This window comes from Pan paniscus, chromosome 21, assembly GCF_029289425.2.
Source record: "Pan paniscus chromosome 21, NHGRI_mPanPan1-v2.0_pri, whole genome shotgun sequence".
In the NCBI taxonomy this organism is placed as follows: domain Eukaryota; kingdom Metazoa; phylum Chordata; class Mammalia; order Primates; family Hominidae; genus Pan; species Pan paniscus.
The window spans coordinates 35,130,083-35,201,567 of record NC_073270.2 but is presented as its reverse complement, the minus strand read 5'-3'; the positions used below and the strand labels follow the sequence as shown (position 1 = coordinate 35,201,567).

General features: G+C 47.0%; 1 non-coding gene and 2 pseudogenes across 1 annotated transcript; 1 reads left to right on the top strand and 2 right to left on the bottom strand.

Moving 5' to 3' along the window:
• Nucleotides 1-55,232: 55,232 nt before the first annotated feature.
• LOC129394870 (cell division cycle protein 27 homolog) lies at nucleotides 55,233-56,574 on the bottom strand (annotated as a pseudogene).
• A 314-nt stretch (nucleotides 56,575-56,888) lies between these two features.
• LOC106634428 (dapper homolog 3-like) lies at nucleotides 56,889-61,460 on the bottom strand (annotated as a pseudogene).
• A 1,809-nt stretch (nucleotides 61,461-63,269) lies between these two features.
• LOC112438865 (5.8S ribosomal RNA) lies at nucleotides 63,270-63,421 on the top strand. The gene has a single exon (XR_003027179.2). It is a non-coding gene; the product is annotated as a 5.8S ribosomal RNA (ribosomal RNA).
• Nucleotides 63,422-71,485: the final 8,064 nt, after the last annotated feature.

Sequence of the window (71,485 nt, the reverse complement as noted above, 5' to 3'; positions counted from 1 at the left end):
TCCTGTAGGAGGTTTTTGGTGACCCCTGTTGGGAGGTCTCACCCAGTCAGGAGGAACAGGATCAGGGACTGCTTAAAGAAGCAGTCTGGCTGCCCTTTGGTAGAGCAGGTGTGTTGTTCTGACCCCAGGAGTCTGCAGAGCCAGCTTGCTGGAAAGGTTCAGTTGGCTGAACTGGGGAGACAGCAGCTACCCCTCTCCCTGGGGACTTCATCCCAGGGAGAAATCAGAGTTCTGTCCATAGAACTCCGGCTGGAGTTGCTAAAATTCTGATGGGGAGGCCCTGTCCAGTGAGGAGGGATGGATTTCAGTCTCACTTAAAGAAGCAGCCTGGCCACAATCAGTCACAACAGCTGTACTGTGTTATAGGGGACTCCTCCTGGTCCCTGGTGCCAGCAGGCTAGAGCGGCCAACTCAAACCACAGATAGAGCCGCTGCCCATCCCCCTGGGAACTCAGTCCACCTTCGGCTATCTCCAGCCTGCTGCCACTGGTCTGCTGGAATTCCAAGCCAATGGGTCTTATGAGGTGCTGTGGGAGTGGGGCCTCAGAATGATGTCACTTGGCTCCCTGGATTCAGCCCCCTTCCTAGGGGAATGCACAGATGTATCTCCCGCTTTGCTGGAATTCTCCGGGCAGAGTATGCAAAATTCCTGGGTTTCCATGCATGTCCCAGTAAGCCAGCGAGCACTCTGCTGAGACTCTACACAGCTCTGTGCTTCAGACCCAAGGCCGTGGTGGCTGAGCTCATGAGGGGACCTCTTCATCTGCAGGTTGCAAAGATGCTTCGGAGAAGCATGGTTTCCTGGGCAGAGTTGAACAATCACTCATGGCCTCCCTTGCCTGCGAGTGGGGGCTCAGCTAGCCACACCTGGGTGAGTCATTGACCCACTTACTTTTCCTGACTCTCTGTGGGTCGAGCTCTCTGCCCAGTCAGTTCCAATGCAAGAACCTGAATACATCAATTGAAGTTGCAGAATTCACTCACAGTTTTCATTGCTTTCTGTGAGAGCCATGGGACACAGCTGCTTCTAATCGGCCAGTTTGGCCCCATCTAAAGTATGATTTCTTAATACATGAGATGTTTTAAATACGTAACAATAATGATATTTATCACAAATATATTTTGTCTCAATGTGATATACAAATTGCTGATAAATCAATTCTTTTTGGTTACCACAAAGCTATCTGGAAATGTAACATCTGCCATTTATAAAATTTTTGTAGAGTTAATAGAACTTTACTTGAAGGGAGGCTGGCAATATGCATCATGACTTCAAGCACTGCCAGTGAAGTTGTGGAGTTTGAAGTGATACTCACATCTTGTTACTGGGATTATAAATTAGTAAAAACTGTATCAGTTGTAATTAAACAATATATACCAAAATTATAAATGGAAATACTCTCTGATTCAGCAATTTCATTTCCAGAAATTTACCCTACAGACATACTCATGATGCCTGGAATTATGTATGAATGGGAGAAAGCATTATACCACCTTTTTAATTAACAAAAGTCTAGAAATCACCTTAATGTTTATCAATCACATTAATGATTAATACCTTACTGTTTATTGAAATTATGGTTATTCATATGATAGACTGCTATGCAGCTATTTAAAAAAATAAATTTTAAAAGGATGATCAAAAATGATGTCCAAGATATGTTACAAAGGAAAAAACCTGGATGGAGAGCCATGTGTCTGATATGCCTCCATTCCTATAAAATCAGAGTGTATATAAATGCATAGAGTATTTCTATTAACTGGTAACTGTTACAAAATTCAAAGTTAATGCAGGCAAGGCCTGTCTTTTTTAATGCTAAAACTCCAAGGAACTGCAGAACATTTGAGGATTTCCAACACAGGCCAATCTACGTTTGAACCTACAGATTTTAGGAAATGAAGCTCTTGAAAAATCAAGCATTAATATTCCTAGTTACAGTTGTTTGGAACATAATTAGAATGATCCATTCTTTGCAAGTCTGTAAAAGTTGCTCATACAACTATCTGGGCCTAGTCCTTCCTTTGTGAAAGATTTTATTTTACTAGAGATTTTATGTTCTTCATGTTATAGTACTTCTCAGTTTTCTATTTTTTATTGATTCTTGAGTCAATTTTGGTACCACTTAGTACCCCACAGGGTGCTTGGGCTCAGAACACATCAGTCAAAGGAAGAGAGAAGAAAGGAAGGTAGGAAGGAGGGAGGAAGAAAGGAAGGAAGGAAGGGGACAAAGAAGGAAAGAGAGATGGAAAGAAAGAGTGAGAGAAAGAAAGATGGAGGGAGAGAAAGATGGAGAGAGAGAAAGAAAGAGAGAAGGAAATGAGAGAAAGAAGGAAGGAAGGAGGGAGAGAAAGAGGGAAAGAGAAAGAAGGAAAGAAACAAGGAAGCAGGGAGGGAGAGAAAGAAGAAGGTAGAGGAAGGAAGGAAGAAAGGAAGCAAAGAGGGAGGGAAGGAAGGGAGAGAGAGAGGGAGGCAGGGAAAGAAAGAAAGAGAGAAAGGGAAAGGTAGGGATGGGAAGAGAAGAGGAGCCAGCCACAGGCTACAGGCTGTTTGTTCACTCTTTTAGTTGACCCAGGCAGTTCTGCCTTTTAAATATTCCACCTTCTGCCATGAGTTACACTGTTCAATATTCATTCCTCAGAGCATTCAAAGGTCTATGTGTGCCCTGTCATGATGGAGCATCACTTCAGCTCCCAAACACAACTGTCAGCCAAAATATTCGTGACTGGTCCCTCCCATATACTCATCAATCCCTCATGTATGGTCTTCATGTGTCCCCCCGAGCTCAAGTGTTGGAAACTTAATCCTCTATGTGACAGTGTTGAGAGGTGGCGCCTAATAAGAGTGATTGGGTTATGAGATTCTGCCCCCATGCATGGATTAATGTCACTATCCAAGGAATAGGTTAGTTATCTGGGAGATGGGTTAGTTATCTTGGGAGTGTGCTTGTATTAAAAGCAAGTTCAGCCCCTTTGGCTCTCTTTCTTTCTGAAAGTCTTGCTCTGCTGCCTTCAGCCATGAGACGACACAGCAAGACAGCCCACACCAGATGCAGACCCCCTCATCCTTGGACTTCCTAGCCTCTAGAACTCCAAGAAATAAATTTATTTTCTTTATAGATTCCCTAGTCTATAGTATTCTGTTATAGCAGCACAAAATGGGTTAAGATAACCCATTACATGGAGAGTGCTGATCCACAGGGTTGAGATCATTGACTTAGGGCTTGGAGTCTTATACAACATCCCTACGGGAGTTGGCCTCCATATTCCCTAACTTCCAGGAATCTCAAATGGTGATCTCAGACCAAAATATAGCCCAGATATTTTGCATTTGGCAATATTGCCCACTTTTCTACAACTTTATCATGGCAGCTTTGATGTGTTCACTTCTACGATCCCTGAAAGGATATGAGTTCAAGATCCTGCAAGGTTACAATCCAAGGATAGAAGAGCCTAGACAAGAGTTACATCACCTGGGTGATCAGTGCAGAGATAAGTTACAAAGCCCCCATAGGCAGAGCGTAGACAAGAGTTACATCACCTGGGTGACAGGCAAACAACAGTGACAACTTATTTTCATCCCCATTTCAGTCTTTGAGGTTAGACAGACCTGGATTCAAATCCAAGCTCCACCCCTCACTGTATGAGCTTGCTCAAGCTGCTAACGTCTCTGAGACTTGACTCTTCATTCGTGAAATGAGGATAAAGGCCCTTCTCTCAGGGGCTGTGCCAAGGATGAAATGAGTCATGGACAGGTGACGCTGTGTAACAAGCAAGCCTCCAAACCTCAGTGGCTTCAACAGCAAAGTTGACTTCTTTTCTTTTTCTTTTTTTTTTTTTTGCAGGGGGTGGGGTGCGGTGGATGGAGTCTTGCTCTGTCGCCCAGGCTGGAGTGCAGTGGTGCAATCTCAGCTCACTGTAACCTCCACCTCCTGAGTTTAAGAGATTCTCCTGCCTCAGCCTCCTGAGTAGCTGGGACTACAGGTGCCTGCCACCATGCCCGGCTATTTTTTTTATATTTTTAGTAGAGATGGGGTTTCACCGTGTTAGTCAGGATGGTCTCGATTACCTGACCTCATGATCTGCCCGCCTCAGCCTCCCAAAGTGCTGGGATTACAGGCGTGAGCCACCGCACCCGGCCTTACTTCTGAATTGATTTCACATCCAACACAGGTCAACAAGGGGGCTCTGGTGGTCCCAGTCATTCAGAGACTCAAACAGATAGACCCTTATCCCAGAAGATGCTCCCACAGTTCCAGAAACAGAGCAAAGAAAACATAATCAGCCATGAGCCACTTCTTAAATCCCCTGCACGGAAGGGATGCACATTTCTTCTGTCACAGCTGTTGTCCAAAATGTCTCAGGCAGCCGGGCACAGTGGCTCACATCTATAATCTCAGCATTTTGGGAGGCAGAGGCGGGCAGATCACCTGAGGTCGGGAGTTCAAGACCTGTCTGACCAACATGGAGAAACCCTATCTCTACTCATAATACGAAAATTTGCCGGTCGTGATGGAGGGTGCCTGTTAGCCCCAGCTACTCTGGAAGCTGAGGCAGGAGAATCACTTGGATCCGGGAGGTGGAGATTGCAGTAAGTCAAGACCAAGCCACTGCACCCCAGTCTGAGTAACAGAGTGAGACTTCATCTCAAAACAAACAAACAAACAAACAAACAAAAAGTCTCAGGCTATGACTGAACTAGGAGGGTAGAAAGAATAGTCATTTTGGTTGCCACAAACAATCGAAACAAAGATGCAGATCATTGATGTAAAATTACAGTTAGTTCCTTCCCACTCCTTTTCAGCTTCTCTTCGTTGCCATGAGCCAGTGTCTCCAGTGTCAGTTTTCAGTCATTGCCTCCCAGCTCCTAGTGCACCTTTCAATACATGCACTGTGATAAACTGGGAAACACTGTTCAATATACCTTCTGGAAGTGAACATTCTGCAGACATCTAGGTAGAGGATGGAGAGACTGCAGGGTGCAGGAGCTCTCTGGCTGGGCCTTGATCATGTTCAAGCCCCAACCACAGACCTAGGCGTGTTCCCTCAGCCACCTTGTAGCCTTGGCTTGCAACATCTCGACATGGAAACCAAAATGCAGCATGGTCCATGTGATCTGAAAGTTCCTGAAAAGTTTCCCAGACCCCCTCTTGTACCCCTTGTGCAACCTGCACAAAGTGACCTGTATTCTAGAGGGTCCACACAGAACTGCCATTCCTTCTGCCAGACCCTGCGGGACTCACGCATTCTGGAGGCTTCCTGCCCTACAAAGGCAGCCAGACACCCGCCATGCATTCCTACACCAGCGGCTCATGGCTAGCTCCCTCATCTGCATTCCAGGAGCTCATGGCCAGCTCCCTCATCTGCACCAGCGGCTCTCGGCCGGCTCCCTCCCCTGCCCACCAGCGGTTCACGGCCGGTTCCCTCCCTTGCACACCAGCGGCTTACGGCCGGCTCCCTCCCCTGCATTCCAGCGGTTCACGGCCAGCTCCCTCACCTGCACTCCAGTGGGTGGCCTAGTGCTTGTGCAAAAGCTGCTGACTATCGTCTGAGATGTGGGGAGCACCTCTGCCCTGCCGCCCCGTCCGGGATGTGAGGAGTGTCTCTGCCCGGCCGCCCTGTCTGAGAAGTGAGGAGACCCTCTGCCTGGCAACCGCCCCGTCTGAGAAGTGAGGAGCCCCTCCGCCCGGCAGCCACCCCGTCTGAGAAGTGAGGAGCGTCCTCCCTCCTCGTCTGGGAGGGAGGTGGGGGGGTCAGCCCCCCACCCGGCCAGCCGCCACGTCCGGGAGGTGAGGGGCACCTCTGCCCGGCCGCCCCTACCGAGAAGTGAGGAGCCCCTCTGCCCGGCCAGCCGCCTCATCCGGGAGGGAGGTGGGGGGGTCAGCCCCCCACCTGGCCAGCCGCCCCATCCGGGAGGCGAGGGGTGCCTCTGCCCGGCCGCCCCTACTGGGAAGTGAGGAGCCCCTCTGCCCGGCCAGCCGCTCTGTCTGGGAGGGAGGTGGGGGGGTCAGCCCCCTGCCCGGCCAGCCGCCCCATCCGGGAGGGAGGTGGGGGGGTTAGCCCCCCGCCAGGCCAGCCGCCCCATCGGGGAGGTGAGGGGCGCCTCTGCCCGGCCGCCCCTTCTGGGAAGTGAGGAGCCCCTCTGCCCGGCCAGCCTCCCCGTCCGGGAGGGAGGTGGGGGGTTCAGCCCCCCGCCCGGCCAGCCGCCCCGTCCGGGAGGGAGGTGGGGGGGTCAGCCCCCCGCCCGGCCAGCCGCCCTGTCCGGGAGGTGAGGGGCACCTCTGCCCGGCCGCCCCTACCGAGAAGTGAGGAGCCCCTCTGCCCGGCCAGCCGCCTCGTCCGGGAGGGAGGTGGGGGGGTCAGCCCCCCGCCTGGCCAGCCGCCCCATCCGGGAGGCGAGGGGTGCCTCTGCCCGGCCGCCCCTACTGGGAAGTGAGGAGCCCCTCTGCCCAGCCAGCCGGTCTGTCTGGGAGGGAGGTGGGGGGGTCAGCCCCCGGCCCGGCCAGCCGCCCCGTCCGGGAGGGAGGTGGGGGGGTTAGCCCCCCGCCTGGCCAGCCGCCCCATCCGGGAGGTGAGGGGCGCCTCTGCCCGGCCGCCCCTTCTGGGAAGTGAGGAGCCCCTCTGCCCGGCCAGCCGCCCCGTCCGGGAGGGAGGTGGGGGTTCAGCCCCCCGCCCGGCCAGCCGCCCCGTCCGGGAGGGAGGTGGGGGGGTCAGCCCCCCGCCCGGCCAGCCGCCCCGTCCGGGAGGGAGGTGGGGGGGTCAGCCCCCCGCCCGGCCAGCCGCCCCGTCCGGGAGGGAGGTGGGGGGGTCAGCCCCCCGCCCGGCCAGCCGCCCCGTCCGGGAGGGAGGTGGGGGGGTCAGCCCCCTGCCCGGCCAGCCGCCCCGTCTGGGAGGGAGGTGGGGGTGTCAGCCCCCCGCCCGGCCAGCCGCCCCATCCGGGAGGGAGGTGGGGGGGTCAGCCCCCCGCCCGGCCAGCCGCCCAGTCCGGGAGGTGAGGGGCGCCTCTGCCCGGCCGCCCCTACCGGGAAGTGAGGAGCCCCTCTGCCCGGCCAGCCGCCCCCTCTGGGAGGGAGGTGGGGGGGTCAGCCCCCCGCCCGGCCAGCCGCCCCGTCCGGGAGGGAGGTGGGGGGGTCAGCCCCCCACCCGGCCAGCCGCCCCATCCGGGAGGGAGGTGGGGAGTCAGCCCCCCGCCCGGCCAGCCGCCCCGTCCGGGAGGGAGGTGGGGGGGTCAGCCCCCCGCCCGGCCAGCCGCCCCGTCCGGGAGGGAGGTGGGGGGATCAGCCCCCTGCCCGGCCAGCCGCCCTGTCCGGGAGGTGAGGGGCGCCTCTGCCCGGCCGCCCCTACCGGGAAGTGAGGAGCCCCTCTGCCTGGCCAGCCGCCCCCTCCGGGAGGGAGGTGGGGGGTCATCCCCCCGCCCGGCCAGCCGCCCCGTCCGGGAGGGAGGTGAGGGGGTCAGCCCCCCGCCCGGCCAGCCGCCCCGTCCGGGAGGGAGGTGGGGGGTCAGCCCCCCGCCCGGCCAGCCGCCCCGTCCGGGAGGGAGGTGGGGGGGTCAGCCCCCCGCCCGGCCAGCCGCCCCGTCCTGGAGGGAGGTGGGGGGGGTCAGCCCCCCGCCGGGCCAGCCGCCCCATCGGGGAAGTGAGGGGCACCTCTGCCCGGCCGCCCCAACTGGGATATGAGGAGCCCCTCTGCCTGGCCAGCCGCCCTGTCCGGGAGGGAGGTGGGGGTCAGCCCCCCGCCCGGCCAGCCGCCCCGTCCGGGAGGGAGGTGGGGGGGGTCAGCCCCCCGCCCGGCCAGCCGCCCCGTCCGGGAGGTGAGGGGCGCTTCTGCCCAGCCGCCCCTACTGGGAAGTGAGGAGCTCCTCTGCCCGGCCACCACCCCATCTGGGAGGTGTACTCAACAGCTCATTGAGAACGGGCCATGAAGACAATGGCGGTTTTGTGGAATAGAAAGGGGGGAAAGGTGGGGAAAAGATTGAGAAATCGGATGGTTGCTGTGTCTGTGTAGAAAGAGGTAGACATGGGAGACTTTTCATTTTGTTCTGTACTAAGAAAAATTCGTCTGCCTTGGGATCCTGTTGATCTGTGACCTTACCCCCAAACCTGTGCTCTCTGAAACATGTGCTGTATCCACTCAGGGTTGAATGGATTAAGGGCAGTGCAAGATGTGCTTTGTTAAACAGATGCTTGAAGGCAGCATGTTCGTTAAGAGTCATCACCACTCCTTAATTTCAAGTACCCAGGGACACAAACACTGCGGAAGGCCGCAGGGTCCTCTGCCTAGGAAAACCAGAGAACTTTGTTCACTTGTTTATCTGCTGACCTTCCCTCCACCATTGTCCTGTGACCCTGCCAAATCCCCCTCTGCGAGAAACACCCAAGAATGATCAATAAAAAAGAAAAAAAAAAAAAAAAAAAAAAAAAAGCTGCTGACTAGCTCCAGCCTGCCCAAATCCACGAACGTCTCTTATGTGGTGGCTGAACCACATTTTATGACACCTGAACACCTTTCAAATCTGTGCTTCCTTGGGTACCTCCCTCTGCACTAGGGCACCAGGCAGGGTTGCTTTATGTCTTACAGTGACTCTTTTATCACAGTTGCAATCCTTTATACTACACTTCCCCGTTAGACCCACTATGTGGTTTCTATCTCTTGATGGGACCCAGGCTGCTACACACCCTAACCCATGCACATTGCACTTCATTAGTTCCTCACCATTGGCCCAAGATCATGCTCCACCACCCCTCTCTGCACCCTGACTTTCTTTCCTTAAGTGAAACCCCTAAACGCCCTCTTTGTGCCCAAAGTTTACCTGCTCTTCCTTCCCTATATTCTTGGCCAGACACAAAAATCTGATGCTCTGGCAAATGCAGAAATGGGGAGAAGGCAGGGGAATCATTTCTCCTCCCTTAGGTAAGCACTGAGGGTTATGTCATTCCATTGTGTGAGGAATAAAAAAATGAGGCATAGAGAGCTGCCATGATTTGCCTGGACCAATGAAGCTGTCATGACAGAAGTGGAACAAAAGTTTAGGTATCCCGAATGTCAGTCCAGCTCCTATGCCTTCAGAACGTGCTATGGAGGGAGACACCGGGGGACCCCACTCATGCTGAGCACTCAGGGGTACCCAGGTGCTGAGACTGGGGACGTGACAGGCTGAGTTGACTCAGTCAAGTCCTCCTACACCAAATAAGGATGGAAACCCTCACATAATAGAAGTGAAGAGAGGAAACGAAGCCAGGAACTATTAAGAGGCTGATGCCTGGAAGGCATGGGCAGAATGACAGTGAGATTGGCGCAGAACAGAGGCCCTAGTTGGGGACAAGGGGAAGGAAGTGGCCTCGGTGGCCAGATGGCACCTGTCCACTGCACAGAGGCTGGAGCCTTGAGTTCCATCTAGTCCTTGTCAACCACAATCATTCTGCCCTATGGCTCAACAAGTACTGGAGAAAATGTATTTTCTGCAGGCTGGGGAGGTGAGAGTAAAACAATTCAGCCTCAAGAAGTTGAAAGCCCAGGAAATCATAGCACGTGGAGATGGGATTCATAATTAAACTTCCTGCCCTTGACTTCTGGTTTGGCCACGTAACTTACTTTGGCCAATGGATGTGGTAAAGTCTGCCCATTCTGAACCTGGGTGGTAAGATAAGAGATCTTCACATTTCCCTTTGTTCTTTGCACTCCTGCCATTGCCATGAGAAGAAGGCACACTGGCAGGCCCCAACCCCAGGAGGATCAGAGCCACTTGGAGCAGATCCAGCTCAGCCACTACAGTTCGAACTGAAACCTCCTAAGCAACCCATGCTCATGAGTGAGAAATGGTGGCCTATGGTCTTAGGCCTCTGAGGTGTGGGGTTACTTGTTACAGAGCAAGAGTTAACTAATAGAGATTTCTACCTCACATCCCTACGAATCAAAGAACAAAGGAAATAAAACAAAATGTGAAAAGCAGATTTCCAAATATTAGAAGAAAACAGAGGACAGATTTTATGACACTAAACAGAGAAAAACTTTTTTTAATATGACACAAAACACAGACATCTTAAAAGAAATTACTGATAAATTCAATCGTATTAAATGTAGAAACTTTGATCTGACAAAAGAGGCAATGAATAAAGTTAAAAGACAAAGACAGTGCATGATATGGTTTGGCTGCATGTCCCCACCCAAATCTCATCTTGAATTGTTCTCCCATAATTCTCCTGTGTTGTGGAAGGGACCTGGTGGGAGATAATTGGAATCACGGGGGCGGTTCCCCCGTACTGTTCTCCTGGTAGTGAATAAGTCTCAGGAGACCTGATGGTTTTATCAGGGGGTTCCACTTTTGCATCATCCTCATTTTTCTCTGGCCACTGCCATGTAAGAAGTGCCTTTCACCTCCCACCATGATTCTGAGGCCTCTTCAGTCATGTGGAACTATAAGTCCAATTAAACCTCTTTTTCTTCCCAGTCTGGGGTATGTCTTTATTGGCAGTGTGAAAATGGACTAATACAGTGCACCAATAGGGAAAACATATTTGTAAGACATTTGGCCAAAAAAGCATTGATATCCAGATCATTAAAATCAAAATTGGCCAGACGTGGTGGCTCATGCCTGTAATCCCAGCACTTTGGGAAGCTGAGGTGGGTGGATCACCTGAGGTCGGGATTTCGAGACCAGTCTGACTAACATGGAGAAACCCCGTCTCTACTAAAAATACAAAATTAGCCGGGCATGGTGGTGCTTACCTGTAATCCCAGCTACTCAGGAGGCTGAGGCAGGAGAATCGCTTGAACCCGGGGGGTAGAAGTTGCAGTGAGCCGTGATCATGCCATTGCACTCCCACCTAGGCAACAAGTGCAAAACTCCGTCTAAAAAAAAAAAATAGCACTTACAAGTCAGCAAGGAGAAACCAAAGACCCAACAGACATATGGGCCAGGAGCAATTCACAGAGGAGACCCGAAGGGCTGGGAAACACAAGGCACGCATTCAGTTGCACAGTAAAATCCAGGAACAATATCAGAAAGTGCGATAAAAAATACTGATGAAGATGAGTGAAGACGGATGTGCGCACTGCTGGCGAGGGGCATTGTGAGGTCTCCAGCCCCAAGGTTATCTGGCTGTGCTTCCTAGGAAGGAAGGGCTGACAACAGACCTGTCCCAAGACCCCAAGCCTCACCAAGCTACGTGCAGGACTTGGACCAGAACATCAGCATCATCTTGGGGTGGGGGTTGCAGGGGGTTCGCGCATCCTCTGCTCACCAGAAATGCAGAATTCTAGATTCATCTAGAAGATATTGTTGAAGGGAAAAGCAACTTTCAGGAGAGTATGTATGGACGGCTATTTGTATAAAATTGCAAAAACAGACCAAAGAACACTATCCATTCTTCATGGACATGAACACTAGGTATTAAACATGGATGGGAAGACACACATTGACTTCACAATAGTGGGGAGGGAGGCGGTAACTGGACTAGAAAAGGGACATATAACTCGAGGGTCAGCATGAACATTATGGCTGAATCCGTAGTTTTCTTCCCTTAAACTCTGGAGCAAATGCATCCAAAAGCTACCACGTTTGAATTTTAACTGGGAGGTACATGAAAGTTTGATATCATTATCCTCTACATAGTCCTGTGCGTTTGTAATATTGAGGCATTTTTTTAAACACTTGACACAGCATGAAAGGAAGCTTGCCTACATGGTAACAATGGTTATCTTTAGGTAGCAGAATTCAAGACTGCTTCTTTTTCTTTTTTTCCTACTTGTATATTATCTGTATTTCCCTATGTGAGGATTTATGACTGTTGTGATGAAAAGGCTAGTATTCTAACTCCCTGCATCATAAGCACACACCGTGCCCTGGCTGGCACGATGGGGAGGAGGGAGCGTGTCTGTTCACCTGGCCAGCCCTAGGCAACTCTGGCCAGAGAAAGATACAGGCACTTCTCCTCTGCAGCCAAAGAGTTAAGAAGGCTTGATGTGAAATAAATCATTTCAGGGGAGCTAAATCCCAGCCTTATCTAATTCTGTATCCTGAGGCTGATTAATTTAAACTCAAAAATAAAATAAACATCATCCTTAAATAGGGATTAAATACTCAGCGGGGTCCTTAGTTGAACAAACTGACATACATTTTATGGTATGGATTCAAGGGGCCCGGGGTGGGGCGAGGGGTATCTGTGGGGATGCTCGCTGAGCTAAGGACAGAAAATCGCCAGAGCTCCTGGATTCCGGAGTGCATTCACCTTTAGCTTCTTCTCTGGATACCCACAGAAAACCAAAGATCCACCCTGTGGCAGGATCTTCACACAGGAAGTGGGCTTGTGCACTGTGTCCCTGAGGGAGAAGGGATTAGTGGAGGGAGTGGGTGAAGAGTTTGGAGGAAGCCCCTGATGTTCTTAGAAAACAGTAGGAAAGAGATTGCCTTGCCTGGGCATTGTTCCCAAATAGGAGACAAGAGCATGAACTAAAAACAGAGACTCTCAGCTCCCTCCATGGTTCCTGAGTTCAGAAGGGAACCCAGGGAAGTGGGCCAAGTAAAAAATTGAGTGGGTTATCTGACATGTGCCTGGAGGGACCCACGAACCTGAGTCAGGCATGAGAGTGGGCAGCTGGTGGATTCTTCCAGGCCTGCAGCACAAAGCCAGGCGGACGTCCCAAGAACAAGCCATGTCTGCAGAGGCCTCTACTGCATCCCTGCCTCATGGGCACAATGTCACAGAACAGAATTACATCATTTGGGAGACCATGTGCAGTGTAAGTGTCATAATGGAGCTGGACCCAGAAGGTCCCAGACCCAGGTCCAGCTATTTCTCTGCTATAGTCAATGTTTGTGTGCCCCTAAAATCCGTGTGTTGAAACCTAACCCCTGACAGGTTAGGTTTGAATTAGGAGGAAAAAACTTTAGGAAGTGATTTCATCATGAAAGCAAAGACCCCATGAATGGGATAAGTGGCCTTGTAAAAGGGAGCCAAGGGAACTTGTTCTCCTTCCACCATGTGAGGACACAGCTAGGAGGTGCCCTCTATAAGGAACAGGCCCTCAACAGACACCCAATCTGCCAATACCTTGACCTTCCACTTGCCAGCATCCAGACCTATGAGACATAAATTTCTGCTGCTTGTAAGCCCCCTAGGCTAAGGTATTTTGTTACGGCAGCCCAAATGGAAGAAGACAGCCTCTGACCATCTTGAGCAACTCACTTATCTGCTGAACTCTCCACAGATTTAACTGTGATGAAATCCCTTCAACAGATGTATATTGAACACCTACTGTGTATAAGGGCACACTGTGTTATTGGATAGGGTATAAAGCAAGTCACAGTTCCCCAGGGGTAGGCACTGCCATAGCTGAAGAGCAAACCCAAGTTGCTGTGGCCAATGGGGGAAGGGGTGGGTGTCAGAGAAGAAGAGAACATGCTAGAGTCCATGTCTGCACCAATATTGGAACGTCTAGTGGATGGTTCCCAAAGTGGTGACTTCTCATCTTCTTACAAAAACTCATAGTTGTCCCTGTGTAAAGTCTTCCCAGAAGTGCAGGACAGTAGAGAATATGCAGATCAGAAAAGACAAGAGGACAGAGAGAGCATTCTTGGCATCAGCAGCCACGGACTTCTTGAAGGAAGGAAAGCATTCTCCTGGATCCCTGGGTAGCAGATAAACGTACAGAAATACATTTGTTTGCTATTTGATTCATGGACTTTGAACATTTGTAGACCGGGAGGCTGAGAATCTTCTCCAGCCAGATGGTGTAGGGCTTGGAAGTACAGAAAGGGATTAAAGTAGGAGGAAAACAGAGCAATGAGAAGGGAGCTCTCAGCATGACCAACACAGAGACCTGAGTCTCTGCTACCAACGATAAGAGCTAATGTATAATGATTGCAGGTCTGCAAACAGCAGGCTTTCCATATCACATGTGGCAAGCTCTGATGACAACCCTGTGTGACAGGTATTGTTGTCGGAGGCAGAGGGTTGCTACATAATCACACGCAACTGGTGGAATGCCAGAGAGTTTGGTTTTAATTGGTCTACTTCCTGTTTGCTTTCTATTTGTCCCATGTGTAGTTCCTTTTCCTTTTCCTCTTTCTCTGACTTCTTTTGAATTTGTTGAGTATTTTTATTTCATTTAATCTTCTTTGTTGGCCTTTTACATGTAACTATTTTTGCTTGGTTTGGTTTTGAGTTTTAATCATTGCTCTATGGTTTATGGTATATCATATGGTTTGGATCTGTGTCCCTACCCAAATCTCACGTGGAAATGTAATCCCTAATGCCAAACGTGGGGCCTGGAGGGAGGTGATTGGATCATGGAGCCAGTTTCTCGTGGTTTAACACCATCCCCGCTTTGTACTATATAGTGAGTGAGTTCTCACAAGATCTGGTTGTTTAATAGTTTGTGGCACCTCTCCCTCACTCTCTTCCTCCTGCTCCAGTCACATAAGATATGCTTGCTTCCCCTTTGCCTTCCGTCATGATTGTAAGCTCCCTGAGGCCTCCCCAGAAGCCAAGCAGATGACAGAATCATGCTTCCTGTACAGCCTGCAGAACTGTGAGCCAATTAAACCTCTTTTCTTCATAAATTACCCAGTCTCATTGTCTTTTTTTGAGACGTAGTCTCACTCTGTCGCCCAGGCTGCAGTGCAGTGGTGCGATCTCAGCTCACTGCAACCCCGCCTCCCTGGTTCAAGTGATTCTGATGCCTCAGCCTCCTGAGTAGCTTAGCTGGGACTACAGGCATATGCCACCAACCCCACCTATTTTTTTTTTTTGTATTTTTATTAGAGACAGGGTTTCACCATGTTGGACAGGACGGTCTCAATCTCTTGAACTCGTAATCCACCCACCCCAGCCTCCCAAAATGCTGGGATTACAGGCGTGAGCCACCATGCCCAGCCCGTCTCAGACATTTCTTTTTCTTTGAATTTATTTATTATTTTTTAAATTATTATTATTATACCTTAAGTTTTAGGGTACATGTGCACAACGTGCAGGTTTTTTACATATGTATACATCTGTCATGTTGGTGTGCTGCACCCATTAACTCGTCATTTAGCATTAGGTATATCTCCCAATGCTATCCCTGCCCCCTCCCCCCACTCCACAACAGTCCCCAGTGTGTGATGTTCCCCTTCCTGTGTCCATGTGTTCTCATTGTTCAATTCCCACCTATGAATGAGAACATGTGGTGTTTTGTTTTTTGTCCTAGCAATAGTTTGCTGAGAATGATGGTTTCCAGCTTCATCCATGTCCCTACAAAGGACATGAACTCATCATTTTTTATGGTTGCATAGTATTCCATGGTGTATATGTGCCACATTTTCTTAATCCAGTCTATCATTGTTGGACATTTGGGTTGGTTCCAAGTCTTTGCTATTGTGAATAGTGCCGCAATAAACTTATGTGTACATGTGTCTTTATAGCAGCATGATTTATAATCCTTTGGGTATATACCCAGTAATGGGATGGCTAGGTAAAATGATATTTCTAGTTCTAGATACCTGAGGGATCACCACACCGACTTCCACAATGGTTGAACTAGTTTACAGTCCCAACAGCAGTGTAAACGTTGTCCTATTTCTCCACATCCTCTCCAGCACCTGTTGTTTCCTGACTTTTTAATGATCGCCATTCTAACTGGTGTGAGATGGTATCTCATTGTGGTTTTGATTTGGATTTCTCTGATGGCCAGTGATGATGAGCATTTTTTCATGTGTTTTTTTGGCTGCATAAATGTCTTCTTTTGAGAAGTGTCAGAAATTTCTTTATAGCAGTGCAAGAACAGAATAATACAGTATATGTATTTAACCTAGCATTGGCTGCCATCAACATTATACCACTTCACAGAAGCAGGATCTGAGGCTCAAGTGTTCATCCTGCCCTGGCCTTCCAAAGTGCTGGGATAACAGGCATGTGCCACCACGCCTGGCCTTGTGTTGTTTCTAACAAGATGTTTGCCATCTTTTTTTTTTTTTTTTTTTTTTTTGAGACAGAGTCTCATTCTGTTGCCCAGGCTGGTGTGCAATGGTGCCATCTCAGCTCACTGCAACCTCTGCCTCCCATGTTCAAGCGATTCTCCCTGCGTCAGCCTCCTGAGTAGCTGGGGTTACAGAGGTGTGTCACCATGCCCTGCTAATTTTTGTATTTTTAGTAGAGACGGGGTTTTTCCATGTTGACCAGGCTGGTCTTGAACTCCTGGGCTCAAGTGATCATCCAGCCTCAGCCTCCCAAAGTACTGGGATTACAGGTGTAAGCCACCATGCTCAGCCTATTTTCATCTTTGTTTCTGTCTGTATAATGTTCTTTTTCCTTTGTTAACCTTTCAGATTTTCTGTTTGTCACTGGTTTGGGGCAATTTGATTATGATGTGCTTCAGTGTGTCATCCTCATGTCTCTTGTGTTAGAGGTTCATTGGTTCTTAGATCTCTGGGTTTACAGTTTTTCTCAAATTTAAATTTTTTCAGCCACATTTTTTCAAATTTTTTTTCTTCTACTCCTCCCAACCTTCTTCACGAACTCCAATTACAAATATATTAGTCCTGTTGGTGCTGATTTTCTGTTCAATTTTTTCCATTATTTTCTCCAAGTTCCATTTTTGATCGTTTCTACTGCTACATCTTCCAGTTGACTAATCCTTTTTTGTATAATATCTATTCTATTTTAAATGCCATTTAGTATATTTTTCATCTCAGACATTGTATTTTTCACCTCTAGAAGTTCAAGCTGGATCTTCCATGTCTCTACTTCCATGTTCTAGCGTCCCTTTACCTTCTTCTTGTGGAATGTTATCATTACAATAAGTGTTTTAATATCGTTTCCTACTAATTCCATCTTATTTGCCATTTCTGTATCTATTGATCAAGTTTTCTTCTCATTATTGAGACATTTCCTTTTTCTTCACATGCCTGGTAACTTTCAGCCGGATGGCAGACAACATGAAATTTATCTTATTGTGTGTTTGATATTGTTGGGTTCCTATAAATATTATTGAGCTATGTTCTAAGATGCAGTTAAATTATCTGGAAAGATTTTGGTTCTTTGAGGGTTTTCTTTGAGGTCTTGTTAAGTAGGACCTTAGCAGCCTCGGCCTAGATCTAATCTTCCACACTACTGAGGCATTTCTTTTCTGAGTGTTCCATCCAATGGTCTGGGAAGTATAAGATTTGTCCACTGTTGCTGGTGGGAACAACAAATATGCCTGGTTCTGTGGGAGTTTCAAGCATTCTTCTTTCTGTTTCCTTCAGGTATTTTTCCCCCCAGACTTGTAGTTTATGCACATACATGTGCTGATCAGTAATTAGCTGAAGACTCTGGAGCTTTCTTGTTTTGTGACTTTGTCCTCTTCATGCCCTGAATACTCTGCCGTGCAGAGTTTATCTGAGCTTCTTTAGTCTCCCTGGACTCCCAGCTTCATCTCCTCAACTCAGGACCATCACCAGGCTCAGCCTGTGTTCTCCCTCCTTGAGCTGTGGCCTAGAAACGGTTTGCCTTCTGGTCACCACACCTGGGCAGTCCAGAGTCACAAGAAACCCTAGGCCATGTGGCAGAATGCCCACTGTCCCCACTTCACCACACTGTACTCTCTCTATCCAGTGCTAGCTGCAGCCACGCTGTCTCACAGTCCAGAATGCTAGCCAGAGACCAAGCTTTCTGCAGTGCCTTGGCTGGGGCTCACTGATAAGGATGGCCAAGCAGTGCTCCCAGAAGCCAGCAGATGCCATAAATCAGTTTTACATCCTCCAGGCACTGAGAATCTCTGGACACCTGAAGTGTCCTCTGTTGCCAGAGCTGAACTCTCAAGTGAAGACTCCAGAAGGCCCTGAAATGTGGGCAGGCTCCCATCATTGCCTGTCTGTGGCCACAAGGACACAGACTCTTTCCATGGCTGGTGAGATGTCCAGCACACTGGGGGCTCTGGAAAGCCCCTTTTCAACTTTAGGCCTTTGCTGAGCTCTCCATTTACCTCAGGCCAGGCAGTGCACGTTATGGGGGACACCTCTGGGTGCTGGGATGAGAATGGCACTTGGCATGTGAGCTAGGATTGAGAGCCCACCGCTCTCTTCCCCAGCCAGGTGGTGGCCAGTTACCATCTGTGACTTCTGTCCCCTTACCAGCCTCCTCTGCTACAATTGCATTTCTGGCAGACAGTGGATCAGAGAAGCACCGGCAGTTGAGGACCATGTGGAGAACCACTACTGGCCAAGAATTCCCAACCTGACAGCAGAACAGAAGTACAGCAGTGCTGAGGTGAACTTGACAGAGAACTTTGAGACCATGAAGGCAACCAACACTTCCAACTCATCACAACCTGCCTCTCCCATAGATTTATTGTAGAAGAACTCAACCATCTCCGTGTCAACAAGAAATCGTCCTCACTCTAAACCATCACCCTTGGATTTAGATCATGGGGCTGTTCTGTCTTTAGTATGGAACTGAAAAGCTTTAATTTCCACAAAAATGTAAGGTTTTGGGCTACAGCCTTATTAAAACAAACAAATATGAGCCTAGTGGTCTACAGATGGATTATGTGGGGCTCTAAACAAACTGCGACTTGAAAGTATAATCATTGTCTTTTTGTTTGTTTCTTTAGCCTGATAGGACAATGTCAGAAATTTCCTTGGTCCTACGGAATATAAAACATAGTTTGAACAAAAGCAGCAATAAAGCTACAAACTATTTTTTGGTGTATTTGCTTAAGTACAAGATAGCTGATTGGGGCTTTATCATGTAACGTTAGTTTGCTTAGTTTTCAGTAAGTTTGTTCAACTTGAATTGTGAATAAATATATGGCTGATTCATATTGTAATTAAACTGCACATTAACATAAACTGTACATTAAAAGTTGCTGCACATTGTCATCCAAAATAATACTTAAGTAAAACCAAAAATTCTATAAACCAATGTCAAGGAACATAACCTAAAATAAAAATACAGTTAACATGGAATTGCAAAACTAGAATGGGAGAAATATTTACCCATAAAATCTTGTTTGGAACATTGATATAACACTAGAAAAGAATTTTTCTAAATAACTACAATGTTCAACAGTGACTGTGCATCTGTGAAGACCAGGCATTTTGAATCATTGCTCTGTGGTGTGTGGCAGTACAATTTTACAGAAATGCACTACAATAATTAATAAAATTCTCTAATGGGAAGACTTTAATGAATAAGTATTTACACTATAAATATTTATAATATTGGTGCTATTATTTCACAAAATAAAAAAGCTGTATTACAGCCTTTAAAAGCAAATAATAGCCTTACATTTCTAAATAAAGAAAAATATAAATTTTATGAAATACGGTTAAGAGTAATTGATAAAATAAATATTGGGGCACAAATTATAGTTTGGATAGAGGTTGAAAAAAGTGGATGAAAATTTTAATGAGCCCTTTTTGCCTGCACTAAACTTAATCTTATAGGTAAACATTATATATAGGGTATCCACTAGCTATCTAATTTACTTTTTACACAATGTATAAATCCTAGCCTATTGGTCATAATATTTGAACCTAAAATAACACACAAACATACAAGAGAACAAAATAAGGAAGAAGTGTACGGAGAGAGTGACATTATCAAGGTGGTGGAATAGGGGGTCCCTACTTTTGTATTCCCCTGCAGCAATAAAAACTAGTCAGCCGTCCATCAACCAAAGTAACTTTATGAGAGATCCAGGCACAGTAGCTCATGACAGTAATCTCCGCCATTCAGGAGCCTGAGGTGGGAGGACTGCCAGGCCAGGAGTTCAAGAACTGCCTGGGCAGTATAGTGAGCTTTGAGATACAGGGCATTATGAAACCTTGCTAAAACCCAAGATCGAAAAGGGTCATTTTGAGAAAGCAGGGCTTTTGGTTAATAAGGTGTCATATTATCCAAAGCAATCTGTAAGTTAACTCAAATCCGTATCAAAATCCCTGTCCCACTTTTTATAGTAATAGAAAATGCAAGCCTACAACGTAGGCTGAATGACCAAGCCAATCATGAGGAATAAGAAAAAAGCTGGGGACATCATACTCGTTACTCACACGAAACAGTTCAAAAGTCACTGTTTGTAGATAACCTGGGGAAAGCCTGCTAGGTACTCAGTGGGAGCCACACTCACCCACACATCTGCTATTAGGCCCAGCATATAGGAGAACCTGCCCTAGGGCCTGCTCCACAAAACAAAGCCCTGAAGACAATCCAGCCTGCCCAAAAACATGACATAACTCACAACCATACGTGCTCCTGGTAAAAAACCCACCAAAGGTAAAACCCCCTTCAGATTCGGCAGCCAACTTGTGACACAGCTACAAGCCTTTTTACTGCAAACCCAGTAAAGATCTCATCAGCCTTGAGACCCAACAGATGAAGATCTTTACCTACTAAAACCAGTTTATAAAAATGAACAGAGGTGGCTGGGCACGGTGACTCACACCTGTAATCCCAGCACTTTGGGAGGATGAGGTGGGTGGATCATAAGGTCAGGAGTTCAAATCCAGCCTGGCCAAGATGGGAAACACTGTCTCTACTAAAAATACAAAAATTAGCCAGGCATGATGTTTGGCGCCTGTAATCCCAGCTACTTGGGATGCTGAGGTAGAGAATTGCTTGAACCCAGGAGGCGGAGGTTGCAGTGAGCCAAGATCGTGCCACAGCACTCCAGCCTGGGTGACAGAGTGAGACTCCGTCTCAAAAACAAAACAAAAACAACAACAACAAAAAATGAAACGAGGTGTTTTCTCCTTCAAATGTGCAAACACCAATGCAAGTCTACATTATGCCCATTATAACGGTTCTATTTTAACATAGAACTGGAAGTCCTACTAGAATAATTAAGCCCTACATCAAATAATTAAGCAAGAAAAACTAAAAGATCCAAATTGAAAAGAAGAAATAACGTCACTCTCTGTAGATGACATAATGTTATATATAAAAAACATAAATAGTACATTTAAATAATGCATTTAATGCATCTATATATAAATAGTGCATCAAATAAATGCACTCAGTAAAGAAGCAGAATATACAATTAACATACACATATCTGTTTTGTTTCTATATGCTAGTAACAAACCAGTAAAAAAGAAAAATATCTCATTTACAAGAGCAACAAAATAATAGATTTCTTAGCAATAAATTTAACCAATGTGGTGAAAGATCTTTACAATAAAAAATAAGATATATTGATAAAAAAATAAAGAAGATACAAATAAATGTAAATATATTACATATTTATGGATTAGAAGAATATTGTCTAAGTGCCATATTATCCAAAGCAATCTGTAGTTTAATTCAACTTACTATCAAAATTCCTGTGCCACTTTTTACAGTAATAGAAAATAAAGTCTGCAATGTATATAAACCTATAAGAAATATTGAAAGGCCAAAGCAATCAAGAGGAATAAAATGAAATCTGGGGACATTATACTTTATTATTTAAAACTACATTTCAAGACTACAGTAAACATAATAGAATGAAATGTTTATAGGAAAAAACACAAAAACCAATGGAACAGAATACAGAGCCCAGAAGTAAATCTATGCATCTAAAGTTAATCCTTGACAAGGGAACTATGAATACGCAATACAAAACGTGTAGCCTTTTCAATACTTAGTGCTGGGAAAACTGGATTCTCGCAAGCTCTATAATAAAACTTGATCATATTTCTTACAACAGACACAAAAATTGACTTAAAATAAAGACTTAAATTTAATACATAAATCCTTAAAAGAAAATCTTTAAAAAAGCACATGAAAAGCATCCATGATACTGGCCTTGGCAATGTTTTTTTAAATATGATATCAAAAGTATAGCAATAAAACAAGACACAAAGTTGTAGTGTATTAAACTATTGTGCACAGCAAAAAATAAGAAAACATTTAAGATCGGATAAAACATTTGCATACCATATATGATAAGAGGTTAGTATTCAAAATATAGCAGAAACTCATACAAATCAGAAGCTAAACAAAAATAATTATAATACCCAACTAAAAAATAGCAAAAGACTAAACTTTTTTTATTATTATTATACTTTAACTTTTAGGGTACATGTGCACAACGTGCAGGTTTGTTACATATGTATACATGTGACATGTTGGTTTGCTGCACCCATTAACTCGTCATTTAGCATTAGGTATATCTCCTAATGCTATCCTTCCCCCCTCCCCCACCTCACAACAGGCCCCGGTGTGTGATGTTGCCTTTCCTGTGTCCATGTGTTCTCATTGTTCAATTCCCACCTATGAGTGAGAACATGCGGTGTTTGGTTTTCTGTCCTTGCGATAGTTTGCTGAGAATCATGGTTTCCAGCTTCATCAATGTCTCTACAAAGGACATGAACTCATCCTTTTTTATGGCTGCATAGTATTCCATGGTGCATATGTGCCACATTTTCTTAATCCAGTCTATCATTGTTGGACATTTGTGTTGGTTCCATGTCTTTGCTACTGTGAATAGTGTCATAATAAACATACGTGTTCATGTGTCTTTATAACAGCATGATTTATAATCCTTTGGGTATATATCCAGTAATGGGATGGCTGGGTCAAATGGTATTTCTAGTTCTAGATCCCTGAGGGATCGCCACACTGACTTCCACAATGGTCAAACTAGTTTACAGTCCCAACAACAGTGTAAAAGTGTTCCTATTTCTCCACATCCTCTCCAGCACCTGTCATTTCCTGACTTTTTAATGATCGCCAACCTAACTGGTGTGAGATGGTATCTCATTGTGGTTTTGATTTGCATTTCTCTGATGGCCAGTGATGGTGAGTATTTTTCATGTGTTTATTGGCTGCATAAATGTCTTCTTTTGAGAAGTGTCTTTTCATATCCTTCGCCCACTTGTTGATGGGGTTGTTTTTTTCTTGTTAATTTGTTTGAGCTCATTGTAGATTCTGGATATTAGCCCTGTGTCATATGAGTAGATTGCAAAATGTTTCTCCCATTCCATATTTTGCCGGTTCACTCTGATGGTGGTTTCTTCTGTGCAGAAGCTCTTTAGTTTAGTTAGATCCCATTTGTCAATTTTGGCTTTTGTTGCCATTGTTTTTGGTGTTTTAGACATGAAGTCCTTGCCCATGCCTATGTCCTGAATGGTATTGCCTAGGTTTACTTCTAGAGTTTTTATGGTTTTAGGTCTAACATGTAAGTCTTTAATCCATCTTGAATTAATTTTTGTATAAGGTGTAAAGAAGGGATCCAGTTTCCGCTTTCTACATATGGCTAGCCAGTTTTCCCAGCACCATTTATTAAATAGGGAATCCTTTCCCCATTGCTTGTTTTTGTCAGGTTTGTCAAAGATCAGATAGTTGTATATATGCGGCATTATTTCTGAGGTCTCTGTTCTATTCCATTGGTCTATATCTCTGTTTTGTTACCAGTGTAATGCTGTTTTGGTTACTGTAGCCTTGTAGTATAGTTTGAAGTCAGGTAACGTGATGCCTCCAGCTTTGTTCTTTTGGCTTAGGATTGACTTTGTGATGCAGGCTCTTTTTTGGTTCCATATGAACTTGAAAGTAGTTTTTTTCCAATTCTGTGAAGAAAGTCATTGGAAGCTTGATGGGGATGGCATTGAATCTGTAAATTACCTGGGGCAGTATGGCCATTTTCACAATATTGATTCTTCCTACCCACGAGCATGGAATGTTCTTCCATTTGTTTGTATCCTCTTTTATTTCATTGAGCAGTGGTCTGTAGTTCTCCTTGAAGAGGTCCTTCACATCCCTTGTAAGTTGGATTCCTAGGTATTTTATCCTCTCTGAAGCAATTGTGAATGGGAACTCACTCATGATTTGGCTCCCTGTTCGTCTGTTATTGGTGTATAAGAATGCTTGTGATTTTTGCACATCGATTTTTTATCCTGAGACTTAGCTGAAGTTGCTTATCGACTTAAGGAGATGTTGGGCTGAGACAATGGGATTTTCCAGGTATACAGTCATGTCATCAGCAAACAGGAGCAATTTGACTTCCTCTTTTCCTAATTGAATGCCTTTTATTCCCTTCTCCTGCCTGATTGCACTGGCCAGAACTTCCAACACTATGTTGAATAGGAGTGGTGAGAGAGGGCATCCCTGTCTTGTGCCAGTTTTCAAAGGGAATGCTTCCAGTTTTTGTCCATTCAGTATGATAGTGGCTGTGGGTTTGTCATAGATAGCTCTTATTATTTTGAGATACGTCCCATCAATACCTAATTTATTGAGAGTTTTTAGCATGAAGGGTTGTTGAATTTTGTCAAAGGCCTTTTCTGCATCTATTGAGATAATCTTGTAGTTTTTGGCTTTGATTATGTTTATATGCTAGATTACGTTTATTGATTTTTGTATGTTGAACCAGTCTTGTATCCCCAGGGGTAAAGCCCTCTTGATCATGGTGGATAAGTTTTTTGATGTGTTGCTGGATTCAGTTTGCCAGTATTTTATTGAGGATTTTTGCATCAATGTTCATCAACGATATTGGTCTAAAATTCTCTTTTTTTGTTGTGTCTCTGCCTGGCTTTGGTATCAGTATAATGCTGGCCTCATAAAATGAGTTAGGGAGGATTCCCTCTTTTTCTATTGATTGAAATAATTTCCGAAGGAATGGTACTAACTCCTCCTTGTACTTCTGGTAGAATTCGGCAGTGAATCCATCTGGTCCTGGACTTTTTTTTTTGGTAAGCTATTAATTATTGCATCAATTTCAGAGCCTGTTATTGGTTTATTCAGAGATTCAATTTCTTCCTGGTTTAGTCTTGGGAGAGTGTATGTGTCGAGGAATTTATCCACTTCTTCTAGATATTCTAGTTTATTTATGTAGAGGTGTTTATAGTATTCTCTGACAGTAGTTTGTATTTCTGTGGGATCAGTCGTAATATCTCCTTTGTCATTTTTTATTGAGTCTATTTGATTCATCTCTCTTTTCTTCTTTATTAGTCTCACTAGCGGTCTATCAGTTTTGTTGATCTTTTCAAAAAACCAGCTCCTGAATTCATTGATTTTTTGAAGGGTTTTTTGTGGCTCTATTTCCTTCAGTTCTGCTCTGATCTTAGTTATTTCTTGACTTCTACTAGCTTTTGAATGTGTTTGCTCTTGCTTCTCTAGTTCTTTTAATGTGATGTTAAGGTGTCAATTTTAGATCTTTCCTGCTTTCTCTTGTGGGCATTTAGTGCTATAAATTTCGCTCTACACATTGCTTTGAATGTGTCCCAGAGATTCTGGTATGTTTTATCTTTGTTCTCATTGGTTTCAAAGAACATCTTTATTTCTGCCTTCATTTCCTTATGTACCCCGTAGTCATTCAGGAGCAGGTTGTTCAGTTTCCATGTAGTTGAGCAGTTTTCAGTGAATTTCTTAATCCTGAGTTCTAGTTTGATTGCATTGTGGTCTGAGAGACAGTTTATTATGATTTCTTTTTTTTTTTTTTTTTACATTTGCTGAGGAGTGCTTTACTTTCAACCATGTGGTCAATTTTGGAATATGTGTGGTGTGGTGCTGAAAAGAATGTATATTCTGTTGATTTGGGGTAGAGAGTTCTGTAGATGTCTATTAGGTCTGCTTGGTGCAGAGCTGAGTTCAATTCCTGGATATCCTTGTTAACAATCCGTCTTGTTGATCTGTCTAATGTTGACAGTGGGGTGTTAAAGTCTCCGATTACTATTGTGTGGGAGTCTAAGTCTCTTTGTAGTTCACTAAGGACTTGCTTTATGAATCTGGGTGCTCCTGTATTGGGTGCATATATATTTATGATAGTTAGTTCTTCTTGTTGAATTGATCCCTTTACCATTATGTGATGGCCTTCTTTGTCTCTTTTGATCTTTGTTGGTTTAATGTCTGTTTTATCTGAGACTAGGATTGCAACCCCTGCCTTTCTTTGTTTTCCATTTGCTTGGTAGATGTTCTTCCATCCCTTTATGTTGAGCCTGTGTGTGTCTCTGCATGTGAGATGGGTTTCCTGAATAGAGCACACTGATGAGTCTTCACTCTTTATCCAATTTGCCAGTCTGTGCCTTTTAATTTGAGCATTTAGCCCATTTACATTTAAGGTTAGTATTGTTAAGTGTGAATTTGATCCTCTCATTATGATGTTAGCTGGTTATTTTGCTCATTAGTTGATGCAGTTTCTTCCTAGCCTCGATGATCTTTACAATTTGGCATGTTTTTGCAGTGGCTGGTACCAGTTGTTCCTTTCCATGTTTAGTGCTTCCTTCAGGAGCTCTTTTCTTGCAGGTCTAATGGTGACAAATCCTCTCAGCATTTGTTTGTCAGTAAAGGATTTTATTTCTCCTTCACTTATGAAGCTTAGTTTGGCTGGATATGAAATTCTCGGTTGAAAATTCTTTTCTTTAAGAATGATGAATATTGGCCCCCACTCTCTTCTGGCTTGTAGAGTTTCTGGTGAGAGATCAGCTGTTAGCCTGATGGGCTTCTCTTTGTGGGTAACCCGACCTTTCTCTCTGGCTGCCCTTAACATCTTTTCCTTCATTTCAACTTTGGTGAATCTGACAATGATGTGTCTTGGAGTTGCTCTTCTTGAGGAGTATCTTTGTGGTGTTCTCTGTATTTCCTGAATGTGAATGTTGGCCTGCCTTGCTAGATTGGGGAAGTTCTCCTGGATAATATCCTGCTGATTGTTTTCCAACTTGGTTCCATTGTCCCCATCACTTTCAGGTACACCAATTAGACATAGATTTGGTCTTTTCACATAGTTCCATATTTCTTGGAGGCTTTGTTCATTTCTTTTTATTCTTTTTTCTCTAAACTTCTTTTCATGCTTCATTTTATTCATTTCATCTTTCTTCACTGATACCCTTTCTTCCAGTTGATCACATCAGTTACTGAGGCTTGTGCATTCATCACATAGTTCTTGTGTCATGGTTTTCAGCTCCACCAGGTCCTTTAAGGACTCCTCTGCATTGGTTATTCTAGTAAGCCATTCATCTAATTTTTTTCAAAGTTTTTAACTTCTTTGCCATTCGTTTGAACTTCCTCCTTTAGCTCGGAGTAGTTTGATCTTCTGAAGCCTTCCTCTCTCAACTCATCAAAGTCATTCTCCATCCAGCTTTGTTCTGTTGCTGGTGAGGAGCTGCATTCCTTTGGAGGAGGAGAGATGCTATGATGTTTAGAGTTTCCAGTTTTTCTGCTCTGTTTTTTTCCCATCTTTGTGGTTTTATCTACCTTTGGTCTTTGATGATGGTGATGTACAGATGGGTTTTTTTGTGTGGATGTCCTTTCTGTTTGTTAGTTTTCCTTCTAACAGTCAGGACCCTCATCTGCAAGTCTGTTGGAGTTTACTGGAGGTCCACTCCAGACCCTGTTTACCTGGGTATCAGCAGCAGTGGCTGCAGAACAGCAGATATTGGTGAACTGCAAATGCTGCTGCCTGATGGTTCCTCTGGAAGTTTTGTCTCAGAGGAGTACCCGGCCGTGTGAGGTGTCAGTCCACCCCTACTGGGGGGTCAGGGACCCACTTGAGGATGCAGTCTGCCCATTCTCAGATCTCAAGCTGTGTGCTGGGAGAACCACTACTCTCTTCAAAGCTGTGGGACAGGGACATTTATGTCTGCAGAGGATATTGCTGTCTTTTGTTTGTCTGTGCCCTGTCCCCAGAGGTGGAGCCTACAGAGGCAGGCAGGCCTCCTAGAGCTGTGGTGGGCTCCACCTAGTTCGAGCTTCCCGGCTGCTTTGTTTACCTACTCAAGCCTGAGCAATGGTGGGCGCCCCTCCCCCAGCCCCACTGCCACCTTGCAGTTTGATCTCAGACTGCTGAGCTAGCAATGAGCAAGGCTCTGTGGGCATAGGACCCTCTGAGCCAGGTGCAGGATATAATCTCCTGGTGTGCTGTTTGTGAAGCTGGTTGTACAAGTTCAGTATTATGGTGGGAGTGACCCGACTTTCCAGGTGCCATCTGTTACCCCTTTCTTTGACTAGGAAAGGGAATTCCCTGACCCCTTGTGCTTCCCAGATGAGACGATGTCTCATCCTGCTTCAGCTCATGTGCGGTGCACTGTATCCACTATCCTGCACCCACTGACCGGCACTCCCCAGTTACATTAGCCTGGTACCTTAGTTGGAAATGCAGAAATCACCCATCTTCTGCATCATTCACACTGGGAGCTGTAGACTGGAGCTGTTCCTCTTCAGCCCTCTTGGCTCCACTGACCAAGACTAAATATTTTTTACAAACATATTCAAATGGCCAACAGGTGTGTGGAAAGATGCTAAACATTACCATTCATGGGAAAATTGCAAATCAAAGGATACCAGTTTACAGCAGTTGGAATGGCTAATATCAAAAAAAGAAACATGACAAGTGTTAACAAGGATGTGACCAAATATTTCTGTACATTCTTAATGAGTTGCAAACTGGAAGAGTCATTATGAAAATTAGTACGCAGGTTATTTTAAAAAATAGAAATATTGTACAATACTGAAATTCCACTTCTGTCTATAAACAAAATAAAATCAGTATCTCAAAAATTATCTGCACCCTTGTATTCAATGCAGCATTATTCACAACTGTCAAGGGTATTTTTTTTTTAAAAAATGACTTATCTGTAGATGCCAAATGGATAAGGAAAATGTGGTATAAATAGACAACTGAATATTATTCACCCATAAAAAAGAATGAAATTCTGCTATTTCAACAACATGAATGGACCTGGGTACATTATGCTGTGCAAAATAAGCCAGACACAGAAAGACAAACACTGTATGTTGTCACTTAAATGGAGAATTTAAAAAGCCTGAACTCATAGAAGCAGAGAGTACAATGGTAATGACCAGGTCTGGAGGTAGAAAAAATGATAAGGTGTTCAGAGTACAAACTTTCAGTTATAAGATAAATAAGTTTTGGGGGTCTAATGTATAGCTTTAAGATGTAGTTAATAACAGTGTTTTGTATGCTTAAAATTTGCTACAACAGTAGGAGACCTCAAATGCTCTCACTGCAAAAAACATAACCATGTAAGGTGACATAAATATTCATCAACTTAATTGTATTAAACATTTTACAATATATATCTATCAAACTTTTATAATATACACAATACATAATTATGCAATTTTTATTGATCAAAAAATTAATGTTATGTACACATGCATATATTCACATGTGTGTATATACACATATATAAAACATATATGTATATATCAATTACATATGTTATGTATATACTTGTGTGTGTATATATATATATACACATACATATCAATGACAAAATCCTAGTAAGCTTCAAACAAAACAAGAGAAAACTATAAAATGATAACTATTTAAAAATCAAGAAAAAAATGGGTATTTAATACATGCTCAGAAATATTCTAAGTTTCTCAATGGCAAAGTACGTGTTTTAAATGTAGAAAGTAGATGCATTAAACCATATTACAGTTTAGGAATTATGGCACAGAGTGTTTACAGTATTAGCCTCAATACATCCCAAAAACTTAAAATTTTGAAGTAAAATAACATTTGGTTTTATTATATGGGGCAGAGGCTTAGTGTTCTGATTAAATTATTGAGTATGAATTTCTGTAGAATCACATTTGAAACCTTCACAGGATATGAAATTATAAAGCAGAAAACATACGACATCTGGATGTGGTGTTTCTGGGATTTCTAAACCAAATCCCAATATCTCCACTACTCTCACACATTTTAGACAAGACTTAAAATGGAAATTAGGAAGTGTTTAACATAGAGTTCCTTAAAAATCACAGATGGCCCCATGTCCTCAAAAGCAATAAAAGAGCAAGAGCCAGGTCCTCCAGTCCCTTGTAAGCCATGCAAAGGGCTTTGATTTTCTTTGTAACCTAGAAGAATGATCGTTGAAGGGGAAGTCCAGTCCTAGAAAATTGAAGGGCATGGGGCAGAAGATATCTGTCTCTAATGAAAGCAATAGAAAGAAATCAGGGCTTCTCAGAAAAGATTTCCATTGGAGCATAGCTTCGCAAACCACACTTTAAGATCTGGCTTTTTCCTTGACCTTTGGTCATCTCATCTGTGTCATCTGCCTTATTCACTCCCACCTATTTGGATGTTTGGCTGCTATCTCCTGTCTCCTCACACTCGGGCTTTTTCTTTTACTCAATGTAGGTGATCAGGTTTAGCTTAGAGAACAGCCAAGGACTCTGTATTAGAAAAAGTAATATGACTTACGCTGTGATTTTCCAATTACTACTTAGTACTGTGCTCAGCGGAAAAAAACAGAACATTATAAAAGAGTCTAAAAATGTAATACCAAATACTATTTCCTCACAGAAATGTTATGATATTTAAAAACTTTTCTAAATTTGTGGGTCCTTAGCTCCATGACCCAGTGCTGCCGAATCAAAACTTCATGGTGGTTGGCTGGGCCTGGTGACTCACACCGCTGATCACAGCACTTTGAGAGGCCAAGGCAGGCAAATAACTTAAGCCCAGGAGTTTGAGGCCAGCCTTGGAAACATCGCGAGACCCAGTCTACGGGTTGAGTGTGGGGAGGAGGGGGAAAGGTGGTGGTAATGGGAGGTGGTAATGCGATTATAAGGTGTGGGCAACCATGTTTTGTGCCTCTAAATTTGTGGAGTTACCACTAATCTAAAATTAAGGATACAGATCAGCTGAAGAAAGAAAAAGATTTATGTCGAGATGAAACCTCCTCGTGGGGGTCTGCAGCTGCAATACCGCCAGGTGGCAGCATCCTATCTCTTTCGCCTGGCTGCAGTCCCACCAGGAGCCCGGCTCCAGCCGGGGCGCTGCAGCAGGTACTAGACCTGGAAGGCACAGACGCGGGTTTCCTGCCCTCCGGGGTGTGTTCCTGCTCCCCGGACCCCAGGCAATTCAATTCATTCATCAAGCGCCGCAGCAACCATCCAAGTTGGGACAACAGGTCCCACAGCTGCCAGCCAAGACCTCGGCTCCAGAACCCGTGGGCTCCTTTCCCCAGGGGAAGGACATTGTCTTCGCCAGCCACGAAGAAATCCGTCCCTGTGTACCCTGTTTCCCATTGCCACCAACTTCGTGTAAACTCTAGTCCCGAGGACACGAGAGAGACCCAGACCTGGCCCTGTGGATGCGCTCGGTGCCACGGCTTCCATCAGATGGACGGGTGCACTCTACAAATCTCGGGGCCCACCGCACCAAGGAGACAGAAAGAAGCAAACAAAGGAAGAACCCTATGAAACGCACTTCCAAAGCAACCAACCAATCCAAGAAAAAAAAAAAAACACGTCTCAGGGCTCCGTTGGTTTTCCCGCGTGGGCGGCCCTGACCTCCTGTTGTAGCCTGGCCCAAGCACCCTCCACCTCACCCCGGCCTGATCAAAGTGCTCTGTCTACCTGAGCAGAGCCTCCCTCTCCAAGGCTCTGTCTCTCTCGCTCTACAACTCCCTCACCCTCTCCCTTTCTCTACTTCCCCCTCCAACTCTCGCTCTTCTGTCACCTTCTCTCTCTCTCCCCCTCCACTTTTCTCTCTCTCCCCCCATTTGTATCTCTCCATCCTGGTCTCCCTAGCTCTCTTTCAAGCTGTGTCTGTGTCTTGGTCTGTATGTCCTTGTGTGTGTGTCTGTGTGTGTCCGTGTGCGTGTGTCCGTGTGTGTGTCTTTGTGTGTCCACGTGTGTGTCTATGTGTGTGTCCATGTGTGCCTGTGTGCATGCGCCCGTGTGTATCTGTGTGTGTGTCGGGGTGGGTTTGCTCGTGGTAGTGTTGGGGTGTGTCTGGGTGTCCGTCAGCCCCTCTTTCCCGGGATCAGGCAGCCGGGGCTCTAGTGCCAGCGCGGGACAAAGCAGGGCCTTCCTTTCCCGTTGGTCACGGGCGGGTCCTCGTCGGGACAAGCGCCGATGGTGTGGGCATTGTGAGAAAAAGGGCCCGCGGGGCTGGGCCGGCTGTTCGCCCCTGGGCTGCCCTGATGGCTCTGGGTGTGTGGGCCAATAGGGGGCCTTGCAGGATGGGTGGCGAAGGATCCAAAACAATTTTTCCGGGGCAAGGCGGAGGACTAGAGGGGATCCCAGGGCCGTGGGCCCCGGGCCCTGACACCTCCAAGCACACCCTGTCTTGAGCCGGCCCGATGTGTTGGAAAATCGGGAGCTCGCGAGCCTGGGGAAGGCCTGGAGTGTCAGCAAAAGGGGGCCGCCTGGTGGGCCTGTAGCCTGGGCAGGGGACTGAGGCATCACGGCCTGATGACGGATTCCTGTTTCCTGCAACATGGGGAGTCTCCAAAATGGCCTGTTTGGAAACGAAAGGAGAGCGAAGACAAGATGTTGCTTTTCCACGCTTCGCTGGGGGTTTCTGTGTCCCCACAGAGTTCGGGAAACAAACAGTCAACATGGTCACGCTTTCGGGGGCCAGAGACACGTGAGCAGCAGGCCCACTTGCAGAGGGCAAAGGAACGTGGAATCCGGAATCATGGTTCACTCGGCTTGAGTGTGACTCCTGTGTGGATGGGAGTGTCTGCCTCGCGCTCTGTTGCAGGCTCAGCGTGGGGATATGTCATCTGTGAATCATGTGGATGAAAAACGGACAACCATTCGAGTCTCGGCTCTGTTCTTTGGGGAATTCGCTTATTCCTTGGGAGGAGGAATTCCTCTGAATCGCTCCCGGATGAAGTAACCCAGGCTGGCGATCCAGAGGGGCGGTGAGCGCACCGCCGGCCGAGGTGGCTGTGGGCTGAGCACTCAGCCTGAACTAGGCACCCAACATTTTCCCGGAGTTCGAGGTCCTGCTGGGCCTGGAGGCAGAAAACCCCTTTTCTCTTTGCCTTCCCTTCTCTGTTTCTTGCTCCTTTTCTCCCTCTGTCCATCCTTCCCTCTGTTCTTCCTTCTCTCCCTCTCTCCCTCCCTGTCTCCCTCCCTCCCACTGTTCTTCTCTCCTTCACTCTCTCCCACCATGCATACCTCCCTTTCTCCCTCCTTCCCTCCCTCCCTTCCTCTCTTTTTCTTTCCCTCCCTCCCTCACTCCATCCCTTCCAAGGTCCGTCCTTTCATCCGTCCTTTCCTCCCTCTGTCCCTCTCTCTCACTTTGTCTCCGTTCCTTTCCCCATCTCTGCCTGGCTTCCCTCCCGCCTAGAAAGGGCAGAACCACGGTTTGCGCGAGATCTCGGGGTCTACATTTAGTTCCCGGGCGCTTCACGTGATGCCGAGGAGAATGGCGGGGCACGGGTGGGCGAGGGAGGGTGGAGTGGGGAGGTAGTGGAGTTGAGCTGCGGAAAGGAAAGCAGGCCTAGCCGCTGCCCGGGTCGGTATTTCCCGGGGTGGAGGTCTCCGCCTACACCACTGAAGACCGCGGGGGCTGGGGGGGAGGTGTACGGCGTGGGGGGGGGGAAGGGATGAGAGCCCTTCCTGGGCTGGTCCCAAACCCTAGCCGGCTGCCCGCGGACCCGCGCATGCGCAGTAGACGGCCCATCTCTGAGTACCTGGGCTGGCTCTGAAATCCTTGGGATGCTCAGGAAAGAATGACAGCCCTCCTTTCTGTGGAGTCTCTTGCTGGACTTGGACTCAGGGATCCTAGACAGGTCAGCTGGAAGGGAAGACACAGGTCTCCATATTGAGCCAGAGGTTCACCGCGAAAGAGGAGCCACCGACCTGCCCCCACCCTGTCCCAACCCCACGTCCTAAAGCTCCTCCAGCTGAGCCCAGTGTTCTTCCTGGCTGAGGAGTGGTTCCAGAAAAGCAGGCTTGTCCAAGTCCTTCAACTCCCCCAGCGGCTCCGTTGCTAGGAAAGGTTGTGTCTTTTGCTGAAATTCTGGGGTAGACAGGAGCTCATATAACAGGGTGGATGCATGTACAGATGAAGACTCCAGCTCCTGGAGCGGTTGGCAGGGTGCCTGGGTGGCTTACATCTGCTTCTGACAAGCAGAGGCCTCCATGGGCGCGAGCTGCGGAGGTAGATGTGCCTCGGCTTTGCGTTCCCACGAGCCCTGGCGACCTGTGGACCCTGGTCCCAGCCCCAATACGGACTCATATGGGACGTGTGCGGCGCAAGCACACCTTGCCCCTGTGACTCAGCCTGAGCGGCCCAAGCTGTCCTATTGAGCACGCACCCAGAAAGCCACCTTACTACGGGTCCTGGTCCTGCTGCCATCTGTTCGGATGCGGAGGTCACCCAGGTGCCTAAGGGTGGGACAGCGCCACTTCCGAAGGAGCCAGGGCAGCAAACCCAAAATCCCCGTGTGCCGTGGCAGGTTGGGAGATTCCTTCTGCCTGCGAAGCCTGGCTGGGCTGCAGCAGAGGGGCGACCCTTGCTGTCTGGCTCACGAAAGCCCCCTGTTCCCCACGCCCTGGCGTGGGTGAAGGCGACCAAGGAGGGAGGGTGGCACCCGCTGTGGGCCGCGTTGCACAGGCCGCCTGCGTGCGCGGGTTCCCTGCTACCCTGGCCTGGATGCCTGGACCTTCGATTCTGACACGAAATCTGAATCCTGGACTCCAAAAGGCAGGTCTCTCTGGCCAGTTCGGGTACGGGTTCCGCTCAAAGCACGCTGGCAGGGCATCTTTTTCGTTCAGGTTACAAACGAGTCTCCTTCGCCGTCCTCGTCCTCGGGCTTTCGCGGGGAAGGGGCTGTCAGAAGGTGTCGGGAGAGCCATCGCGAGGGCACCTGGCCGGAATTTCACGGACAGACAAGGGCAGAGAGAGGCCGGCGGCTCCCGTAGGCCTCAGTTGGCCTCTGTGCTGCACGCAGGTCCAGGCAGGAGTCCGACCCCGCCAGTGGCCCTTATAAAGACCCACCAGCTTCACCCCTTCATGAATATGCATGACTACCCAAGGGCCCTGGGTAACCCGCCCTCCGAAGGTCCCAGAAACCACAGACACAGGGCCTTGAGTGGTAGGTGAAGGTGGGGCCAGATCAGCTGGGAAAGGGGGGCTTCTGGGGCTGGCTCTCTGAGTTCTCCAGAATTCTACAGAAACTGCAAGTTTCTCTCTGGGTTCACACACGATTTCAGGGAGAAACCACCCTGGAAGGGTGGAGTGTGGAACTGAACCTCCATGATAGTCTTGAGTTTTCTAGGCCCTCTCCGTGGAGCCGGCAATGCCTGTGCGTGTCGCCGTTGCCGTGATAGTCACACACGCAGGTGTGTGGATCTCATTCATTTTTTTATTTTCATTTTTTATTTCTACCTCTTAAAGTCAATGATAAAGTCATGAGTATGAAATGAATGCATTTAAAAACATAAAAGATACATTTCAATGACAAGAAATATGCAATGATCATGAAAATCTTCTGTACACTTTGCCAAGGTGAAAGAATCAAAGACAATATGGAAAAGCCAATCTTCAAATATATCCTTAACAAAAACTCTCTCCTACATAGTAAAAGCATCATCTACACAGCAGCTCCAACCGAGAAAAACAAACAAAAAAAACAAACAAAACAAAAAAAACAGCAGGGTAGATGGGACAGATAACTTTCCCCAGGTTTTCCAGATAAAAACATGTGGTCACCAGGAATTCAAGGTAACTTAAAAAGACACATTTAATTCAAAATAAAATGAACACTTCTGACAGATGACAGCAGTATGATACTGACTTTTTTCTTTCCTAGATACAAATGATATGGGGCATTTCTTAACAGTTTAGTAATTGTCTAAGAATAACTGTAGAAATAAACCCCATTCCACCATCCCAGCCACTGGTATAAAACAAATAACCTTCCATTGATACTGTCTCTCACATAACTAAAATATCCTCACTTACTTGGAACAATTTCATGCTTACACATGATCACAAACACTTGTTTTTAGATGTTGTGGAATTATTGGAGCTGAGATTTTTTAAACAATATCTGAATCTTAGCAGAGAGCAAATAATCCTTTCACTATACATTGATTGGGCTTCCTTAACCAAATCTTAGCAACTATAATAATAATGCTGGTGGTAATCCATGATACTCTCAAATTTTTCCCTTTAAGAAATATATAATCCATGTAACTCTAGCAACATGTAACTCTAGTTACATTGCACACTTTCTTAACAAGGATTGGCTGTTTTCAGGCCTTATTAGGAAAACAAAGAAACAAACAATGGCAGTTACTATCTGTTTTTTATCACTGATAAGCTACAATAAAGCTCAGATATGACAGTTTAATTGTGTGATATTAAGTAAAAAATGAAAACCATTATAGTTTTACCAAAAGAAACATAAAAAATGGGAAGAAGTCAAATGAGCATGGCATAAGTCCCAAAGATTACTCTATCATTCTGAACAGGATTTTCCAAACAAAGGGTATCTACATACAATTTCTGTGAATATTTCTTGTAGTAGAAAGATCCAAAGCAAATGTAGGCTCAGCCCTACCTTGTCAAAGATAAATATTCAGATAAACTAGAAGTTCCATCTTCTAAAGTGCCTCCGCTGACCAGGTCTACCATGGCCCTGCTACTTACAGCCATCTAAGAAAGTGGCCTCACTCATGCTCATTCACTCGTTCTGTGGCCTATGAAGAGTCACACATAACAATGGTTTTGCTTTTTTAAAAAAAACAAATACTTTATACAGTGAACTACAGAAAAAACAATTCTAAATATACTTTTAAAATTCTAGAGAGTTAAGGTAACCTCATTTTTTAAAATACTGAAAATATAAAGGGTCCATATAAAGAGTTGTATTAAGTACATACTTCCTATTTTAATAATTCACTTGCTGTGCTCTTAAAATCTCTATGAGAGAAGCAGATATTTTACTCATGTCTTTTGGCAAGAGATTCAAAAGCAAAAGTAGCAGGGCTGTAAAATTTCATAAAATTTGTGGGATTTTTAAAAGCTAAATTATTCAATATTTTGTATTGTGCCCAGAGTATGTATACAGCAACCCAGCAACAGTGATTGCAACAAAAGTAAGGTAAATAGGTCTAGAAAGCATTTGATTTCCTTATTAGATAAGCGAAGTTTTCATAGAGGAAGTGCAAATTCAGATCAGGTTACATAAGCTTAACAATTATTCAAACCTTACATAAAATTAAATCTAACCCTCACCACTACAAATCTGTAAGGAATCACTGTCAGGAATCTACAGGACTTGGCTCGTATTTACATTCGAAGCACACTTAGAAATTTCATAAATGATGAGATGCAGGCCAAGGGGATTCCTTAAAGGGCTCCACCCAAAAGGAAAAGAAAGAGAGTTAAACAGAGAATTACCACTTACATATTTGTGGGTAATCAGCTTATTCCTCAGCCTCTAGACAGCGAGGAGGATGAAAAAATGGAAGAAAATAATAAAGAAGAGGAAGAAAAAGATCACAGTGAAGCGATGAAGCCAGAGAAGCCACCTCAAAATTTACTGAGAGAAAAAATCATGAAGCTGACTCTCCCTGAATCTTTAAAAGCTTACTTGACATATTTTAGAGACAAATAACTTAGATCAAGAAGAAAGAATGCCTGCTGATAATTCCTCTAGTCTTGAAAATGTAGCATTTCGTAGGAATTAAAAGAATTATTTATTTCATCAGAGCAAATTATAGTGGAAAAAATATCACTTGTTACTGTCAGTAACATAAATGATGTATTGAGTGAATAAAAGAATCCCTTTTATAAAATCTATTTTTCTTTAAATCTTGGAAAATTGTTGTTTCACCTCAGAGTGATTTCAAAGTGGAATGTAACAGTAGTCAAGACTTGTGTGCTATAAATCCTTTTCTGATTCCTTACGGATCTCGTTCATTTTCATGTAGAAAACCAGAGCGAAAGTACAGAGAAAAGAAACGCCCGGTGCATCAGGGCCTGAAGAGGGATTCCTGTTTCCTGCAACATGGGGAGTCTCCACGATGGCCTGTTTCCAAACAGGGAACTGGAAAGGAGAGCAAAGACACGATGCTGCTTTTCCACGGTTCTCTGGAGGTTTCTGTGTCCCCAGAGAGCTCGGGAAACAGTCAACATGGTCACGCTTTCGGGGGCCAGAGACGCATGAGCAACAGGTCCCCTTGCAGAAGGCAAAGGAACGTGGAACCAGAAACCACGCTTCAGTCGGCCTGAGTGTGACTCCTGTGTGGACGAGACTATCCACCTCGCGCTCCGTTGCAGGCTCAACGTGGACCTCCGTTGCTATCTCATCTGTGAACCATGTGGATGAAAAATGGACAATCACCCGAGTCTCGGCTCATTGCTCTCTGGGCAATTCCCTCATTCCTTGGGAGATGAAATTCGGCTGAATCGCTCCCGGATGAAGTAACCCAGGCTGGCGATCCAGAGGGCCGGTGAGAGCCCCGCAGGCTGACGCGGCTGTGGGCTGAGCACTTAGCCTGCACTGGGCACCCAACATTTTCCCGGAGTGCGAGATCCTGGTGGTCCTGGAGGCAGAAGACTGCTTTTCTCTCTGCCTTCCTCTCTCTGTTTCTTGCTACCTCCCTCCCTCTTTCCTTCCGTCCCTCCCGCAGTTCCTCCCTCCCTCCTTCCCTCTCTCCTTCCTTCTATCCCTCCATCCTTTCCAAGGTCCCTCGGTCCATCCGTTCTTTCCTCCCTCCATCGCTCCCTCCCTCTCTGTCTCCGTTCTTCTCCCCATCTCTGCCTGAGTTCCCTCCCGCGTAGAAAGGGCAGCACCCCGGTTTGCGCGGGGTCTCGGGTCTGCATTTAGCTGTCAGGCGCTCCACGGTGATGCCGAGGAAGCTGGCGGGGCAAGGGTAGGCGAGTGACGGTGTGGCAGGGAGGCAGAGTTGGCGAGACGCAGAAAGAAGAGCAGACCTGGCTCCTGCCCGGGCCAGTGTTTCCCGGGATGGAGGTCTCCGCTCGCCCCACTGAAGAACGCGGTGGGGGGCAAGAGGGAAGTGATGAGAGCTCCACCTAGGCTAGTTAGAAAACTTAGGCTACTGCCAGCTAACCCGCGCATGAGCAGTAGACAGTCGGCCTCCCGGTACCTGGAGGGGCCCTGGGATCCCCGGGATGCTCAGAAAAGAATGACAGCCCTCCTCTGAGTGGAGTCTCTCACGGGACCTGGAACTCAGGGATTCTAGGCAGGTCAGCTGGAAGGGAAGACACGCCTCTCCATACCGAGTCAGAGGTTCACCGCGAAAGAGAGGCGGCGGCCCTGCCCCTACCCCGCCCCAACCCCGCGTCCTAAAGCTCCTCCAGCACAGCCCGGTGTTCTTCCTGGCTGAGGAGTGGTTCCAGCGGAGCGGGCTCTTCCACGTCCTTCAGCTCCCCCAGGGGCGCCGGATCTAGAAAGGTTGTGCCTTTTGCTGGAACTCTGGGGTTTACAGGAGCTCATCTAACTGGCTGGGGGTGAGTGTAGACGAGCGCCCCGGCTCCTGGGGCGTTTGGGAGGCGCCTGGATGGCTTGCATATGTGCTTGACGCGGAGGCCTCTGGGATCGCGAGCTTCGGAAGTGGAGGTGCCCCGTCTTCGGTTTCCCACGCCGCCCTGGCGACCTGGGGCTCCAGCCCCACCGCGGACTCCGGTGGGACGTGGGTGGCGCAAACATACTTTGCCCCTGTGACTCAGCTTGAGGGTACCCAAGCTGTCCCACTGAGCATGCACCCAGCAGGCTGCCGTGCTGCAGGTCCTGGTCCTCCTGGCATTTCTTGGGGTTTGGAGTCCACCGAGGAGTCTGAGGGTGGGACAGTCCTACTTCTAGAGGAGCCAGGGCAGCAAACACAAAATCCCCGCATTGCGGGGTAGGTCGAGAGATTCCTTCTGCCTGCGCAGCCTGGCTAGGCTGGAGCAGGGGGATGGCCCTTGCTCCCTGGCTCACGAAAGCCCCCTGTGGGAGAGCCCCAGGCGTGCAGGGCGTGTGGGGTGCGGCAAGCCCCGTTCCCCATGCCCCAGTGTGGGTGAACTCGATTGAGGAGGGAGGAGAATGACACCCGCCGGGGGTGTTAATTAGTAAGCACAGTGGCCTCAAAGAGCTCAAATGAAAGGAAGAATTGCACGTCTCTCACTTGAAGTCCAGAGCTAGAAATGATTAAGCTTAGTGAAGATGTAAAATTTTCATCGCTAGAGAGACGTCCACACTTGGCTTCAAAACTTCAAAGGATGGGCTGACTCTCTTTCAGGACCACTGCAGGTGGTGACTTTAAGTTACAGCCAGTGCTCATTGACCACTCTGAAAATCCCAGGGCCCTTAAGAATTATGCAAAATCTATTCTTCCTGTGCTCTAGAAATGGAACATTACAGTCTGAGTGACAACACATCTGTTAACAGCATGGTTTACTGAATATTTTAATCCCACTATTGAGACCTACTGCTCAGAAGAAAAAAAAAAAACATTCCTTTAAAGGGATTGCTGCTTGGCCAGGCACAATGGCTCACACCTGTAATCCCTGCACTTTGGGAGGCCGAGGTGGGTGGATCACCTGAGGTCAGGAGTTCAAGACCAGCCTGGTGAAAATGATGAAACCCTGTCTCTAATAAAAATACAAAAAAATTAACCAGGCATGTTGGTGGTATCTGTAATTTCAGCTCCTTGGGAGGCTGATGCAGAAGAACGGCTTGAACCCTGGAAGCAGAGGTTGTGGTGAGCCGAGACCATGCCACTGCCCTCCAGCCTGGGCAACAAGAGGGAAACTACATAAAGGCCAAAAAAAAAAAAAAAAAAAAAGGAAAGAAAAGAAAAAAGGAAAAATATTGCTGCTTATTGACAATTCACCTAGCTACCCAAAAGCTTAGATGGAGATGTACTTGGAAATTAATATTATTTTCATGGCTGCTAATACAATATCTATCCTTCAGCCTGTGGATCAAGGAGTGGTTTTGACTTTCAAGTGTTTTTATTAAATAATAAATGCATTTTGTAAAGGTATAGCTGTCATAGATAGTAATTTCTTTGATGAATCTGGATAAACTGAATTGAAAACCTTTTGGAAAGGTTCCACCATTAATCCTTTCATGATATTTCAACCTCTTCCCGTGAATCACAAATGTCCTTAATAGCAAATGCCATTAAGGACATTTGTGATTGATGGGAGGAGGTTGAAATATCAACATTAACAGGAGTTTGGAAGAAGTTGATTCTAGCCCTCATGGAAGACATTGAAGGCTCAGGATGTCAGTGGAGGAAGTCCCTACAGATGTGGTGGAAATCGCAAGACAACCAGAATTAGGGCCTTTAGATGAGATTAAATTGCTGTAAACTCATGATGAAACTTGAGCATCTGGGGAGTTGCTTCTTATGGATGAGCAAAGAAAATATTTTCTTGAGATGGAATCTACTCCAGGTGGAGATGCTACGAACATTGTTGAAATAACAACAAAGGATTTAGAATATTCCATAAACCTAGTTGATAAAGCAGCAGCAGGGTTTGAGAGGGTTTACTCCAATTTTGAAAGAAGTTCTACTGTGGATAAAATGCTATCAAAGAGCATCACATGCTACAGGGAAATCTTTTGTGAAAGGAACAAACTTCATTGTTTTAAGAAATTGACACAAGCACCCAACCTTCAGCAGCTCCCACACTGATCAGTAAGCAGCCATCAACATAGAGTCAAGACCCTCACTGTAAGAGAAAAGAAAGAGAGATCAGACTGTTACTGTGTCTATATAGAAAGGAAAGACGTAAGAGACTCCATTTTGAAAAAGACTTGTACTTTAAGCAATTGCTTTGCTGAGACGTTAATTTGTAGCTTTGCCCCAGCCACTTTGCCCCAGCCACTTTGACTCAACCTGGAGCTCACAAAAACATGTGTTGTATGAAATCAAGGTTTAAGGGATCTAGGGCTGTGCAGGATGTGCCTTGTTAACAAAATATTTACAAGCAGTATACCTGGTAAAAGTCATCGCCATTCTCTAGTCTCAATAAACGAGGGGCACAATGCACTGCAGAAAGCCGCAGGGACCTCTGCTCTTGAAAGTGGGGTACTGTCCAAGGTTTTTCCCCATGTGATAGTCTGAAATATGGCCTCATGGGATGAGAAAGACCTGACTGTCCCCCAGCCCGACACCCGTTAAGGGTCTGTGCTGAGGTGGATTAGTAAAAGAGGAAAGCCTCTTGCAGTTGAGATAGAGGAAGGCCACTGTCTCCTGGCTGCCCCTGGGAACTGTACGTCTCAGTAGAAAACCTGACTGTACATTTGTTCAATTCTGAGATAGGAGAAAAACCGCCCTATGGTGGGAGGCGAGACATGTTTGCAGTAATGCTGCTTTGTTATTCTTTACTCCACTGAGATGTTTGGGTGGAGAGAAACATAAATCTGGCTTACGTGCACGTCCACTCATATACCTTCCCTTGAACTTAATTATGACATAGATTTTTTTGCTCACATGTTTTTTGCTGACCTTCTCCTTATTATCACCCTGCTCTCCTACTACATTCCTTTTTGCTGAAATAATGAAAATACTAACCAATAAAAACTGAGGGAACTCAGAGGCCGGTGCCGGTGCAGGTCCTTGGTATGCTGAGCGCTGGTCCCCTGGGCCTACTGTTGCTTCTCTATACTTTGTCTCTGTGTCTTACTTCTTTTCTCAGTCTCTCGTCCCACCTGACTAGAAATATCCACAAGTCTGGAGGGGTAGGCCACCCCTTCACTCACCAGCAAAATGATTATGACTTGGTAAGGCTCAGATATTCATTAGTATTTTTCAGCAATGAGGTATTTTAAGTTAAGGTATGTACATAGTTTTGTAGACATAATGTGATTACTAACTAATTAATTAATTAATAATTATTAAATACCCATTAGACTACAACATAGTTTAACCATAACTTTTATAAGCACTGGGAAACAAAATGTTTATGCGACTAATTTGATTGTAACATTTACCTTATTGTGGTTGTCTGGAACCAAACCCACACTATCTCTGAGTATGCTTGTAGGTTTTTGGTTGTTCTTTGTTTTGAGATAGGGTTTCACTCTGTCACCCAGTCCAGAGTGCAGTGGTATGATTATAGCTCACTGCAGCCTCAAACTGCTGGGTCAAGTGATTGTTCTACCACAGCCTCCTGAGTAGCTGGGACTACAGGCATGCAGCACTATGCCTGGCTTTTTTTTTTTTTTTTTTTTTTGAGACGGAGTCTCGCTCTTTCGCCCAGACAAGAGTGCAGTGGTGCTATCTCGGCTCACTGCAAGCTCCGCCTCCCGGGTTCATGCCATTCTCCTGCCTCAGCCTCCCGAGTAGCTGGGACTACAGGCGCCCAAAACAGGCCCGGCTAATTTTTTTGTATTTTTAGTAGAGAAGGGGTTTCACCGTGTTAGCCAGGATGGTCTCGATCTCCTGACCTCGTGATCCGCCCGCCTCAGCCTCCTAAAGTGCTGGGATGACAGGCATGAGCCACCTCACCCGGCCTGCCTTTTCTTTCTAGTGGCACAAGCCCCATGGAATGTGGTGAGTCTGATCTCCGATGCTTTTGAACAGTGTAGAAAGTATTGCTGTCTGAATTTAATTTTTTACTACATGTATGGTGTCGATCAATCACAAGAAGATCAATAAGCCCTTCTCCTAATTCTACTTCCCTTTCTAGCAATGGAGAACTTTGATTGGATTTTTCCTGCCTACAGACAGGAATGAGTCTGCTGTTTTCTTTTTTAAACCCGAAGGGACTGGGCCTGAGGGCCTCAAGCTCGTCCACCCTCCCCCAACCCCCAACTGGTGATTGTGGTGGTGGTGGTGGTGGTTTTGTGTTCCAGCTTCTGTTCTGTTGTTGTTGTTGCTGCTGCTGGTGCTGTCGTCATTGTTTTGGTATCTTACAGACTCAGGGGGTGTATGTGCTTGTTTGTTAGATCGGCCTACTACTGCCTCCGGTTGTAGAAGTGGACCTCCAGTGTATCTGATACCCACGTGGTGACCGTTGTCTCCGATGGGCGATGTATTCATCCCTCGTCCCCCTCTTACCCTCCTCCTCCCTTTTGGAGTGTCTGCTATTTCCATCTTGATGACCCTGTGCGTACCCACTGTTTACCTCCCACTTGTAACCAGAAGGCAGTTCACTGGGTACATACTTGCTTCCAGCTCTATCCATATTGTGGGAAAAGATGTGAAATCGCTCTTTTTGTGCCTGCACCATTGGAGAATTTTAACTTTCTTGGTGGTTGTTTTCCTTTTTTCCTTTCTTTTTTTTTTCTTGTCTTTCTTTTCTTTTCTTTTCGTTCTTCCTCCTCCTCCTCCTTCTTTTTTTCATTTTTTTCAGCTGGTCTCTCTTACTTGTGTTGCTCAGTTGCTCGGGCTTGTCTCAAACTCCTGGCCTTGACACTTCTCCCGTCACATCCACCGTCTGGTTGTTGAAATGAGCATCTCTTGTAAAATTGAAAAGGTGAAAAAAATAAAGAGAAAGACAAAAAGCACGGGGTGAACGTTTCTCTTGCCGCCTCCCAGGGTGTACCTTGGACTCCATAGGAGGGAAGGAGCTTGGCTGGGTGGGTTTTCGGTGCTAAATCCTCCCAAGGGCCTCCTTCCCTCTCCCCCTTGTCCCCTTTTCTCCCCCAACCATGGTTCCCACCGCCGTGATGGGATTTTCCATGGGAGAGGTATGGGAGAGGACTGACGCGGCTTCCAGATCTATATCGTGCCACACGTCTCTGGCTCAGCGTCCCCCACCAGCTGCCTGCCACTTTCCAGGGAGCTCTGAGGACAATGCCCCGCCCCCCTTCACATCCCGCCACCCTCCTCCAGCTGGCGTTTGCCCGGCGACCCCAAGGGAACCGCGTTGATGCTGCTTTCGAATCCCCCAGCGAAGACTTCCACCAGGTGCCCCGGATGGGCCCGATGGGATGGACTGGATCACCCTGGACCATGCTGTTCTTGGGGGTGGGTTGACGTACAGGGTGGACTGGCAGCCCCAGCATTGTAAAGGGTGCGCAGGTATGGAAATGTCACATAGGATGCCCTCCTTTCCCTCAGTCTGCCTTCAGCTTCCTCAGGCATGAAGACAACTTCCCATCAGAATCTCTATTCTTCCCTTTCTCCACCACACACATGAGACCCATGAGAGGGAGAAACAGCTCAATAGATACTGCTGACCTTCATTTGTGGAATCCTCAGTCATCTACAGACAGAGAGGTGACTAGACAGGGACCCAGATCAAACACCATTTCCGGGTCCTCATGGTGGGATTGGTCTCTCTCTCTCTCTCTCTCACACACACACACACACACACACACACACACAATTTCCACATCTAGTTCAAAAACCACACTAATTTACACTTTTCACAGTACGTAGTCTGAGTAAAACCCACCCCACCCTCCACCCAGCTGCCGACGAAACCCCTTCTCTACAATTTATTAAAAGATTATCTGGGCCGGGCACAGTGGCTCACGCCTGTCATTCCAGCACTTTGGGAGGCCAAGGCGGGTGGATCACTTGAGGCCAGGAGTTCAAGACCAGACTGGCCAACATGGCGAAACCCCATCTCTACGAAAAATAGAACAATTAGCTAGGCCTGGTGGCATAGGTTTGTAATCACAACTACTCAGAAGACAGAGGCGGGCCAGTTGCTTGAACCAGGGAGGCCGAGGTTGCAGTGAGCTGACATCGTACCATGGCAATTATTGAGATAAAGCGAGACTCTGTGTCAATAATAATCATAATATTGTTATAAGATGAGTTGTGCATGCTGATACCCACCTGTAGTCACAGCTACTCAGGAGGCTGAGACAAGGAGAAGATCACTTGAGGCCCCACAGGTCGAAGTCAGCTGTATCCTGGGTAGTCACCAGTCAAGGAGATATGCCCCTCCCCGTTTTCTTTTCTTTCCTTTTCTTTACATTTCTTCTTTTCTTTTCTCTCTTCTTTTTTCTTCTCTCTTCTTCTTTCCTTTCTTTCTTCTTTCTTTCTCTCGCTCTCTTTCCTTCTTTCTTTCTTTCTCTTCTCTCTTTCTTTTTTTCTTTCCTTCTTTCTCTCTTTCTTTCTTTCTTTTTTTCTTTTTCTTTCTTTCCTGCCTGACTGACTTCCTGCCTTTCTTATTTTCTCCCTTCCTCCCTTCCTTCTTTCCTCCCGCCTCGGTCTCCCAAAGTGCTGGGATTACTGGCGTGAGGCACCATGCCTGCTTGGCCTAAAGAGAGACCCTTTGAAAGTAAGACACAAACAGCGCGTGATCCGCCGGGATTTCAGCCTTTAAAAGCATGGGCCCTGACACTTTTTGCTGCGGCCTTTACACTCAGAATGACGTGTCCTCTCTGCCATAGGTTAACTCCTTGAGTCCCCTATGCCATTGCACTCTATCCTGGGCAGCAAGAGCGAAACTCCGTCCCCCCAGCTTCCCGTGCAAATAAATAAATAAATAAATAAATAAATAAATAAACAAATAAATAAATAAAATCTCTACACATGACCTATAAGTGTGTATTCCCATGAGTGATTTCTAAGAAATGGCACTGTACACTGAACGCAGTGGCTCACGTCTGTCATCCCAGCACTTTGGCAGGCCGAGGTGGGTGGTTCACGAGGTCAGGAGTTCAAGACCAGCCTAGTCATCATGGTGAAACCCCGTCTCTACTGAAAATACGAAACCGAGTCGGGCGCAGTGGGGCAGGCACCTGTAATCCCAGCTACTCGGGAGGTTGAGGCGGGAGAATCTCTTGAACCTCGCAGGCGGAGGTTTCAGTGACCCAGGATGGCGCCACTGCACTACAGCCTGGGCGACAGAATGAGACTTGGTCTCCAAATAAATAAATAAATAAATGAAAGAAAGAAAAGAAAAAAAAGAAAAGAAAAGAAAAGAAAACCAGAAAAGAAAGAAAATGAAAGAAAAGTCACTGTATCGCTACTGGGCTAGGACCTTCTCTCTGTCTGTTTCTCTTTGTCTCTCTCTGTCCGTCTCTGTCTTTCTCTATCTGTCTCTTTCTCTGTCTGTCTGTCTGTCTCTTTCTTTCTCTCTGTCTCTGTCTCTCTCTCTCTGCCTGTCTCACAGTGTCTGTCTTCTCTCTTTCTCTGCCTGTCTGTCTCTCTCTCTCTCCCTCCCTCTCTGTTTCTCTATCTCTCTCTGTCTCTCTTTCTGTCTGTTTCTCTCTCTCTTGCTCTGTCTGTCTCTGTTTCTCTCTGTCTCTCTCTGTCTGTCTCTGTCTCTCTGTCTGTCTGTATTTCTTTTTCTGAGTCTCTCTGTCTGTCTCTCTCACTATCTCTCTCTGTCTCTCTCTCTGTGCCTATCTTCTGTCTTATTCTCTTTCTCTACCCGTCTGTCTCTCTCTCTGTCTGTCCCTCTCCCTCCCTTTCTGTCTCTCTCTCTCTCTGTCTCTCTCTCTTTCTGTCTGTTTCTCTCTGTCTCTCTCTCCATCTCTGTCTGTCTCTCTCTTTCTCTCTGTCTCTGTCCGTCTCTCTCCGCCTGTCTCTCTCACTGTGTCTGTCTTCTGTCTTATTCTCTTCCTCTGCCTGTCTCTCTCTCTCCGTCCCTGCCTTTCTGTTTCTCTCTCTCTCTGTCTCTCTCTCTTTCTGTCTGTTTCCCTCTGTCTGTCTCTGTCTGTCTCTTCCTCTGTCTGTCTGTCTCTCTTTTTCTTTTTTTTTTTTCCAAGACGGAGTCTCACTGTGTCGCCCAGGCTGGAGTGCAGTGGCGCCATCTTGGCTCACTGCAAGCTTCACCTCCCAGGTTCACGCCATTCTCCTGCCTCAGCCTCCCGAGTAGCTGGGACTATAGGCGCCCGCCACCAAGCCCAGCTAATTTTTTGTATTTTTAGTACAGAGGGGACTTCACCGCGTTAGCCAGGATGGTCTCGATCTCCTGACCTCATGATCCGCCCGCCTTGGCCTCTCAAAGTGCTGGGATGACAGGATTGTGCCACCGCGCCTGGACTGTCTCTCTCTTTCTTTCTCTCTCTCTCTTTCTTTCTCTCTCTCTCTCTCTGTGCCTATCTTCTGTCTTACTCTCTTTCTCTGCCTGTCTGTCTGTCTCTCTCTCTCTGTCTGTCTCTCTCTCTCCCTGTCTGTTTCTCTCCCTCTGTCTCTCTCTCTCTGTCTCTCTCTCTTGCTGTTTCTCTCTGTCTGTCTCTGTCTGTCTCTTTCTCTGTCTGTCTGTCTCTTTCTTTCTCTCTGTCTCTGTCTCTCTCTCCCTCTACCTGTTTCTCTCACTGTGTCTGTCTTCTGTCTTACTCTCCTTCTCTGCCTGTCTGTCTGTCTCTCTCTCCCCCCTCTTTGTTTCTCTCTCCCTCTCTATCTCTCACTCTCTCCATCTCTCTCTGTTTCTCTCTGTCTGTCTTTGTCTTTCTCTGTCTCTCTGTCTCTCTCTCTCTGTCTCTCTCCCTCCCTGTCTGTCTGTTTCTCTCTCTTTCTCTATCTCTGTCTCTCTCTTTCTGTTTCTCTCTGTCCATCTCTGTCTTTCTCTGTCTCTCTTTCTTTCTCTGTCTCTCTCTTTCTCTGCCCGTCTCTCTCACTCTGTCTGTCTTCGGTCTTACTCTCTTTCTCTGCCTCTCTGTCTGTCTCTCTCTCCCTCCCTTTCTCTCTCTCTCTCTCCATTTCTCTCTCTTTCTGTTTCTCTCTGTCTCTCTCTGTCTGTCTCTGTGTGTGTCTGTCTCTCTCTCTTTCTCTTTCTCTCTCTCTCTTTCTGTTTATTTCTCTCTATCCGTCTCTCTCTCTCTCTGTCTCTCTCCCTCCCTGTCTGTCTGTTTCTCTCTGTCTCTCTCTGTCCATCTCTGTCTTTCTATGTCTGTCTCTTTCTCTGTCAGTCTGTCAGAGCCCCTTTGCCGGGGAGGGCCCTGCCCCGTCCACGAAAGTGAGAAGCGCCTGCTTAGAGAGGCCGAGAGGAATCTAGACAGACGGGCCTTGCTAGGCTTCACTACTCGGTGTATGATTTCGGGAGGTCGAGGCCGGGTCCCCACTTGGATGGAAGGGGCATTTTCAAACTTTTCTCTCTGTCACGTGTGGTGTCCCTACTTCTCGTATTTCCCTGACAAGCTCCTCGACATAAAAATACATGGTTAAGGCTGGGCGCGGTGGCTCACGTCTGTCATCCCAGCAGTTTGGGAGGCCGAGACGGGTGGATCACCTGAGGTTGGGAGTTCGAGACCAGCCTTGCCAACACGGCGAAACCCCGTCTCTACTAAAAATACTAAATTGAGTCGGGCGCGGTGGGGCAGGCACCTGTAATGCCAGCTACTCGGGAGGCTGAGGCAGGAGAATCGCTTGAACCTAGGAGGCGGAGCATGCAGGGAGCCGAGATCGCACCACTGCACTACAGCCCGGGCTGTAGATTGAGTGAGACTCTGTCTCTAAATAAATAAATAAATAAATAAATAAATAAATAAATAAATAAATAAATGCATTCTTTTCCGTGCTGACTGACACTTGCAGGCATCGGTTGTCTTTGGGCATCATCTAGCGACCACTGTTATTGAAAGTCGAGGTGACATGGAGAGAGGTCTGGCCGACTTCACCGAGCCTGGGGCAACCGGTTTCTCTCTCTCCCTTCTGGAGACCCCCCCCTCTCTCCCTCGTTGCCTAGGGAACCTCCGCCCTGGCTGGGGCCCTATTGTTCTTTGATCAGTGCTTTAGTTTTCTTTGTGTTTTGGTTTCTTTCATGCGCATAGACTCTTCTACTTGGGTTTTAGGAGGGGTCAGTTTAATTTTCAAGTCCCGCCCCGGCTCCCCCCACTACCCACGTCCCTTTATCTTCGTTTAGTGAGTCAGTTAGGTGGGTTCCCCCCAACCCCCCCAACCCCGCCTCCCAACACCCTGCTTGGAAACCTTCCGGAGCCACCGCGGTGTGCCTCCGTCTTCTCTCCCCTTTCCCCACCCCTTGCCGGCGATCTCATTCTTGCCAGGCTGACATTTGCATCGGTGGGCGTCAGACCTCACTCAGTGGCCACGGTTTTTGAAGATGGGGGTGGCACGGTCCCACTTCCCCAGAGACAGCTTGGGCCGATGGCACAGCCCTTGACCCGCGTGGGCAAGCGGGCGGGTCGGCAGTTGTGGGGTTTTTCCCCCGCTTCCCTCCTCAGGCCTCCCTCCCTAGGAAAGCTTCACCCCGGCTGGGTCTCTATCACCTTTTATCATGATGTTTTAGTTTCTCCGCCCTCCGGTCAGCATAGTTTCACAATGGGAATGACGTCACAGCTCTAGTCTGGGCCATCTTAGTATTTGCCCAAAATTGAAATGCTTTCTGAAAACTAATACTTTGCTCACTTAAGATTTCCAGGGACAGTGCCTTGGCCCGTGTTTGTTGGCTTGTTTTGTTTTGTTCGTGTTTTTCCTTTATCTTATGTATTTCTTTTTAGATGAAGTAGAAATCCCCAGTTTTCAGGAATACACATATTTTCCCCAAGATTTGTTAGCTGAGGTTTTCTCCTGCTGTTAACTAACGATTTTGTGAATCTCTGAACGTATAGTGAGAGCTGGTTGATGTTTACTAGACTTCAGAACATCTTATGTTCTAGAAATCCATAGGCGAATGCTGCTGCTGCTCTTGCTGCTGCTGCTCTTGTTGCTGTTGTTGTTGCTGTTTTCAAAGCACACCCCGGCCACCGTTTACGGGTTCAAAAGCGTTATAAAATATGTGTAATTATTTCCTGAGCATGCCCTTCCTCCTCCTCTCTCTGTCTCTCTCTTTCTCCATCTTCTCTCTCTCTCTGTCTCTCTCTATCTGCCTGTCTATTTTTCTCTCTCTCTCTGCCTGTCTCTCTCACTGTGTCTTCTGTCTTACTCACTTTCTCTGTCTGTCTGTCTGTCTGTCTCTCTCTCCCTGTCTGTCTGTTTCTCTCTGTCTCTGTCTCTTTCTCTGTCTCTCTCTCTTTCTGTTTCTCTCTGTCCATCTCTCTCTTTCTCTGTCTGTCTCTCTGTCTGTCTCTTTCTTTCTCTGTCTCTCTGTCTCTGTGTGTGTCTCTCTCTGCCTGTCTCTCTCACTGTGTCTGTCTTCTGTTTTACTCTTTCTCTGCCCATCTCTCTCTCTCTCTCTTTCTCTCTCTCTGTCTCTCTCTCTTTGTTTCTCTCTGTCTCTCTCTGTCCGTCTCTGTCTTTCTCTGTCTGTCTCTTTGTCTGTCTGTCTGTCTGTATCTCTCTTTCTCTGTCTCGCTGTCTCTCTCTCTCTCTCTACCTGTCTGTCTGTTTGTAGGTCTCTCTCTCTCTCCCAGTCTGTTTTTTTCTCTCTCTCTTTGCCTGTCTGTTTCTCTGTCTCTGTCTCTCTGTCTTTCTCTCTCTGCCTGTCTCTCTCTGCCTGTCTCTCTCTGTGTCTGTCTTCTGACTGTCTTTCTCTGCCTGTCTGTCTGTCTCTCTCTCTCCTTGTCTGTTTCTCTCTCTCTCTGTCTCTGTTTCTCTCTGTCTCCCTCTGTCTGTCTCTGTCTTTCTCTCTCTGTCTCTCTCTGTCTATCTCTCTCTTTCTTTCTCTCTGTCTGTCCATCTGTCTCTGTCTCTGTTTGTGTGTGTGTGTCTGCCTTCTGTCTTACTCTCTTTCTCTGCATGTCTGTCTGCCTGTCTGTCTGTCTCTCTCTGTCTGTCTCTCTCTCTTTCTGTCTCTGTCTCTTTCTGTTTCTCTCTGTCTCTGTCCATCTCTGTTTTTCTCTGTCTGTGTCTTTATCTGTCTGTCTCTCTCTCTCTTTCTGTCTTTCTCTCTTTGTGTATCTTTGTGTCTCTCTGTCTGTCTCTCTCTGTCTCTGTCATTGTCTCTCTCTCTCTCTCTCGCCGGCTCTCTGGCTCTCGCTATCTCCTGCCCTCTCTTTCTTTGCAAAATAAGTTCAAGTACATCTAATCTAATCCATTACCCCGACCTGAATTCTTAACTTTAGACATCCCAGATTTGATCTCCCTACAGAATGCTGTACAGAACTGGTGAGTTGATTTCTGGATGTGGATACCTCATAGCTATTACATATTAATAAAGATCCAACCATAAAATCTGGGGTTGCGTCTCCCTCGACTGTCTCAAAAAATCATACCTCTGTTCACCTAGGATGCTGGGAGGGTTTTCTTAATGTGCATCTGCTCATGTTCTACATGAACTGTGGCCGAGCCACGTCCGTTCTGTCTCAAATATGTATCTCCAAACACGTCTCTCCATTTCCACAACTACCCATGACCCCTTGTAGAACCACTGGCTCTTTGGAAAAAAAATCCCTGAAGTGGCTTTGACTTTTTGGCTAGGAGGGCTAAACCTGCTGAGAACTTTCCTGCCCAGGATTCTGTGTGAACAAAAGTGCCTCTGCTGGGAGCTGGGATCCTCGGGACCATGCTTGCTATCGCTGGATGAGTCTCTGGAAGGACGCACGGGACTCCGCAAAGCTGACCTGTCCCACCGAGGTCAAATGGATACCTCTGCATTGGCCCGAGGCCTCCAACTTACATCACCGTCACCAACCGTCGCTGTCAGCATCCTTGTGAGCCTGTCCAAGGCCCCGACTCCGGGGAGACTCTTGGGAGCCCGGCCTTCGTCGGCTAAAGTAGAAAGGGATGGCGACTTCCACCCACGAGGTCGCCACTGAACTGCGAAGATGTGGAGCGCAGGTCAGAGAGGGGACCAGGAGGGGAGACGTCCTGACAGGCGATGAGTTAACTAGGCTCTGGCTACCCCACTCACGTCCCACGTCCCGGGAACCCGCGGAACACCGCAGCTTTATCCCCTCCTCTGCCCACAGCCGCGCCCAGCCCACCCCGCAACACACGCATACACACTGGAGGTTACAAAACCACAGGGCGTGAATAGAGCCTGACGGAGCAAGAGCTCATTTCACGAGGCGGGGTGGGTGGGGTGGGGTGGGGGTTGAGGGGTCTGTAGAGAGCCCGATTCTCCCTGGTGGGTGGCTACAGGGCACAAATGTATATCGCTTCTTGGGCGGAGGGGCTTCCTTAGGCCGTCACGTTTGCGAGACTATCTCTCAAACCCTTCCTTGAGGCCACAAAATAGATTCCACCCCACCCCTCAACGTTTCCCTGGGTGCTGGATGTATCCTGTCAAGAGACCTGAGCCTGACACGTTGAGTGAAACACCTTTATTGGCTTTGTGTGTTTGTTTGTTTCTGAGATGGAGTCTTGCTCTGTCCCCCACGGCTGGAGTACAGTGGCGTGATCTCAACTCACTGCAACCTCTGCCTCCTGAGTTCGAGTGATTCTCCTGCCTCAGCGCCACCACGCCCGGCTCATTTTTTAATTTTCAGTACACACGGGGTTTGACCCTGTTTCATTGGTTTTCACTGGAGATTCTAGATTCGAGTCACACCTTATTGTGTGCCACATAATGACTTCTTTTTTTTCTTTCTTATTTTTTTTAAAGCACAATATATCTGCTTTATTTGAGTGGCTTTATATATGGTTATAATTGTGTTTTAGATGAAGAAAAGATATTAAACCCAGTGCTAATAATAGTGAAAGTGAAAACAAAAGAAAGGCTATCTATTTTGTAGTTAGAATAAAGTTGCTCAGTATTTAGAGTTACCTAAATAGGTCAGCATTTAAACTCCTCCTAGTAAAAGCTGGCCAATCTGAATAATCCACCTTTAAACACAATTTTTGATATGGTTAAGGTTTTTAAGAATGCGACTCCTACAGAATAGCTGAACAGACAATGCACTTTTAAAAAAGAACAACACACGGTTCAACCAGACTTGGGAAAAAAGCAAAAACAACACAAGTTTTATGAAGAACTGAGTTCTTAAAGTATTACGGAGAACATACCTATCGGAAGAGAAGGCAGTATTGGTAAGTTGAATGTTACATTTGTCAGCAAAACTAGCACTATTTTTTTGGCAATCTTTCAGACACTGCAACTACTACTGCAAAATGAGATATAATCCATTAAACAATATATTCACAAATCAAAAAAATGTTTTAGTAATGTAATGCTTCAGATTTAGAAGCAAATCAAGTGTTAAAACTCAACTGCTATAATAATTACCCCAAAAGATAACCGTATCTGACAAAAAAGCTTCCACAGAGTTATGACTTCAGAATTATACTTCTCTTGATATTTATCTATTAATTAATTTATTTTATTTTATTTTTTTGTTGAGGCGGCGTTTCGCTCTGTCACCCAGGCTGGAGTGGAATGGTGTAATCTTGGCTCACTGCAACCTCTACTTCCCAGGTTCAAGCGATTCTCCTGCCTCAGCCTCCTTAGTAGCTAGGACTACAGGTGTCCGCCACCATGCCCAGCTAATTTTTATACTTTTAATAGAGACGGGGGTTTCACCATGTTGGACAGGATGGTCTCGATCTCTTGACCTTCTGATCCGCCCGTCTCGGCCTCCCAAAGCGCTAGGATGACAGTCATGAGCCACCATGCCTGGCCTTCTCTTCATATTTAAATTTTTAAGTCAGTCCAGAAAAATACAATAAATGTCAACAGTAAGTATGGTGTTGAGGCAGATGTAGGACCAAACTTTTTCATATGTTATTCAATTGATAACAATATGACCTGGATAGTAATTTCCTATGTGTCTACTTATACACAAGTAAAAAAAGGAAAACAGAGATACTGCTAAATAAAAGGGTATACTAAGTTCTTAATAGTAACTCAATAAACTGGAACACTGTCAAAAAGCAAAAACTAGTGAATTTTTTCAGTGTTTTTTTTTTTTCTATTATCCAATAAGTGAATTATGCTATTCCTTTCCAATTTCCCAGGCACTTTTTGTCCCAATCACCATTTCTGTGTTCGAAGAAAAAGTAACAAATCAAGTAACAAAACTAAACAAGCATACAAACAAAGAAAACACAACTACAGTGTCTGCAAAAGTTTGGTAGAAGACTGAAACTGTTGAGCATAAGGATCTGATATTCTATTATCATTAGTTAACTGAAGAGTTTGTTAAAGACATACATTTCATAAGAAAACATGTTAGTTTGAAGTTATTGACCAGTATGTACCATCCCTAAGTATTAGTAACCAAATTCATGACAATAAAGAGCTAACTAACAAGAAAAATTAGTGACTACCAGCACCATCAACAAGACTTTGTCTCCACACTTCATTACCACTTACCGTGCATTACAATGTCTAGGATTGACTCTGATAGCATTTCAAAAACAAGCTAATGCTTTGTCCAATTCTTCAGTTAAGACAAACTCTCGCCCTAATTGAGTATAGGCATAAGCACAATTTGGATCCACTTGGATAGCTCCCTGGAAGAATTTAATTGCAATATCGTGTTCCCGTTGCAGACTGAAACAGTTCCCTGCAGCACACCAGGCCTCTGGCGGATTTTTATCCATGTCTGTTAAGTTTTTTGACAGAACTGAAAGAGCAACATCTTTTTGAAGATGCCAAAATGTTGTAGAGTAGATTTCCATGCCTTCGACTCTATAATTCTCAATCCTTCTAACCTCTGAGAATATTCTTTCAGCTTGCATGTACTCTGAAAGTTCAAAATAGACCCTTCCAATTTGGCACAGTACCCAACCAGTATTGCAGTAGTGAGAAGGTAGATGGCTCAAAATATTTATACTTCTTTGCAGTGGTATGAACACAAAGCTAAATAACCTTTCCCCCTTTCACGAAGAAGGCTCATCAAGCCTTCTGCTGCAGTTTTTTATGATTAAAAGCCTGAATCTGAGGTGTGATTGTGGATATTTTCTCTTCTGAAATGATGAAAGAGTCCAATTTTGTAATTTCCAGGCTATCATTTATGTTAGGTTGAGTTATTCCTCCTTTATTAGTTTTACTTTTTGTTTTTCTGTTTGGGATTTTTGGTGGAAACTTCTTTTTTAATTTCTTCCTATTCTCCTTGGTTGTGGAACTGTCACTAGTAAAGAGTCATGAATTTCCTCGAGGCAGTGCATTTAGGGAAGATGTCATAGTGGGGCTCAATACCTGAGGTGTTGTACTTATTTATGGACCAGAACTTTCTGTTTGTGCAAGAACTGGAGTTACCTCTCTTCTATTTCCACTCTGTGAGAAGACAGACTTTGCTCCAGTTTGGCTGATTCTGGCAACAGACTTTTTTGAAGGGGCTCCGGTGGATGGCACATTAATTTCAGAAGGTGTATTAGTGTAGTTTTGTAAATAGGATCCATCTCCAGGACTTGGGGTTCCTAATGGCAAAATCCCAAAACTTGGGGTTAATGGACTAAGAGCTCCTGGTCCTCCTAAAAAACTTCGACCAGTTTTTGGTTTATTTTGAACCTGTTTAGATAATATGGAAGTTCCTGTTCCCAGTTGGACAGTATCAGGTGAAATTACGCTGAATCAATAGAAGACACTGAGGAATCTGTATTCAAGGAATACTTTGAATTGGAAGATTCTAAATTCAATCTGTTTAATTCAGTTGTGTCCTGGGGTGTGTCCGCAAGAAAGGTCTCAGGCTGTCTGTGACATAGACTATGATTAGGTACTTGTGTTGTGCAAGAGTTGGGCAGACAGTTGCTAAAGTTCTGAAAAGATGTGAATTTAATGTTTGGTCAGGATCTGGCCTTTCACCTATTTCACATAATGATTCAAAGGGATACCAGAGGAAAGACTTTAAACTAAGCCTCTTTTGGTCACATTCTGATCCTTTGGCAAGCCGATCTGTCTTGCAATGTACATGTCCCAACAATGGAAGGGGAAAGCAAGCTGAATCACCAAACTCAGTAACAATATCATCATGCCTTTTCTACCTATTAAACACTCCACGAGATAAGATTTGTTCCCCTTCTGCAAGCTTGCTGAGATCAACACAACATTTTGCAAGCAGGTATTTTCATTGCGGTGTAGGACAACTGTGTCCTTTCAAGAGTCTATATGCTTTATAGGCCTTTCCTGGGCGGTAAGAACAAGTCGCCAGTAAAACATGGCTTCTTCTGAGTGTACTTCTGCATAAAGGTGTTCTGCGAGGAAAACCCCAACTCAGTAAGCATAGTGGTTTAGTGCTTGCCATATAGCAGCCTGGACGGGTTCCTGCTGCACCGTCATCCTCGAGGCTCAGACCCAATTTTTGCAGTGCCTCAGGCACCCCCCTACTCTGCCCACCCCCCTCCCCCCCGTAGGAGCTCCGGCCCAGCCAGCCTTGGCTCATTTAAACTCACCAGTTACCAGGGGATGGGGGAGGCCGAGCCAGAATGACTTCTTTACCCTGCAGACTCTGGAAAGCCCGGCCCCTTGTGATCCATTGCAAAGCGAGAGTCACCTCATGGTTGGAAAACGGATTTGCTCCCAAGTTCAGTGGAGGGATGTGGTATGTAGGACGAAGGACTCTCTTCCTTCTGATTCGGTCTGCACAGTGGGGCCTAGGGCTGGAGCTCTCTCCGTGCGGACCGCTGACTCCCTCTACCTTGGGTTCCATCGACCCCACCCTGGGACACGGGCCTTGGCAGATTCAGGCCCTTCCTGGCCCTTAAGTCGCTGTCAGAAACCCCATCTCGTGCTCGGATGCCCCGAATGACTGCGGCTAGCGCCTCTCTGGAAACACTGGAAATCTCTCCTCTACGCGTGGTCACCTGAAACCACAGGAGCTCGGGACACACGGCCGCCATCCACCTCACTGCTTTTGGGAGAGAATGCTGAGAGTCTTTTACCGACTCTCTCTTGACTTGAGTTCTTCATGGGTGTGTGGTTAAGACGTAGTGAGACCAGATGTATTAACTCAGGCCAGGTGATGGTGGCTCACGCCTGTAACCCCAACACTTTGGGAGGCCGAGGCCGTAGGATCCCTTGAGGAATCGCCTAACCCTGGGGAGGTTGAGGCTGCAGTGAGTGAGCCATAATGGTGTCACTGCACTCCAGTCTGGGTGAAAGACAGAGTGAGGCCCTGTCACAGGCAGGCAGGCAGGCAGACAGACAACAGTTGTATTATGTTCTTCTCAGGGTAGGAAGTAAAAATAATAGAATACAGGGCTTAATTTTTTTTTTGGACGGAGTTTCACTCTTGTTGCCCAGGCTGGAGTGCAATGGCACCATCTCGGCTCGCCGCAACCTCCACCTCCCGTGTTCAAGCGATTCTCCTGCCTCAGCCTCCTGAATAGCTGGTATTACAGGCATGTGTCACCACACCCGGCTGATTTTGTATTGTTAGTAGAGACGGCATTTCTCTATGTGGGTCAGGTGGGTCTCGAACTGGCCACCTCAGGTGATCAGCCCACCTCGACCTCCCAAAGTGCTGGGATGACAGGCGTGAGCTATTGCGCCCGGCCAGCTACGTTTTTTTTTTTTAATTTTCTATTTTCATCTATTTATTAGTATTATTTTTTGAGACGGAGTCTCGCTCTGTTGCCCAGACTGGAGTGCAGTGGCGTGATGTCGGCTCACTGCAAGCTCTGCCTCCCGGGTTCACGCCATTCTCCTGTCTCAGCCTCCCAAGTAGCTGGGACTATAGGCACCCACCACAGTGCCTGGCTAATTTTTTGTATTTTGAGTAGAGACGGGGTTTCACTGTGGTAGCCAGGATGGTCTCGATCTCCTGACCCCGTTGATCTGCCCGCCTTGGCCTCCCAAAGTGTTGGGATTACAGGCGTGAGCCACCGCGCCCAGCCTATTTATCTATTTACTAACTTTGAGTCCAGGTTATGAAACCAGTTAGTTTTTGTATTTTTTTGGAGACGAGGTTTCACCATGTTGCCAAGGCTTGGATCGAGGGATCCACCTTCCCTCACCTCCCAAAGTGCAGGGATGACAGTTGTGAGCGTACCACGCCCGGCTCCCTCCCTTCCCCCGCCGGCTTATCACTCAGGTGCCGGAGGCCGAGCGGTGGTGTGTGGTTCCCACCCCCAGCTCCCCCTCCTCCATTCACCACCGCGATGTCCGCGAGTGGGTCCTGAGGGAGCTCGTTGGTGTAGGGGTCGAGGCGGTTGACTGAGACGCGCCCCTCCCACGCGGAGAAGGGCGCCGCCTGGTCTGGCAAGCGCGGGTCCCGTGCTACCCTCTGGCGGGTGGGCGTGGGCCGTGTGAGCGATCGCGGTGGGCTTGGGCAGGTGACGCGTGCGCCGGCCTGCCGCCAAGGGGCTACCATTCTGCCTCCGACAGGTTGTGTGTGGATGTACTTGGAGGTGCTTTGCCTGGGAGAAGGGAGGCGGGTGGGCGGGGGGGCACTTGGGGTATTGCACCCACGTAGAGCGGCCAGGCCCCCCGCCCAGACCGCGAAGGCTCAAAGATGTCGCACGCAGATTTTTCCTGGTACCGCGGGCCCCCTCACTTCCCCAGGCGTCCCTGAGTGCCTCTGCGGGCCCGACGAGGGGCGATTGGCGGGGGGGGACTGTGACCCACCCTTGGTGAGAAAGCCTTCTCTAGCTATCCGAGAGGTGTGCCTTTGGGGTACCGGATCCCCCTGCCTGCCGCCTCTCTCTGCGTTATGGTAGCGCTGCCTTAATGACTCGCTTGCAGAGGACCCTCCTCCACTTCCCCCTCGAAGGGGTGAGGTGGGGAGAGCGAGGGTTCCCCTGGCCTCAGCGGTGGGGACGGAGGGCGTCTCGTCGCCTACTGTGTGGCCCGCGCCTCCCCCTTCGGAGTCGGGGGAGGATCCTGCCAGGCCGGGCCTGCGTCCTAGCGGTTGGGAGGCTGCGCAAGCGGTGGCTGTGCCCGGCGTTCCGTCAAGCTCGTGACCCGCTCCGCTGCGAGCCGGCTCTCCGCCCGCTCCCCTGAGGAGCAGCGACCGGTGCCGACGACCGCGTTTGCGTGGCAGGGCGTTGGGCCGCCTGGCCATGGGAAGTGTCCCAAGTGGGGGGCGCGCCGGTCTCCCAGAGCTTGACCGGGTCGGAGGATGGACCAGAAACGAGCAACGTGGCCCTGGAGTTGGGTTTGTGGCTGAAATCGCTTCTGGATCCCGATGGCGGGACCTGGGCTCGTGAGGCGGGTCTCCGTGGGTGCCGAGGGCCGTCCGGCGTCCTAGGCGGGGCACCACGGGACTTCCCTAGTGTCTGTGGCGGTGGCCGTGTTTTCCTGGTGGCCCGGCCTTGCCTGAGGTTTCTCCCTGAGCCGCCCCTCTGCGGGCTCCCGGGTGCCCTTGCCCTCGGGGTCCCTGGCCCTGCCTGTCTGTGCCCCCCTCCCCGTCCGCGGATCCTCTCTCCCCGAGCGGCTCACCGGCTTAGGCTGTGGTGGCCCCGTCTGGGACCAAACCCGGCTCCGCCTTGTGTGGCGCCGCCGCCGGCCACTGGTTGGCTCGTTGTCCATGTCCCCGGGTGCGCGCCTTCGGGACCAGGTTGGCGGTGCCCCGCATGGGCCTGGTGGGCGCCCGGAAGGTTTGGGGTCGGCCTGCAGCGTGCGCAGGGAAGAGGGTTCCGGGTGCTGGCCGCGATGGCGGCGGCGGTGTGGGAGCCGCGGGCCCGCCGAAGGCAAGTCGGCTGCTCCAGGTGCCGCGCGGGGCCGCCTTGGTGCTTGGAGGCCGCTGGCGGTGAGACCCCGGGCACCGCGGTCCGCCTCTCGTTCGCTGCCCAAACGTCGGGGCCGCCCCGCGCCCGCCGCGCGCGAGTGGCCACCGGTCCCTCGCGGCTGCCGCGCACCGGTCGGGCAGTCTGCCTCCTGGCACGTGGGCTCGAAGGGTCGGGAGTGGTGAGCCCATCGGGGGGTGTTGTGTAGTGTGGATGTATGGGATGTCCGGTTCGCCGCCCCACCACCCCCCTCCCACCGCCCCGAGCTGCTCCCTCCCTCCTACACGCCCAGTCGCCCGCCCTGCTGCCCCATCCTCGCGACTGGGACGCCGGGCTCATCCTCGCAAGGCCTGGAGGCCGCTTTATACCAACTTGGTTGATCCTACCAGTACCATATGCTTGTCTCAAAGATTAAGCTATACATGTCTAAGTATGCAGGGCCGGTACAGTGAAAATGCGAATGGCTCATTAAATCAGTTACGGTTCTTTTGGTCGCTCTCTCCTCTCCTACTTGCAAAACTGTGGTAATTATAGAGCTAATACATGCCGAAAGGCGCTGATCCCCTTCGCGGGGAAGATGCGTGCATTTATCAGATCAAAACCAACCCGGTCAGCCCCTTTTCAGCCCCGGCCTTGGGGGGTCAGGTACCACCGTCTTTGGTGACTCTAGATAGCCTCGGGCTAATCGCACGCCCCCCGTGGCAGGGACAACCCATTGGAACGTCTGCCCTATCAACTTTCGATGGTAGTCGCTGTGCCTACCATGGTGACCACGGGTGAAGGGGAATCAGGGTTGGATTCTGGAGAGGGAGCCTGAGAAATGGCTACCACATTCAAGGAAGGCAGCAGGCATGCAAATTACCCACTCCCGACCCGAGGAGGTAGTGACCAAAAATAACAATACAGGACTCTTTCGAGGTCCTGTAATTGGAATGAGTCCACTTTAAATCCTTTAAGGAGGATCCATTGGAGGGCAAGTCTAGTGCCAGCAGCAGCGGTAATTCCAGCTCCAATAGCATATATTAAAGTTGCTGCAGTTAAAATCTGCAGCAACTTTAGTTGCTGGATCTTGGGAGAGGGCAGGCGGTCCGCCGGGAGGCGAGCCACAGCCCGTCCCCGCCCCTTGCCTCTTGGCGCCCCCTTGATGCTCTTAGCTGAGTGTCCCGGGGCCTGAAGCGTTTACTTTGAAAAAATTAGAGGGTTCAAAGCAGGTCCAAGCCGCCTGGATACCTCAGCTAAGAATAATGGAATAGGACCGCGGTTCTATTTTCTGGGTTTTCAGAACTGAGGCCATGATTAAGAGGGACGGGCGGGGGCATTCGTATTGCGCCGCTAGAGGTGAAATTCTTGGACCGGCGCAGTTCGGACCAGAGTGAAAGCATTTGCCAAGAATGTTTTCATTAATCAAGAACGAAAGTCGGAGGTTCGAAGACGATCAGATACCGTCGTAGTTCCGACCATAAACGATGCCGACTGGAGATGTGGCGGCGTTATTCCCATGACCCGCTGGGCAGCTTCCAAGAAACCAAAGTCTTTGGGTTTTTAGGTTCCGGGGGGGTATGGTTGCAAAGCTGAAACTTAAAGGAATTGGTGGAAGGGACCACCAGGAGTGGAGCCTGCGGCTTAATTTGACTCAACATGGGAAAAATCACCCGGCCGGACACGGACAGTATTGACAGATTGATAGCTCTTTCTCTGTTCCATGGGTGGTGGTGCATGGCCTTAGTTGGTGGAGTGATTTGTCTGGTTAATTCCGATAACCAAGGAGACTCTGGCATGCTAACTAGTTACACGACCCCCGAGCGGTCGGCGTCCACCAACTTCTTAGAGGGACAAGTGGCGTTCAGCCACCGGAAACTGAGCAATAATAGGTCTGTGATGCCCTTAGATGTCCAGGGCTGCACATGCGCTACACTGACTGGCTCAGTGTTTGCCTACCCTACGTGGCAGAGGCGGGTAACCTGCTGAACCCCATTCGTGATGGGGATGGGGGATTGCAATTATTCCCCATGAAGGAGGAATTTCCAGTAAGTGCGGGTCATAAGCTTACCTGAAGTCCCTGCCCTGTGTACACACTGCCCGTCACTACTACTGATAGGATGATTTAGTGAGGCCCTCGGATCGGCCCCGCCGAGTCAGCCCACTGCCCTGGCAGAGCGCTGAGAAGACAGGCGAACTTGACTATCTAGAGGAAGTAAAAGTCATAACAAAGTTTCCGTAGGTGAACCTGCGGAGAGATCATTAATGGAGAAGAGCGAAGCCGCGGCGGTGAAGCCCTGGCGGTGCCGCCGCCTCCTTCCTCCTTGGCAGACCTTGTTCCCCGTGCGGCGCGTGCGTGGGCGGGGTCGTGCCCTTTGTTCGTTGCACGGCCTCGCCTGCCCCCAGAGCCGGAGAACTCGGGAGGGAGAGGGGGGAGACAGAGACACGTGTACGGGGAGGAAACCGTGTGTGTGTGTCGTGGGGCGGGCTGGACGCCTTGCCGGTCTGGTGAGCAGCGGAGAGCGGCCACCTGCCATGTGTCAGCGTGGCACCCACGTGTGTGTCAGCGGGTGCGGGGATGGTTCTCGGCGTCCCGGCGGGGTGGGGGTCTCGGTGCCCTCCCCGCCGGAGCTGTCGTCCCGCCCTGTCCCGCTGGCTCGGCCCCATCCCGCCGGCTCCCGTTGGGGCCGGCCGGGTTCCCATCGCTGCCGCTGCCACCATCTTCTCCTCTGCCACACCGCGCCACCGGGCCCGGCCTGGCCCGCTCGCTCTCCCCAGCCTTCCCGCTAGGGCGTCTCGAGGGTCGGGGGCCAGACGCCTGTCCCCACCTCCTCATCCGCCCCCGCCGTCCAGGTTCCTAGCGCGCTCTGGCGGGGAGGTTTAAGGACCCCTTGGGGGGTCGCCCGTCTGCACGTGGGTCGGGTGCGGTGGGCCCTCGGGGGAGTCCGTTCGGGAGGGGCCCGCCCCTCTCTCGCCTCCCCCGCTGATTCCGTCCCCTCAGCCGGCCGGGGCTGCGCCCCACTTGCGTGTTGCCGCTGACGCCGCTGGGGGATTTACCGGCGGCCGTCGTGCCATTGCACGTGTGCCGTGCGTGTGGCCTGTGCCCTGCGCTGTGGGAGCGGGAATCCCCGGGCGCCCGTGGGGTGCTGTCAGTGTTCGCCCCCCCGTGGTCGGCACCGCCTCCCTGTGTTGTGAAACCTTCCGATCCCTCTCTGGAGTCTGGTCCCGTTGCTGTCTGAATGGCCGGCCTGAGGTAAACCCTCTGGGGGACCTGTTGTGCCAGTAGGGCCTCCCGGTGTTGGGAGCGCCCTCGCCAAATCCACCTTGTATGACTTTTAGCGGTGGATCACTGGGCTTCTGCGTTGATGAAGAACGCAGCTAGCTGTGAGAACTAATGTGAATTGCAGGACACACTGATCATCGACACTTCGAAAGCACTTGCGGCGCGGGTTCCTCCCAGGGCTATGCCTGTCTAAGCGTCGCTTGCCGATCAATAGTCCCCGGGGGTGCCTCCGGGCTCCTTGGGGTGTACGGCTGGGGGTTCCGTGGCATGGCCTGCCGGGGCCCTCTGTCCCCCCAAGTGCAGACCGGCGACGTCCGCCCTCCTCTGCCGCCGTGCCCGCCCCTTCTTCCTCCCCCTACAGGCCCTGTGTGGTCACGCATCGGGTGGCATGGGGAAGGGGGGCTCCCGGCTGTGAGGAAGAGAGAGAGGGCGGCGCTGCCACCCGTGAAAACAGAGAGGGAAGAGAGCCGGCTGGGGCCGAGTTCCTGTGGCCACCACTGCGGTCCGGGTTCCTCCCTCGGGGGCTCCCTGGTGCCTCACGCAGCTCGTGGTGCGGGGTTCGTTGGCCCTGGCGGGGTGGAAGGTCCCGTGCCGTCGCCGTCGCGCGTCGTGGGTAGTGTGGGCTTGTTGCAGGGGGGAGGAAGGCAAGTAGGAAGGGTCCGACAGGGAGAGGGTGGGGGAGCGTGTCCCGGTCGCCGCGGTTCGCCGACGCCCCTGGTGGTTGCCCGACGACCGGCCCACCGCCGCTGCAGCGCCCCTCCTCCCCAACACCCCTCCAAGGCACAGTCCTCCTCGCCGGCCCGCCACCCGCCTGCCCGGCGCGCGTCGCGGTTGTGTCCGGGGCCGGAAGCCCGCCACGCGGCCTGTCTGGCAGCACTCGTGGCCGCGGTCCTGGGGTTCGCGTGCCCCTGGCGGTGACTCGCTGGATGCTGCGGTGTCGTCCGCCGTCGTGCGCCCGCCTCCGGCTCTCGGCTGCCCAGTGCCTGGGGCCCGGTCTGTAGCTTCCATGTCGGGCCAGGGCGGCGCCGTTGCGTCCTCAGACCAGTCCCCCACCTCCGTTTAATATGTAGGCAATCCCATGTAACTTAGCAAAGCTAGCAAGTCCCTAAACTCGGCGCAGCCACTGTAGGGGTGGCCTCCCAGTAGCATCGTTAACACTAATTGTAATTGGTAGGCAATCACTTAGTATCAAATTTCATTACCTGAGTTATACAAATGTGTAAAAAAATATAGTTTTAATGAAAGGGAGTAAAGGATAATATGAGTAATATTCACAATCTCTAGTTCTGAGGTAGTGTTTTCTCAGAAATGATGCATTCCTGGAGCAAGGTCATTTTGTGTTTGGTTTGTTAAATATCTATTTCCATTTTGAAAAACCACTGGAAAAGCCCAGCTTCACAAGGACTCTCCATGAGAACGATCACACAAAAGAACACCCATAACACAAAATCAAAACAAGGGTGGTCCAGGCGTCACATTAAAGACTCATCACCAAATTTTCTTAGAAGAGATAAAGAACACAAAGTTACTTTTATGTGATGGAAAACAGAGAGAAAGAGTAAATGGAACAATAAATGTTGGGCAACAACAGTGAAAACCAAGCTGTGGAAAAAAATGAATGGAAATGTTTTGTTTGGTATTGATTTCCTATCCTGATATCAGAAAGTATGGGAAAGAACAAAGCACATTTTTTGAGACAAATAGAACATAAAACAAATGAATGTTAAAGACTATTTTACAGTGCTAACAAAACTATCTGTGACTTGTGTTTTCCATTTAAAAATATGATTTTGTACAATTACATTTATATAAAGTATTGAAATAAAATTGTAAAGATGGAGAACAGGCTATGGGGTTGCCAAGGGGAAGGGGTGGAGGAAAACGTGTCAGAGTGTCAGCAAAGATCGCAAGTTGGAGCCTGGTGGTAAGGCCACAGTTCTGTATCTTGACTGTGGAAGTGGTAGTTACAGAGATCTACACCACATAAAAATGCACAGAACACACGCACATGCATACACACATACAAAAATGAATGCATACAAAACGGTTGTGATCTGAGTAAGCTTTCTGAATTGTACCTATGTCAGTTTCCAGGTTTTGATAATGCTCTATAGCTATGTGAGATGTCACCACTGGAATTAGTGAAGAGTACCTAAGACATCCCTGTACCTTTTGCAACTTCCTGTGAATCTATAATTATTTCAAAAGTAACTTGAAAGTCATAGCAGACTTTCACTTCAAAGAGGAAAAATACTGAAGATTAATGAAATTGTTGAAGAACATCAAATACTCAATAGTCTGTATGAGAGCTGTATTATGTCCACTCGCAGCACAGCTGTCATTTAGCCTTTTCCTGACGTGCCCTGGAGGACTTGAGATCCTCTTAGATTGCCAAGGCCAATAGTGTTTATTTGTTACTAACTTTGTACTGAACCCCCCAAAAATGAAAAGTGATTGAATAATCATTTATAATAGCAACAAGTAATTTTACTTATAAAGAGACAATAGTGGTAATGAATTTAAATATTTAGGGTAAAGAATAGATCTTCATTAGACAGTACTGGCAAAATTTAGAAAGAAAAAATAAGGAATCAGAAACATATGTAGGTCAGTATTGTGAAAAAATTCTGGATCTGAGAAGCAAAAGAACAGAGATTATATTGCGTTTCTGCTCCAAACCTGAAGAATCACTTTAAGTGTGTTGTGTTTCTGTGCCAAAGCTGCTGAATCACCTTAGGCAATGCATGCCCTTTCCCTGAAACTGTTTTCTTTTCTACAAAATAAAGTGAGCTAGATCATCTCTGAGGTCCCCCAAATATTCACATTTTCGGCTCTACATGAACTTCAGTTGAATTCCTAATTTCAGTGTGGATAATATGTGTGTGCTGCACCACAAGCAGTGTGTCTAAATGCTCATGTTGGTCCTAAAAACTAATTATGAGCAGTTTGGAAATTCTGTTGTTGTAGAATCTGCAAAGGGATATTTGTGAGCGCTTTGAGGCCATGGTGAAAAAGGAAATACCTTCACATAAAAACTATAAAGAAGGTTTCTGAAAAACTGCTCTGTGATGTGTGCATTCATCTCACCGAGTTAAACGTTTCATTCCTTTGATCAGTCTGGAAACTCTGTTCTTCTACAATCTGCAAAGTGGTATTTGTGAGTGCTTTGAGGCCTATGGTGAAAAACGAAATATCTTCACATAAAAACTAGACAGATGCTTTCTGAGAAACTACTTTGTGATGTGTGCATTCATCTCACAGAGTTAAACCATTCTTTTGATTGAAATTCTTGTAAATGGTGTTCTTGTAGAATCTGCAGAGGGATATTTGTGAGCGCTTTGAGGCCTATGGTGAAAAAGGAAATATCTTCACATAAAAACTAGAAAGAAGGTTTATGAGAAACTGCTTTGTGATGTGTGCATTCATCTCACAGAATTGAACCATTCTTTTGATTGAGCAGTTTGGTAACAGTCTTTTTGTAGAATATGCAAAGGGATATTTGTGAACGCTTTGAAGCCTATGGTGAAAAAGGAAATATCTTTACATAAAAACTATACAGAAGGTTTCTGAGAAACTGCTTTGTAATGTGTGCATTCATCTCACAGAGGTAAACGTTTCTTTTCATTGAGCAGATGGGAAACTCTTTTCTTGTAGAATCTGCAAAGGGATATTTGTGAGCAGTTTGAGGCCTATGGTGAAAAAGGAAATATCATCGCATAAAAACTTGACAGAAGTTTCTGAGAAACTTCCTGGTTATGTATGCATTCATCTCACAGAGTTGAACTATTCTTTTGATTGAGCAGTTTGGAAACAGTATTTTTATGGAATCGACAAAGGGATATTTGTGAGTGCTTGGAGGCCAATGGTGAAAAAGGAAATATCTTCACATAAAAACTAGACAGAAGCTTTCTGAGAAACTTTTTTGTGATGTGTGCACTCATCTCACAGAGTTGAACCTTTCTTTTGATTGAGTAGTTTGGTAACAATCTTTTTGTAAAATCTGCAAAAGGATATTTCTGAGCGCTTTGAAGCCTATGGTGAAAAAGGAAATATCTTCACATAAAAACTAGAAAGAAGGTTTCTGAGAAACTGCTTTGTGATGTGTGAATTCATCTCACAGAGTTAAACCTTTCTATTGATTGAGCATGTTGGAAACAGTCTTTTTGTAGAATCTGCAAAGGGATATTTGTGAATGCTTTGAGGCCTGTGGTGAAAAAGGAAATGTCTTCACATGGGACAGAAACTTTCTGAGACACTTCTGTGTGATGTGTGCACTCATCTCACACTGTTGAACTATTCTTTTGATTGAGCAGTCTGGAAACAGTCTTTTTGTAGAATCAGCAAAGGGATATATGTGAGCGCTTTGAGGCATATGGGAAAAAAGGAAATAACTTCACATAAAAACTAGACAGAAGGTTTCTGAGAAACTGCTTTGTAATGTGTGCATTCATCTCACAGAGGTAAAGGTTTCTTTTCATTGAGCAGATGGGAAACTCTTTCCTTGTAGAATCTGCAAAGGGATATTTGTGAGTGCTTTGAGGCCTATGGTGAAAAAGGAAATATCTTCATATAAAATGTAGACAGAAGCTTTCTTAGAGACTTAGTTGTGATGTGTGCATTCATCTCATGGAGTTGAACCATTTTTCTTTTTTTTTTTTTTGGAGCTCTGGGTTTATTTATTTATTTATTTACTTTTATTATAATTATACTTTAAGTTTTAGGGTACATATGTACAATGTGCAGGTTTGTTACATATATATACATGTGTCATGTTTGTGTGCTGCACCCATGAACTCATCATTTAGCATTAGGTATATCTCCTAATGCTATCCCTCCCCCTCAAACACCCGACTAAAGTCCCTGATGTGTGGTGTGTGGTGTTTTGCTTCCTGTGCCCATGTGTTCTCATTGATCAATTCCCAACTATGAGTGAGAACATGTGGTGTTTGATTTTTTGTCCTTGCAATAGTTCAGTGAGAATGATGGTTTCCAGCTTCATCCATGTCCCTACAAAGGACATGAACTCATCATTTTTTATGGCTGCATAGTATTCCATGGTGTATATGTGCTACATTTTCTTCATACAGTCTATCGTTGTTGGACATTTAGGTCAGTTCCAAGTCTTTGCTATTGTGAATAGTGCCTCTATAAACATACGTGTGCATGTGTCTTTAAAGCAGCATGATTTATAATCCTTTGGGTATATACCCAGTAATGGGATGGCTGGGTCAAGTGATATTTCTAGTTCTAGATCTCTGAGGAATCACCACACTGACTTCCACAATGGTTGAACTAGTTTACAGTCCCACTAACAGTGCAAAAGTGTTCCTATTTCTCACATCCTCTCCAGCACCTGTTGTTTCCTAACTTTTTAATGATCACCATACTAACTGGTGTGAGATGATATCTCATTGTGGTTTTGATTTGCATTTCCCTGATAGCCAATGATGATGAGCATTTTTTCATTTGTTCATTGGCTGCAAAAATGTCTTCTTTTGAGAAGTGTCTGTTCACATCCTTCAAACACTTTTTGATGGGGTTGTTTGTTTTTTTTCCTGTAAATTTGTCTGAGTTCACTGTAGATTCTGGATATTAACCCTTTGTCACATGAGTAGGTTGCAAAATTTTTCTCCCATTCTGTAGGATGCCTCTTCACTCTGATGGTGGTTTCTTTTGCTGTGTAGAAGCTCCTTAGTTTAATTAGATCCCATTTCTCAATTGTGGCTTTGTTGCCATTGCTTTAGGTGTTTTAGACATGAAGTCCTTCCACATGCCTATGTCCTGAATGGTATTGCCTAGGTTTTCTTCTACAGATTTTATGTGAAGTATTCTTTTGATTAATCAGTTTGGATACTCTTTTCTTGTAGAATCTGCAAGGAGATATTTGTGAGCACTTTGAGGCCTTTGGTGAATAAGGAAATACCTTCACATAACAAATAGATAGAAGTTCTCTGAGAAACCTCCCTGTCATGTGTGCATTCATCTCACAGAGTTGAAACAGTCTTTTTGCTGAGCAGTTTGAAAACTGTCTATTTGTAGAATCTGCTAAGGGATATTTATGAGCGCTTTGAGGCCTATGGTGAGAAAGGAAATATCTTCACATAAAAACTAGACAGAAGATTTCTGCGAAACCTCTTTGTGATGTGTGCATTTATCTCACAGAGTTGAACCATTCTTTTGATTGAGCAGTTTGTAAACAGACTTTTTGTAGAATCTGCAAAGAGATATTTGTCAGCTCTATGAGGCCTATGGTGAAAAAGGAAATATCTTCAATAAAAACTATAAAGAATTTTTCTGAGAAGCTGTTCTGTAAGATGTGCACTCATCTCAGAGAGATAAAAGTTTCTGATCTTTGATGAGTCTGGAAACTCTGTTCTTGTAAAATCTGCAAAGGGATATTTGTGAGTGGCTTTAGGCCTATGATGAAAAAGGAAATATCTTCACATAAAAACTAGACAGAAGATTTCAGAGAAACTTCTTTGTGATATGTGCATTCATCTCACAGACTTGAACCATTCTTTTGATTGAGAAGTTTGGAAACAGTCTTTTCAGAGAATCTGCAAAGGGATAATTTTAGTGCTTTGATAGGTATGGTGAAAAGGGAAATATCTTCACATAAAAACTGGACAGAAGCTTTCTGAGAAACTTCTTTGTGATGTGTGCATTCATCTCACAGAGTTGAATCTTTCTTTTGATTAAGCAGTTTGGAAAGAGTCCTTTTCTAGAATCTGCAGAGGGATATTTGTGAGCCCTTTATGGCCTAAGGTGAAATAGGAAATATCTTCACATAAAAACTAGACAGAAGCATTCTGAGAAACTTCTTTGTGAAGTGTGCTTTCATATCACAGAGTTGAAACTCTCTTTTGATTGAGGAGTTTGGAAACAGTCTTTTTGTAGAATATGCAAATGGATATTTGGAGTGCTTTGAGGCCTATGGTGAAAAAGGAAATATCTTCATATAAAAACTAGACAGAAACATTCTGAGAAACTTCTTTGTGATGTATGCATTCATATCACAGAGTTGAAACTTTCTTCTGATTGAGGAGTTTCAAAAGAGTCCTTTTGTAGAATCTGCAAAGGGAGATTTGTGAGCCCATTGAAGCCTACGGTGCATTAGGAAATATCTTCACATAAAAACTAGTCAGAAGATTTCTAAGAAACTTTGTGATGTGTACTTTCATCTCACAAAGTTGAACCTCTCTTTTGATTGAGTAGTTTGGAAACACACTTTTTGTAGAATCTGCAAATGGATATTTTGAGCGCTTTGAGGACTATGGTGAAAAAGGAAGAATCTTCACATAAAAACTAGAAAGCAACATTCTATGAAACTTCCTTGTGATGTGTGCTTTCATCTCACAGAGTTGAACCTTTCTATTCATTGAGCAGTTTGGAAACCATCTTTGTGTAGAATCTGCAAATGGATATTTGGAGCGTTTTGAGGCCTTGGTGAGAATGGAAATATCTTCACATAAAAACTAGATAGAAGCATTCTCAGAAACTTCTTGGTGACGTGTGCATTTGTCACACAGAGTTGAACCTTCCTTTCAACTGAACACTTTGGAAACAATCTTTTTGTAGTATCTGTAGAGGAATGTTTGAGAGCGGTTTGAGGCCTATGGTGAAAAAGGAAATATCTTCACATAAAAACTAGACAGAAGCTTTCTGAGAAACCTCTTTGTGATGTGTGAATTCATCTCACAGTGTTGAACCTTTCTTTGGATTGAGCAGCTTGGAAACAATCCTTTTGTAGAATCTGCAAAGGTATATTTCTGAGCCCATTGAGGCCTATGGTGAAATATGAAATATCTTCCCATAAAAACTAGACAGAAGGTTTCTAAGAAAATTATTTGTGATGTGTGCTTCCATCTCACAGAGTTGAACCTTTCTTTTCATTGGGCAGTTTGGAAACACTCTTTTTGTAGAATCTGCAAATGGATATTTGGAGCACTTTGAGGCCTATGGTAAAAAAGGAAATATCATCACATAAAAATTAGATGGAAGCATTCTGAGAAACTTCTTTGTGATGTTTGCATCCATCTCACACAGTTGAAGATTTGTTTGATTGAAGATTTGGAAACAGTGTTTTTGTAAAATCTACAAAGGGATAACTGTGAACCCTTTGAGGCCTGTGGTGAAGTAGGAAATATCTTCACATAAAAACTACACAGAAATTTTGTGAGAAACATTTTTATGATGGGTGTATTCATCTCACAGAGTTGAAGCTTTCTTTTGCTAGAGCAGTTTGGAAACTGTCGTATTGTAG